This window comes from Castanea sativa, chromosome 2 (assembly GCF_040712315.1).
Source record: "Castanea sativa cultivar Marrone di Chiusa Pesio chromosome 2, ASM4071231v1".
Taxonomy (NCBI): domain Eukaryota; kingdom Viridiplantae; phylum Streptophyta; class Magnoliopsida; order Fagales; family Fagaceae; genus Castanea; species Castanea sativa.
In genome coordinates this window covers 42,091,307-42,163,395 of record NC_134014.1, presented here as the reverse complement: position 1 = coordinate 42,163,395, position 72,089 = coordinate 42,091,307, and the positions used below count along the sequence as shown (strand labels likewise).

The following is a 72,089-nucleotide window of genomic DNA, read 5'->3' as shown; positions in this document are numbered from 1 at the left end:
TCCGATAATGGAGAAAAAATAGTGAATGATGTTTGTTGTGTGTGAAGAAAAAAAAATAATTTAAAAAAAAATACTATTTTAATGAAATGTAATATAAAATAGATAATCTGATACGAGATATATTAAAAAGTAAGCACATAAAATATAAAAAATACATTCTTATACTAAAATAGACAGAAATTTTTGTACATGCCAAAGTGAATGCTCTAAGCACCAAAAATTTAACAAAAATTTCATATCAATTAATATTACCAATTGTTAGTAGAATAAAAATATAACATTAATGATGAGTCGAGATTAAAACTAGTAAAATTTTGTTAGTTCAGATGTAGTGAAATTTTTTGTATCAGCAGAATGCTCTCTTTTGTGTGTTGGTTTTTTTTTTCCCTTTTTTCTTTTTCGTTTTTTTTTTTTTGATGAACAAAATTTTTTTATTAAAGAGGAGAAAAGCACTACAACACCCTTCTGACCTCTTCCAAATTTTTTGATAAGTCTTTCATATGTTGTTAAAATAATGTAAGTTGTAAATGGAAAAATATTTGTACTTTTTTTTTTTTAATGAACTTATCACTAGCAATCACAATACAATAGGAATCAAAAAAAGCGATCACAATGTTATCCAAAAGAAAAAGCAATCACAATATATCATCTTAAAATATTTCATGTTGACTGTTTTTAGTTCCTGTAGAAGCAGTTGGTGGTACCTGGTACAGCTGGATAGTGAGGATACAGCCAGCGTTAGGAAGGCTTAGCAAATGTGACAGACCAATGGGGGGTGGCCACGTGAGATGATAGGCAATAATTGTGGCGCAAAACTTCAAAAATGTACAGCAGGGTGGAGGTTGTATGGTAACGTTACTTGACATCCAGGCCACCGCCAAGAAAATGGGGGCCCATGAAGCAAAGAGGCATAGTAAAGCGTGCCTCGTAACACAAATCATTTCCGTTACCCCGTCCTCCATGCACGGCTGTAACTGTAGGAAGAGACATTGTTTAGATTGCAATTCCTTTTCTTTCTTTTTTTTTCCCCCCAAATAGTTGGTGAACTCAGAAGTGGAAATAAGAACTCGTGTGATTGGCCAAATGCGTCTTTTAAAATGGTTAACAAAGGGTCCTCAACAGGGCCGGCCAAGCGTTTTGGAGGCTAAAACGAAATTTTTAAATGAGTATTTTTGTTATTACTTAAATAATATTTAACTAACATTTTATACAATAATATTATTAAAATTTATTCTTTTTACTTTTTAATATGATTTTTTTTGAGAAAATGCTAAAGTTATAACAATTTTACTACAAACTGGTGTTATAATAAATGTAATCAATGACATGAAGCTTACAAAAAGATTATAAATATTATAAAATTTACAATATGAGAATTACAAAGATATATCACCCATCACAAATATTCATTCAAAAATGCATTCAATAGTTTGTTGAAATTCACGCATTATGTTCATTGTCACATCAAATTATAAAAGTTATGGAGACCACCATGCACCCTTGGTGCAGTGAACACTCCAATAATATAAGTTTTTGTAGGTGTGGAGGGGACAATGGCCGAAATTTAAGTCTCTAGGAGAGTTTCGCACACATATACACTTAGATTAGACTAAAGCAGAATTTTTATCTTATACAAAAATAATTAAATAAATAAAAGTTACTTGTGACTAGTAACACATCTATTTGTAAAATCTATTTATTTAAATTTGTCTTATCTCTATCTCTAGCATTACTTAATTTTTTAAGTCTTTTTAATAGTGAAAAAAATGTAAACTAAAATGTTTTAATATCTCCCAAAAATATTTATATATAAAAAATTTTAAAAAATTTACTCCCAAATTTGGGGCCTTCTCTATAAGGGGGCCCTAGGCAATAACCTAATTGGCCTAAGCCTAGGGCCGGCCCTGGTCCTCAATGTTTTTTGCATTGACAAGTTTAGGCTATGAAGTGATGTTATTATTAACTAATATTGCAATAATTCTTTCGTTTATCCTTAAAAAAAAAAAAACTAAATTTGCAACAATATTTTAATAAATGAGATTGTATTGTTTTACACTTTAAAATTTTTATTTTTATTTTTTCCGTATTATAATTTTATATTGTAGATATATTTATTTTATTTGTAATTCTTTTAATAATAAATATCGACTAGAAAATATCAATGTGAATAAGAAAAAAAAAAAAACACACACACACACACACATATATATATATTTAAAGATAGAGAGATTTAATTAATATTGAATAGAATATCCTAATTACTTCACGCTTTGATGAGATCCAAAATTGGCTTTGCCTTGAATCATCGTGATATCTTTCTAGTTGGGATGAAGGTAAAGGGGGACAAAGCCATGAGGATGAGGATGGTGGAGGTGAGTATGTGGTCATTTTGTTAAGTGACATGGGTGCTTGGTTTGCAATGGTGTTACTGTGATGATGTGGGGGAAGAGGTAAATATATTTATTTATTTATTATTGGAGAGAAGAAAAAATAATATTTAAATAGAATAGAAAAATAAATATTGATGTAGGTTTTTGTTGGTTAAAATAGCACCTGTAACGACCAAAAATCACACTAGGAATTATAGCCCACGTAGAACAGGAAGTGGATTCAGTCACTTAAGGCCCAAAACAAAGAATTTGTAGAGAGGGAACAAAACAACATAGGACAGCTATGTCCCGAGGATTCCATTCAAAATAAAAAGAGGAGGAAACACTCTCCTCTTAGCTTTCCCGAGGAGGAATCCATTACATTCAAATAGTACTGTTCATTCAATTATCAGAGTCATGTTTGTGGGGGTAAAATAGATAAAATGTTTATGGGCCTTGGGCCTGATTTGGTGGTGTTAGTCTGTCCGATCAAAGCTTTTGAGACCCACAAGTCAGTGTACACTACGAGAGGTGGAGGAGTCGTCCGAGGAAGAGTACCTCTTCGGATGGGCCTAGTAAAGGTCATGGGACATACCAAGGGATTTAGAGACAGAATTTCGGAAGATCTATTGGGTAAAGGCGTGTGAGAAGTATCGGAGGAGAAAAAGCTGCTGCCACCACATTAAAAACCCTGCACCTACCTCCCTGGCCGCATTAATGGGGAAATGACCTCTGAGTAGTGAGGTTCAGCTTTCCAGCTAGTATTTGGAGGTTTAAAGAAGGTGCTGGATGGGACAAGTATCGAGGGAGGAGATTGGTGATACACGTGAAAGAAAGAAGGAAGAAGAAGATGGATACAAGATAAGAAGAAAGATATAAAAGGTGGAGTATGGCAGAAGGAAGGGGGGATCGAATACTTGAATTGTAATTTTAATATTGTTCTTAAAAGAAAGAAAAGGCAATACAGGTTGTCCTCGGCTTACATCCGAGGAGAGATTCTTTACTGTTCTCATCTATTGAACACGCGGGTATCGGCAATCTAGCCTGTTTTTTCCCTTGTCCAACATCCACATACTAGGTTTCAAGCCCACACTCTACAAATTTTTATTGTATAAGGCTTTTTGGGCCTAAATCCACCTAGTGATTGGATCGGGTACAAATTGTTCACTTACAATTGGCGCCGTCTGTGGGAAACCTAGGGTTAAGGGAATCGGAACGTTATGGCAGGCTTAGATTCACATCGTGCAGAGTCTGAGGGGTCCCAGCGTGAAGATCACTTTGAGCGTCTCGAGCGTCAGAGGGATCGAGAGGGAAGTGTGCATACGGTACACCCTGGTGCAAGCCATTCACGTGATGGAAGCAGAGCCACCCATGAGAATGACGCTAAGGCCATGCAGAAGGAGATTGACCACCTTAAGAAAAAATTACGCCGTGTTAGACGAAGGCGAGCCTTACCTCTTTCTGATCCTTCCTCTAGGGGCTCCCAAGGAAGCAGTTATAGTCCAAGGTCCAGGACTCCTCCTAGCGAAACCTTCTCTTACGAGAAGGATGAACTTTTAGGTTGTAGGCATAAAAAGTTTCCCTCCAAGGGCTTAGGAAATGACGCTATGAGCAGGGTGTTACATCAGATTTCCAAGTCCCCTTTCTCACGTAGGATCGAGAAGGGAAAACTTCCACGACGGTTCACCCAGCCCACTTTCACCATCTATAATGGCAGGACGGACCCAATTGAGCATGTAAGCCATTTTAATTAGAGGATGGCGGTACACTCTCAGAACGAGACCTTGATGTGCAAAGTCTTTCCCTCTAGCCTGGGACCTGTTGCTATGAGATGGTTTAACGGACTGAAGGCGGGTTCTGTTGATTCTTTTTTGGAACTCACTAGGGCATTCGCTTCTCGATTCATTACATGCAGTAGAGTTCCTCGGCCTTTGGACTCATTGTTATCTATGGCCATGAGGGAGGGTGAGACCTTAAAAAAGTATTCTGACAAATACTGGGAGATGTTTAATGAAATCGATGGCGATTTTGACGAAGTGGCGATTAACACTTTCAAGGTGGGCCTCCCAACTGATCACGATTTAAGGAAATCTCTGACCAAGAAGCCTGTGCGGAGTGTACGTCGGCTTATGGATTGCATTGACGAGTATAAAAGGGTTGAGGAAGACCAACAACAAGGTAAGGGTAAGGTGAAGGCTATCCTTTAGGAAATGAGGGATTTTAGGTCGGATAGGTACAGTAACAACAGGTCGAGGAGAGATTTCTCTGGGCAATCAGATTCAGCCACTCCTCAAGTAGTTAACACCGTATTCCGAGAACCAGTGCACCAATTGTTGGAGAAAGTCCGCAAGGAGCCCTATTTCAAGTGGCCTAGTAAGATGGCAGGGGACCCTGCGAAGTGAAATCAGAACGTTGTTTTCCAATACCATCAAGATGTAGGCCATACTACCGAGAACTTCTGGACACTTTGGAATCATTTGGAACAGCTGGTCAATGAAGGAAAGTTGAAGTAACATTTATATCAGCCTAATGGGCAAGGAAGAAATTCGGGTTTGATTAACCAGAGGAATAATTCATCTCGGCCCCCCTTGGGAACGATTAATGTCATCCTTGCAGCCCCAGGCAGGACCGGTTCCTGTCCTACTAGGGTGATGTCCGTATCACATATTCTCACTGAGGAGTCTGGCTCCAGGCCGAAAAGAATTAAAGGTGCTTCTCCGCCTATCTTGGGCTTCTCGGACGAAGATAAAGTTGGGACCATCCAACCGCATGATGACGCCCTGGTGGTTACTCTAAGGATAGGGAACTACGATGTAAAGAGGGTGATGGTCGATCAGGGTAGTGGTGCGGATATTATGTTTCCTAATTTGTTTAGGGGGCTCAATTTGAAGCTCGAGGATCTTACGGCTTACGATTCACCACTGATAAGTTTTAAAGGGAAGGCCGTCATACCAAAGGGACAAATTCGTTTGCCGGTACAATCAGGTCCGAAAACAGTTGATGTGGATTTCATCGTGGTTGACGCTTATTCCCCATATACGGCCATCGTTGCAAGACCGTGGCTGCATGCTTTGGGTGTTGTTTCCTCAACTTTACATGTCAAAGTAAAGTTCCCGTCGGGAGGACAAATTGAGGAGATTCTTGGGAGTCAACCGGTAGCAAGGCAATGCATATCGGCTGCAATACTGCATCAAGCCAAACTAGAATCCTCGGCCTTGGCTACGGAAGACTTATAGCAATTAACGACTCTGGATGCGCTTGGTGCGGTGACAGCAGAGGAGGCAACGTGTGAAGAGTTAGAAAAATTTCTTATTAATGATGACCCTAAATGGTTCTTTCAGGTTGGGGTACGACTACCACATCAAGAGAAGATGGAATTGGTGATGTTTTTGAAAAGCAATATTGATGTATTTGCATGGGATCCCTACGAGGCTCCGGGGGTTGACCCAAGCTTCATTTGCCATCATTTGAATGTCAATCTTGTCGTTGTCCCTAAGAGGCAACCACCTCGGTGTTCTTCTAAAGAACATGCCGAGGCCGTCAAGGAGGAGGTGCTTAAGCTCAAAAGGGTTGGAGCTATGAAAGAAGTTTTCTATCCAGAATGGTTGGCGTATACTGTTGTGGTAAAAAAGAAGAGCGGGAAGTGGAGAGTATGTGTGGACTTTACAGACCTAAACAAAGCCTGTCCCAAAGACTCATTTCCAATGCCTCGCATCGATCAGCTAGTGGACGCCACGGTTGGGCATCCTCGGATGAGTTTTTTGGATGCCTTCCAAGGCTATCACCAAATGCCTTTGGCGTTGGATGACCAGGAGAAAACCGCCTTCATTACTCCTACGGGAAATTATCACTATAAAATGATGCCGTTCGGTTTGAAAAATGCAAGGGCTACTTATCATAGGATGATGACCAGGATGTTCGAGTCGTAGCTGCGAAAGACTATTGAGGTATATGTGGATGATATGGTGGTGAAGAGCAAGACGATGCCTATGCATGTGAAAGATTTGGATGACACCCTTCAAACGCTTAGGAAATACAAGTTGCGCCTTAATGCCTCCAAGTGCTCTTTTGGGGTGGGCTCTGGTAAGTTCCTAGGCTACATGGTGACTCATAGAGGAATAGAGGTAAATCCGGCACAGGTCAGGGCCATCCATGGTTTGCAACCACCTCGGAATCCAAAGGAAGTTCAAAAGTTGATTGGGATGACTACTACTCTCAGCAGGTTTATCTCTCGGTTCGCTGATAGGTGCATACCCTTTTTCCAGTTGTTGAATAAGTGGAAAGGATTCGAATGGACCGAGGAATGTGTTTTGGCTTTTCATCAACTTAAAAAGTATCTTTCCCGGCCACCCATCATGTCTCGGCCAGAGATCGATGAAGTCCTGTTTGCATACATAGTTGTAGCTATCCATGCAGTCAGTTTGGTTTTAATACGGGATGATAATGGAGTACAGAGATCGATTTACTACGTTAGTAAATCTTTGAATGAAGTCGAAGTGCAATATCTAATTTTGGAGAAGGCGATTCTGGCCGTAGTTCATGCTACGCGGAAGCTTCCTCATTACTTCCAATCCCACACCGTTGTGGTTTTGACTCAACTTCCTCTCAAGTCGGTACTGCGAAGCACTGACTACTTAGGGAGGGTAGCCAAGTGGGGAACTATTTTGAGAGCTTTCGAAATCAAATATATGCCTTGCATCTCTATGAAGGGCCAGGTCCTTGCTGATTTGGTGGCAGAATTCGCTGAACCTTCATTAGAAGAAACCGCAAATGAGTCGCACATGAATGAAAAATCAGTTGGCATGGTCACATGCAAAGGGCTTCCGGTCTGGAAAGTATATGTCGACGGGGTGGCAAATCAAAGAGGGTCAGGTATCGGGCTTGTTTTGGTATCCCCTGAAGGAATCACCGTTGAAAAATCATTGAGATTGGCGTTCTCGGCCATTAACAAGGCTGAGTATGAAGCTGTCTTAGTTGGTAAGGGTATGGTCCAGAGAATGGGGGGAAAATCAGTTCATATGTCCTCGGATTTGTCAGTTAGTCGTGGGCCAAGTGATGGGAACCATAGAGGCAAGGGATCCGATAATGCAAGAATACCTGGCTAAGGTCAAATGTTTACAATCCAAGTTTGATTCTTTCATCCTGACGCATGTCTCTCGAAGTGGAAACGCACATGCAGACTTATTGGCCACTCTGGCAACATCCTCGGCTCCGGGCTTGCCTAAGATTATCATCGTCAAAGACTTGCTAAAGCCTGCTTTAACAATTGCAAGTGCAATTCGTATCCATCAGGTAAGACTCGAACCTAGCTGGATGGACCCCGTAGTTTCTTTTCTAAAAAGCGATGTGTTGCCCGAGGAGAAGTCTGAAGCAGACAAGATTCGTCGAAAGACACCTCAATTCTGGTTATCCGAGGATCGGAAGCTATATAAACGCTCCTTTTCTGGACCATACCTGCTGTGTGTACACCCTGAAGCGATGGAAGCACTTTTAGAAGAATTGCACGAGGGGATTTGCGGAAGTCATACTAGAGGGAGATCCTTAGCCCATAGAGCTCTGACCCAGGGATATTGGTGGCCCAATATGCAGAGAAAGGCTCAAGACTACGCGAGAAAATGTGACCAATGCCAGAGATTTGTGCCCAACATCCATCAGCCTGGTGGTGTCCTTAATCCTTTGTCTAGTCCCTGGCCATTCGCTCAATGGGGACTGGATATAGTTGGGCCTTTCCCGAGAGCTGCGAGAAATAAAAGGTGGCTACTCGTGGGAACTGATTACTTCACCAAGTGGGTTGAAGCTGAGCCTTTATCAAATATTAGAGATGTAGACACCAAGAAATTTATCTAGAAGAACATTATCACTAGATTTGGGGTACCTCACACACTTATTTCTGATAATGGCGTGCAATTTGATAGTAAAGCTTTCAGGAAATATTGTAATGACTTGGGCATCACAAATAGATACTCCACTCTAGCTTATCCTCAGGGAAATGGGCAGGCCGAGGCCGTTAACAAAGTTATAGTCAATGGACTTAAGAAGAGGTTGGATGATGCAAAGGATAGATGGGTAGAAGAATTGCCACACGTTTTGTGGACATATTGTACTACACCGCGAAGATCCACAGGAGAAACACCCTTTTCCATGACTTACGGGGCTGAGGCAGTGATACCTTTGGAATCTGGGTTTTCGACATTAAAGACGAGTTCTTTCAACCCTGGAAATAACGATGGCTTGCTAGAGAAAACCCAGATCTGGTTGAGGAACGGCGAGAGGCCGCCATGGTACAACTGGCTTATTATCAGCAGAAGCTCAAATGGGGATATGATGCTCACGTGAAACTAAGGCCACTTGCGCCTGGAGATTTGGTCTTGAGGAAAGTCATGGGTACTTCCAAGAATCCAGCGTGGGGAAAGTTAGCACCAACCTGGGAAGGACCATACCGAATTACTTCTGTAGCGGGTATAGGGTCATATCGCTTAGCTGATCTAGACGAAAAAATTGTACAGTGCCCTTGGAATGTAAATAACCTACTAAGGTATTACTATTAATGAAAGACACTTTTGCCATTTGTTGCTCAATTATCATTATGTAATATTTCGATTTACTTATTCTAAAAATCAAACAGAAACTTGGTCATGCATGGTCCTCGGACCATATACCTCGTGGAAATTGATCTTGTTAGATGTTAAACAGAACCTTAGTTACGTCGGGTCCTCAGACATTCTACTTTGGGGAAATTAACATTTCAATTCGCTATTCTAAATGTCAAACAGAAATTTGGTCATGCATGGTTCTTGGACCACATACCTCGTAGAAATTGATATCTTGTTAGATGTTAAACAGAACCTTAGTTACGTCGAGTCCTCGGACCTTCTACTTTGGGGAAATTAACATTTCAATTCGCTATTCTAAATGTCAAACAGAAACTTGGTCATGCATGGTCCTCAGACCACATACCTCGTGGAAATTGATATCTTGTTAGATGTTAAACAGAACCTTAGTTACGTCGGGTTCTCGGACATTCTATTTTGGAGAAATTAACATTTCAATTCGATATTCTAAACATCAAACAGAAACTTGATCATGCATGGTCCTCGGACCACATACCTCGTGGAAATTAATATCTTGTTAGATGTTAAACAGAACCTTAGTTACGTCGGGTTCTCGGACCTTCTACTTTGGAGAAATTAACATTTCAATTCGCTATTCTAAACATCAAACAGAAACTTGGTCATGCATGGTCCTCGGACCACATACCTTGTGGAAATTAATATCTTGTTAGATGTTAAACAGAACCTTAGTTACATCGGGTCCTTGGACCTTCTACTTTGGGGAAATTAACACTTCGTTCCATCATTCTAAACACCCAATACAAACCATGCCTTGTGGTTACATGACTCGTGGAAATTGACGTTTTGATAAACCATGGTAAGTTTGATGGTTTACTTTGTGCCCCTAACTAAATATTAAGTTAAGTTTCAGACCGTGTGTTGTTGTACTTCATATATTACAGTTTCGATGCATGATTTATCTGTTGATGAATAAGATTGATAAAATGAATGTACTTTTATGGGGGGTTGTTGATGTTTGAGGCGTTGTAAAGACCCCATTGTGCATTAAGGTGAAGCGAATTAGTATTTTCCTACTGAAGTTTGGAAACCAGTTGAATAGCAACCTTTCAAACTTCTCTTTAATCTTTGTCAATGGATACATTGGAAATAAAATTCTAAAATAAAATGGTTAAAATAAAAGTCCTAATACAAAAACTCATTACATAAGGAAAAGGGGTCCTAACTGGCCTAAGCCTTAAGCCTTGGTGGGGGGGGGGGGGAGGGTCCTGCTTGGATGTGCTGGCAGTCCCTTTTGCTTTGCTGTCCTCCTCTGTTTGTTTTAGCTCCGCTTCGAATGAGGTCTGAACTTGTTTCCCTTTGTCCTTTGCCACTGGTGGAGGAACATTGGGCTCGGCATCCTTGCTTGGAGGCTTTTTGGCTTCGTCGCCTTGTTCCTTCTCTTTGTCAGAACCAGCAAGTTCTTTAGGAGTTGAAATGGGTTCTTGAATGATAGATGGGTGCGTTGAAGGCGCTGTCTTGAGGGTAGGTGTGACAGGAGGAAGCTCTTTGAGCACTTGGATGTCCCGAGGAAGCCAAATGTTCTCAGGTTTCCTCAACTAGGAAGTCATGGGAATCCCTGCCACGTTCAGGGCTTCTGCCCACACTTATTGGAAATACTCCCTGCATAACTCTGCCAACTCCTCCGTCAGTCGATCTTCTGTCGCCTCGACCCCTTCATTGTAAGCAGCCTTCTTGGCAGCCTCCATAGTTTCCTTGAGGTTGCGAGCCTCTTCCTTCACTTGGGCGAGCTCTTTATTTAAGGTAGAGTTTTCTTGCTGAGCTTTAGAAAAGTCCTCGTCCTTTTGACGCAAAAGTTTGCGTTGCCCCTCCACCTGAGTTTTGATCGTTTTAAGGCTGGCCTCGGCACCATTTCTTTCCCTCTTCTCCTCTGCCAACTGCTTGGTTAGGTTCTCGTTCTCCACAAGGGCTTGGCCTAAGGCCTTCTCGGTCTCTAGTCTGACCCCAAGTTCAGCTGTAGCCTTTTTCCAAGAGTCTTCCACCCATTTCTCTGCAGCAAAGACTTCTTGTATGGCCTGAATTGAAATGTCGAATAAATGCATTATTATTTATGATTAATTCAAAATGCGTGCGAACAAATTTGTGCTAAAATGTGATTACAACAATAATATGGAGGTTATTGGAAGACACTCACCAAAGCCAAGTCCCTTTTGAGGGAGAGAAACAGATGTGGCCGACTCATTTTATCTAGAGCTTCCATATCCTTTGGTAGGAGAAGAGGTTGCTCCAAGGGGTTAGCCAGGTGGTGAACGTGTCCTTGTTGGAACGCCTTAATGCTGGATTGGCAGGAAATGGGGGCCCCATCTAGCTTCAACGCAGGAGACTAGTTGGCTTGTGTACGGTGTACCTCAGCTAGGTCACTGCTTTCCCCGCTCTCTACTAAGGAAGCATGCGACTTACCCTTGCCTGCTGTCTATTGCTGCTGTTGTTGCTTAAGCTTCTTTTGCCTCTCCATATCTGCCTTATCGGCCTCGTTCTTCCTCTTCTTCTCAGGCTCCGGGATGGGGATCTTAGGATCAGTGGGAGGAGGGGGTGGTGGTAGAATAGGAGGGGGTTGCGACCCAACCGCGCCCTTCTTGGGAGCCTGTGTGCCCCTCCTAGACATCAGCTTTCTAAGGGTAGACATGTCGTCTTTCTCGGAGCTGGAGTCGAGCTGTGCTATCACTAAACCCTTTATACCGGAAGTTTCTACAGGCACCTGTTCTTCGTCCGAGAGGATGACGAGGTGATCCTCTTGAGGTCTCTCAGCTTCTTCAAGGCGAAACTGATCAATTTCCTCGTCGAGTGATTGTTGCGAGGACGCAGGTTCTTCTCGGATGGCTGTTGTTTGGGAATGTGCCGAGAGAGGAACTACTGCGATGGGGTGGGAGTATAGGATGATGGAGGGGTCGTCTGGGAGTTCGTGGATAGAAAGGAAGCCTTGTCTTGAAATATCTATCCTTTTTGCATCTTTGGTCTCCTGCAGTGATCGCGTTGCCAATCTCTTGGAAGTTTTCTGATAAAGGATAGTATCCTAATATCAGATGGGCTGCCCTCACTTGCAAGTCTTTGTTAACAAATACTTCGAATTAAAGAACGCGATTGAGGTCTGCGACGCTGCAAAGGCTCAGACGAGGCTGTACATGTTGTTTGTTTACAAAAACATTCAAATAGACAAGTATAGTTAGGCCAGTAGCGAACATCAACTACAAGGGTAATAATAATAAACAGTGTAACCAGAAATGGTTAAGATAATAGGACTAAGTCACAGGTTAGGAAATCTAACTCCTATAGAGTCACACCTAGGTCTCCCCATTTGACTGGCCAATGAGGACAGTCAGACAAGTTTCCTGAGGCAATAAGATAGTCGTCTTTCATGCCTTTGTTGGATTTGGAAAGACAGGATATGAGCCTAACAATGCTAGATCTGGATTTAAGGTAGTACCCTACGTCTTTAAGTTTATGGCACTTGTACATGTAAACGACGTCGTGCTATGTGAGGTTCAGACCCATTTGTTCATTTAGAGTGTCGACACAACTTAAGATTCTAAACACATTTGGTGTGCATTGATCTGGGCATAACCTATGGTTACGTAGGTACTTGCAGGTTACGTTTCTCATAGGAAGGGTCATCCCACCCTCTAGGAATGTGATAATGGGGATGATAACTTCTCCCTCTGTTCTAGCGTTACCTATGGCTTCTACAAGGCAATATCTCAAGCCTACGTCTTGGGGAATATGCTATTTGGCCCAAAAGCCCTCTATATAGGCGTTGGTATCTACTAAACACTTAAATCTACCCATTTGGTAGGGGTGTGAATGTATGATTGGAGAGGGAAAGGGTGTAATCGGTGGCCGAGGACAATAGCCGAGGAGAAATGAATATAGAAGATTGAGAATTTACGGGAAATAGTTAGACGATTCTTCACGAGCTTCTTGGGAGGAAAGAGAATGAGTAATTCTTAGATGTGATTGATTTCTGAAAGGATGGATGGAGATTCGGTTTCCTAGGTGTTTTGGCGTATGGGAGGCAGTCTCGAATCAGAGTTATCCTGCCCAAATTTTGAGAAGGAACCTGGGCCGTTAGATGTGAATCTCGCCGTTGAACGTGGGGGACAAGATGTAACTCGTAGTCATTAATGCGAATGTTGCGGGTTTTGAAGCGTCAGGGGCGGTTTAAAAGAAGCAAACTGACCCTTACACATGTGACAATTCCTGGACCATGTAGAGGTTTTGCCGTTGGATAAAAACTCCATTTCTCTCTTCGGATGGGAAGAAAAATGAAGTTTTGAAGGGCTATTGTGGGGGTAAAATAGATAAAATGTTTATTTGGGCCTTGGGCCTGATTTGGTGGTGTAAGTCTGTCTGAGTAGAGCTTTTGAGGCCCACAAGCCAGTGCACACTACGAGAGGTGGATGAGTCGTCCAAGGAAAAGTACCTCTTTGGACGGGCCCAGTAAAGGTCATGGGACATACCAAGGGATTTAGAGATAGAATTCCGGAAGATTTATTGGGTAAAGGCGTGATCCACACAGTGGTTAGAAGGAAGAACGGTGAGAAGTATCATAGGAGAAAAAGCTACTACTACCGCATTAAAGACTCTGCACCTACCTTCCTGGCCGCATTAATGAGGAAATGACCTCTGAGCAGTGAGGTTCAGCTTTCCAGCTGGTATTTGGAGGTTTAAAGAAGGTGTTGGATGGGACGAGTATCGAGGGAGGAGATTGGTGATACACGTGGAAGAAAGAAGGAAGAAGAAGATGGATACAAGAGAAGAAGAAAGATATAAAAGTTGGAGTATGGTAGAAGGAAGGGGGGATCGAATACTTGAATTGTAATTGTAATATTGTTCTTAAAAGAAAGAAAAGGCAATACAGGTTGTCCTCGGCTTACGTCCAAGGAGAGATTCTTTACTGTTTTCATCTATTGAACACGCGGGTAACGACAATCTAGCCTGTTTTTTCCCTTGTCCAACATCCACAGTCTAGGTTTCAAGCCCACACTCTACAAATTTTTATTGTATAAGGCTCTTTAGGCCTGAGTCCACCTAGTGATTGGACCGGGTACAAATTGTGCACTTACAATGTTCATCTTTTACTCCTTTCTCCACTAGCCTCTTTCATCCCCTATTTATACTCCTTGCTCTTTGCATCTCAACCATCCATCTCCTACCTAACCACTTTCTTTTCTTGACACTTGTACAATTGCTTGTAGAAGGTGGTGGAAAGAAGCTGCCTAGTTGTGGTTTGCACTATTCAGGTCACCTCCACATCAATGTAGCTGATAAAGCTGTTGCTCATCATTTAATGCGGCTAGGAAGCTAGGTGCAGAGCATTCAATGCGAAGTTCACAGGCTGTCTACCCCCAAACCAGAAACTTTCTTTCTCAGCCATACGTCACCGGTCTACTCTTTGTACTTTTCCATGCAACCTTCGTCCTCGGGTCCTCGGCCCTCAGCCCCTTTAATATCCACTTCCAACCCTTGATCCTCATCCTCGGTCCTCAAACCCCCACAGCACCTAAAAAAAATGAGGTTTGTAAGGTTACTTTAACTAATTATGTGAAGGGACTAATGTGAATACTCTTAAAACTCGACTAAAGAAAAGTATTTGGAATGAATTTAAACCTTATAGTGGTGTTGTATCTCGAGAGTGATATTTTATAATTCAAAGCATATTGAAAAAATAAGATAGAAGCAATGATATATATTGTAAGGTCACAATTTGCACCAGACCCCAAAAGTAAAAATGGGATAGGCCCAAAAAGCCCAATACAATGAAATTTGTAGATAATGAGTTTGAAATCTAGATTCTTATGATATTGGATAACAAGAGTGATGAGCTAAATTGCAACATCATATACACGGGACTGTTTATGTAATAGAAATTATCCTCGGACACAAGCCGAGGATGATTGATACTCTCTTTCACTCTTTTAAAGATAGATTACAATTATGGGTGCAAATGTGTACAATGTTTTCTCTCTTTCGTCTCCGATCCCCTTTTTGAACACTATCTTTTCCTTTTATATCATCCTCCTTCTTCTCCCCATCTTCCACATATAGATCAAATTACTGATTTAGATACTTGTCCCATCAACCTTTCCCTGAAGTCTTTAGAGGCAGCTATAATGCTGAACCCTGATACTCATGCATCACTTCCCCATTAATGCGGTCAGAGAAGTAGTTGCAGAGTATTCAATGCAGTGGTAATAGTTTTATCTTAGATATTTCACAGCTCTTCTTCTTATCTTGTACAGCCACCATAACTACCCTTACTTATAGGATTTCTTAGAATATCGCACTTGGACGCCCGACAACCTTCTCCTACCTAGGCTTTACATAGCCGAGGACATACTCTTCCTCGGACCACCTTCTTGGACAACCTTGATCAGACCTCGCTTCTTTATCCATCAGTATTGCCTTTAGGGCTGATATTCCCACATCCTTTTTGAGCTGATATTCCTACATTCTCGGACCATTCAGTGTCCTCGGATTGGGCCTCTAGCCCAACACCTATTCCTAGGCCCACACACACACACACACATATATGGAATATGGAACACTAAATTTCATTCCAATGAACTTCTATGGTCAAGTTTATTTGTAAGGGGGCAAGTTAACATAATAATTATATATATAAGACCTTATCAAAAAAACAAAAAAACAATATATATATTATATATAAGGCTATTATTATATACACAAGGAGTTTTGGGAGGTGGGCCCGGGGGACATTTTTGTAATTTGAATTTCTATGACACTGTTTCGTGTTTCCTTTGAATAAGTAATCGAGTACCTGAATTAGTTCAAAAAAAAAAATGTTCCCTAAATTAGAATTTCTAGAACCAACATTACCAGTCATATTTGCATATGTGAACCCATCAAGCACATAATTACCATTGCCAAAACATAAACACACTCTAGAAAGTACCACTGAGATATTTGAGAATCCATTTCATGACTTCCCAATATTCCTTTCTAGGATTAGAAAGAAACATATTGACAAGTCCAATGACATGAGTTTGTCCTTAAAAACACCTAAAATCAAGAAAATAAAATCCTAAACTCTAAAATTTTGAAAATTCCATTAAAAAATGATAAAAATAAACTCCTTGGCACTTGGCAGAGGTAATTCTCTTAACGAGATAGGGGTCTCTATGAATACACAAACACAATTATTCTTCTTCTTCTTTTTTTCTTTTTTTTTGGAGGAAGGTCACACAATTATTCTTTTGATTGGGAGAAAATTCATGATGTACCTGTCTTAATTAATCTTAGTACATAAATAAGAAGTTCAAAAAGTAAAGAAAGTGAGGCCTAAAATAAGGAATAGGATAATGGAGATAGTTTATTTTACACTCAATAAATTATTTCTTGAATTTGACGTATATAGAGAGTGTCAAGTTGTTTAAAAATTTTAATTGACGTGGTATTACATATATCTTTGGATTTGTGATATTTAATCTAAACCATGAAATAAATGACAAAATTTAGTTACAAAATTGGTTGTAACTTAAGGTTACAACCTTATTCAATATCATTAACATTGTTACATATTTAAAAAATGTAACCGTTGGATTGCATATTCTTTACGCTCTTAATACACATCAAATTTGTGTCAATCGAATATTATTTATTATATGATTTATAAAATTATATTTCATGCGTAATTTTAAACTACAAAAACTTGCAATTTAAAAAATTTATTGATGACATAACTATTGATCTTTATTTTTTAAAATTTTTTTGCAAGCATAGAGGATATAAAAAGAAAATGTAATCCTATGATGGATTTGTCAAAATTCACCTTCAATAAAAAGAGATTGAGTAAGGTTGTAGCTTTAGATTATAACTAATTTTATAATTAAACTTTGTCTTGAAATAACTCCATTTCAAATGAAGAAGATCAGTGGGTTCCAGTTAACTTAATTGGTAAAGTCTCCGATAGTTAAATTCGAAAACTGGGGTTCAATCCCCACCTATACTAAAAACTGATTAGTGTTTTGGTTTGATGATAGAGAGGTCTAATAATAGAGAGTTGTCATCAGGAGCAGACATCATAGGTTGAAACTATCTCATAAAAAAAATGAAGAAGATATTAATGCTTAAAAATACAGAAATTAAAGTATTTGATGCAATTAAACAAAGCTCAACACCAAAAACCAATCGGTGTTTTGGTCTGATGATAGAGAGTTATTATCAGGAGCAGACGTCATAAGTTGAAACTCTCTCATAAAAAAAATGAAGATGTTAATACTTAAAAATGCAAAAATTAGAGTCCTTGATAAACAGAGCTCATTAGATAAACAATGGTCCCCAAAACTTTGAATGCATACCTATTTTCGACCAAAGCAGGAAAAAAATGGCAAATGAAACCAATAAATTAGTTTGAGACTATTTTTTCAAATAATACCTATACTACTTATTAGGGAACATTTAGTACAATGGATATAAATTCTAGTAGGAATAGTAATCTTTATTATTGGAAGTAAAAATTATTATAATGAAATAATTATTTATGTTTATATGTTTAGTTGTAAAATTAGTTGTTATATAGGGGAAGTTTGTAAAAGATGATTAATATAGAGATTTTGAATTTTGAAAATATATTAATTTCAAAAGTTTTTTTTTTGGAAAGAAATTTCAAAAGTTGTTATATCTAATAATAAATAGCTTGTACAGCCCTTATCACATTAAATAAAAAAAATTCAAAACTCTGGTGAGTCCACAAGTTTGGGCCCACAAACAAGATCCCTGGGCGTAGGGCCTAACCATTCATGTCAAACTTAATTTCTATAACAGAATTACCATCTCACTTTGCTAGTATTGAGATTATTTCTTATTGAATCTCATTTATGGTTCTCTTTAGGGCCGGCCCTAGGCATAGGCCCATTAGGTCATTGCCTAGGGCCCCACTACTAAAGAAAGGCCCCAAAATTGGGGGCAAACACTTATACTTGTATGTGAGTCTCGCTCTTAGAAATTTGAATCCCGATTCTTGCTCTCTACGGCCCACAAACACTTATACTTGTGGAGTGACCACTGTGCCAAGCGTGCACGGTGGTTTACATAACTTTTATAATTTGATGTGACAATAAATATGATAAGTGGATTTCAACAAACTATTAAATGCATTTTTGAATGAATTTTTGTGATAGGTGATATATCTTTGTAATTCTCATGTTGTAAATTTTATAATATCTCTAGCATTTTTGTAAACCTCATGTCACTGGTCACATTCGTTACAACATCAGTTTGTTATAAAATTTGTTATAATTTTAGCATTTTCTCAAAAAAAAAATCATATTAAAAAGTGAAAAGAATGGATTTTTTCAAAAAAATTATTATTATATAAAATACTAGTTAAATATCATTTAAGTGAAAACATAAAGATACTATTTGAAGATTTTGCATTAGGCCTCCGAAAGGTCCCCTTCTCTTTCAAGGGAAAAATTCTCTTTGGATGTATTACATAGAGTTCCTTCTTTTGGAAAGCTATATACCAAATAAAGATGTTTCTACATCATACTGAGTTGCCAAGCTCCAAGATCATGTGCCTAAAAGTCTATCTAGCGCACGCCATACACCAAAGACGTGCATCATAATTTTTGAAAAATGCTAGGGACAAATGGCAAGATATGAACTAAACAACCATAGATCCTGGTTCTTGATACTAGTCTAGTAGTAGAGGCGAAAAGCATTCTCCAACACTAGTCTCATTATTCAACCAAGTTAGCATACTAAAAAACATAATTACAACATACTTTTCTCATAGTATGTGGCAGCCGCATTTTCTTGAGACCCACAAAGTTGTACTTGCTTGTATATCTAACCGGTTCTCTTGGCTTTTGGAGATGGAAACTGAGTAGCATTCGAGTTGAGGATTCGTGTTCATCTCAAATTCTTAATTGATTGTTTGGGATGCACAGGCCATAGATAGGCTTTGTTATGGAGGGGACCAAAGCCGTTCACCTTGATTTCTAAGGGAGCAAGATGGGGTAATCATGACTTGCTTGAATCAACTGAAATTCCAATTTTTTTTTTTTTTTTTGGGGACGAGTTAAAAAATTTCTTACTTTTGATAGCTATACTTTGAATCTTTCATTTGAAATTAACTGGTCATTATACTCCTATATACTGCATAGTCCCGAAATGGAATTGTGGGCCATCACCCGTTTTTAGTCAGGACTTGGAGCTCAACTGATAATTAGTGATTATTTTGTTCTTTGTGCAACCAACCATAGCACGCCATGGCATAATAACACTAAGAGTGCTTTTGCACACTTCGTTGCAGAAGCATAACAGAGATAAGATACTTGAATTTCTTTTTGCAAAATCACTTGAGAGCCACATTGTGTAATGTGATTTGGTGCAGACAGAAACACATTTACTCTGGTCAGGGCAGTGATTCGAGTTGATGCAACTGGTGTCAATGATCCTCACCATCATTTAGCTTTTACGGTAAGAATGCTTGGAGTATTGAAATGTTTTGACTATCAAACTATCAATAACTGTAGATCTGATGTTTAATGCAATGATGTGGTCCAGTTATCGGACAGTCTAGTTCTTTTTCTTTCCTAGCGTATAGTTCACTCTCTTCCTCACTTTTTTGCTTTTATAAATTTATAGTCTTCTTGTTATGCCCAACCGATGTTACAACTGCACCACCAGAAGTTTACCTAACTAATTTTCTTTGATATTTTCCCATTGTTTATCCCAAAACACCCTCCTAAGTCTCCCAACTTTCTTGCTCATAGCCATGGAGTTCGAACACCAACACAACACAACCACCAAAACTAGCAAACTACCCACTGAGACAACCTGCACCATCCTTTCTTGTTTCTTCTGCACTATGATGAATGAGCCAGACCCATCACTCAGAAGAGTTAAAATTTCCAAATGCTTCAAAGAAACGCCTCTCAATGACGACCAAGAACATGTTCTAGTCTTAAGTGGACTCTGGAACATAGCCATGACTCAACCTGACGACCCAGAATTCCCATCTCTTGGCATCTTTGAGTGCATGGCAAAACTAATCCGCAAAGGCATCAATGACCAAGCTTGGCTTCTCAAGGACCAGAACATCTATATCCCATACTATGCAGCCCATATCATCGGATCCTATACTATGAACAAGTCTCAATTTGCAGAAAAAGCAACAAAATCAGGCGTAATTTTTCCGTTAATGGAGCTTTTGAGAGGTAAGATTAGTTGGGTCGAGCAAAGAGTTGCAGTTAGAGCACTTGGTCACTTGGCCAACCATGACTCAACTTTTGAAGCCATTGCTGTGCATGAAGTGGAGATCATACAATTAGCCATGAAGATAGCCTCTACATGCCTCGACGAAGTCTATGATAAGTTCATTGCTGTGAAGGATTCAAAGAAGTTGAAGTACCACTGTGACCTGCTGACTAGAGGGCTTGGAGGGTTGGAGATTGAGAACAGAAAGGCAGAGGAATGGGCTAGCCATCTTCAGTGTTGGTCTCTCTATCTCCTCAACTGCTTTGCATGCAAAGAAAGATCTCTCAGTTTAATCTGCAAGAAGGAATTCTTAAAAGATTTGTGTGGAATGTGGGGTGGTTTAGCAAATCGAACCACGCCTGCTGGAGTAGGACTCATAAGAACTCTGTGTCAGACAGAAAGTGGTAAAAGAAGCGTAGCAGATTTGAAGGAAATCATAGAGTTTCTTTGCAATCTTTCAAGATCCTCGGATGACTGGCAGTACACGGCTATTGATTCTCTTTTGCTAATTCTTAAAGACCCAGATACAAGATATAAAGTTATCGATATTGTAGCTCCAATTCTTGTTGATTTGGTTGAACTTGGAAGCTTTGGAGGAAGTTCAAACGTAGGAGACACAATCACGCAGGCACTCTTACAAGATTACCACAAAATCAAGTATGGTAATTTGAAGTTGAAGAGCAAAAGAGCTGAGAAAGCATTAGGAGAAACATGGGAGTTGAAGGTTGAAAGGAAAAAGAGAGAGAAGCTAATGCCGAAACAAGAAGTTAGAGAGAGAAAACTCTTGGTGGGAAAGCTTAAAAAGAATGGAAATTTGATGTTTTGGTCTGAGGACATTGAAGAGGCTGTGATGAAGTACTCGGAGGCTTTGAGTTTATGCCCATTAAAAATGAAAAAAGAGAGACTTGTTCTGTACAGCAATAGAGCTCAATGCAATTTGCTGCTGAGGAACACAGAAGCCGCCATTAGTGACGCAACTCGAGCTCTTTGTCTATCCAATGCGGCGAGTCCTCATGGTAAGAGCCTGTGGAGGAGATCACAAGCTTACGACATGAAAGGGTTAGCTAAAGAGAGCTTGATGGACTGCTTAGCGTTTGTCAGTGACTGGTTGAAGTCTGAGAAGTCCAAGGGTACAAAGATCCCGTACTATGCGTCACGTATGATTAATAAGCAGATGAATGCCACGTGGATTTTTGCTTCTGCAAAGTTAGGGAGGGAAAAGAATGAAGTCTAGGTACACAGGTTGAAGATAAAAATAGAAGAATCCAACGACCAGCATCAAGTTGAGCACTTGATAAAGATTATGAAAATGAAGAGGCATAGCATAGGGTGGTCTTGGTAGGTATACAAGATTTTTTCGTCTTTAACATAGTGAGGTTTTTGCCTTTTTATTAATGCGGGATCTGACTTGTTCTTGGTTGGGTTAAATTTGATCGATGATTATAAATTTGGTACAAAAAGTTAAAATCTCGTGAGTGCACACCTTGTGATCTTTTTTCCCTGGAGATTTTTTTTATAACTTTTCGAGGGCATTTTTTTTAATAATAAATTTATTTTTATATATTTCTTTCTCCAAATATGCCCACCATTGTAAAGAACCTTTGGTTTAACAGGAGATGGATGAGATTTTTTTTTTTAGCTCAACGGCACACAATCTAGTGGTCGGCATTGCTCCCTTTTCAATCGTTGGCTAATGCATCCGAATTTACCTTTTGTGTGTATATATAAAGATAATTATTGGTTTATATTGTACTGTTCATATAAGATTTACATTTACATGATAGTCTAAACAAATGTGTACAACATTATAAACATTTGCATAAAAATAATATACATTTGCTTTATCTACCATATAAATGTTACACTGATAGTACAGTATAAACTAATAATTTTCCTATATATAAAATACAAAAACCCCCCTATCAATCAGATCATTTTCTTCAACCCAAAATCCACCCCCCCCCCCCCCCCCCAAAAAAAAAAAAAAAACCTTTGGCCTCGCCTCTTTCATTTTGCCTCCTCAAACTCCAGTTTTCGACACCACAGTACTCACAAGTATATCTCAAGTGATTGATTGAACTTCGAAGGTGGGTTGATCGAAGGTGAGTTACACAACTCTAAACATTAATTAGGTTTGATTTGTTGTGGATTTTGATATTTAGATCTTAAGTTTCGATCTATATGCTCGAATCCTTGGAAATTTTATGTTTTGAATCTTTATCTTGTATTTTAAATCCTTGGGAGATTTTTGTGTTTGATATTGGTTGTTCTAGATACTTAAGTTCATCACACCAACTTCTCACCTAGGATTTATTCATTGGATTGTTATGAGTGATTTGATCTGTTACAGGAGAAATTTTCTGTCAATTTGATTGGGCACATTCTGACAATAAACTCTCTCCTTAAGTTGGGCTGTCTTCAGTGAATTGTGGCTGGCGCTCTTGAAGCCTTGAACTTCTTAGGTAACGAAACGATTAACCTAAACATTGACCAACTTGATCCCAGTGATTACCAACCTCACCGATTCACCGTTTAATTAGCTTCTCAATTAATACATGGACGACTTTTTAGATTATGACCATTTATCTAATAACCAACTATTATCCTCCAAGAGATTCTTTCTTAATACGCAAATTAGATTTGATCTACATTTCGCATCCTACCTAACGCACTAATTGTGCTCTTACGTAAGACAAAAATAAATGAATAATTGTATGGATATGGATTCAGCATTATCTAACGAAGTACTATATTTTTATAAGATAATTTAATTAGGTGGATAGCATAACTCTGGGTGCTTGGCATAACCATATATGATTGGTTCATGACATCAAAGTTGAAAATGTCGAACCACTCTTTACAAAAGTTTATTTAGTCTGCACATGAATTGGCTTTACAGCTCAACTCACGAACAAGCTTGAAATAATCACTGGGAAATTACTTCAAATAACACCACAACCACCATGAAACAGTACACAACCAAAAATCCATAATAAAAGAGATTAATAATAGCCCTTACCTGTCGAATAGATTGTTCAAAGTTCAAACTAAAATCCAACCACGGGTGTAAAAAAAATCAATAATCACACTTTCTGATTGCATACAGCTTCTAAACAGGCTAGAAAAATCTACACACAAACATAAGATAAAATTATCCCTTGTGAAATGGATCTTGCTATTAAATTATTTAAGAATGCTGTACAGCAAATTAATGTATAACACACACATGTTTACAATGCTACAAGCCGGTGTGAATTTGGAGATATAACGCCTCAAATTTACCAGAATTCTCATCCACAGGCCCAGGTAGTATGGAGCCATCCACTACAGGCAACATTAACTGCCTAAAACGAATAGCTTTTTCCTTGTACTGTTTTGCTGCATCAAAATACACGCAAGACTATGAAAAGTGACGCAAGACTATGAAAAGTGAGAATCGTATTCATTCATATAGCCCCACAAGAGATCACTACGTTACATTATACTGCAGTCCTGTATAGTCAATAATATTTCAATCATTTTTTCTTGCCTACATACAAGAGTAAATTCAACTAATTCAGATATTCAATAGTACAGTAATATATAGCTGTGGCGCCATGGGTGGGGTGAAGGAGACAAAACTATATACAATTTCATCATAATTTCTTTAATATTTTCAACCTTCTGCAACAATTCCTTTTATGTTCTCTCACAGCATTTATTTGTTTTTTGACAAGTATGTTCTCTTACAACATTTTAGAAGACAAACTGGATTTCAAAATGCCATGGAAGAAATGCAAAAGTGGAGATCTTTTTATGATTGGATGTCTGCCCTAGGCTGTCATTTCTGCGTCTCTTTCAAAAATTTTAGATATGTTGAATATTAGATTGTAACTTTTTAGGAGCATCTTGATACACTTCCTGTGTATTTGAGTTTTTCTCCTCTTACCAATAAGGATATCTTTACTTATCCCCCCTCCTCCATCCACACACCCCCCCCCAACCCCCACAAAAAAGGGCCCATCTTTGCCCATGCCACATCGGACAAAAATAATACAGTTAACTCCCCTCTTTTCAAATTTAAAGGAGCTCAAATTTCATGCCCATGCCACATTTATTATACAGAATACAGCAGTGACTCACCTCTTCAAGATTTAAAGGACATCAATCATCATAAGAGCTCAAAGCAGACACAACTGATCCCGTTGTCGCAAGAGTTGATGCCACATCTGGGTAATTTTTCCAGGATGTTGTTGCCTTGAGAGATGGATTCAACCAACTCTTCACAGAATCCACAAAGGAGTTTGGATCGAAGTTTAGAATGGCGTCCCAATCCACCTGTACACCTTGTGGTATGTTTCCTATAAACTCCATGTTAGCAGCGAGAAGCAATCCAAGCATAACTACAAACCCGACAACAGCAGATCCCCTTGACAGCGGCATAAAATTGTACCTAAAGAAAAGCATTCCAGGTTTATTGACAAATAACATAAATTGTCTGAATGACAAACAGACCATTTCCATTCACTGAAAAGCACTTATTATACCAGTAATATGTCATCCTTAAGATTGCATCTCTCACGTTTTCAAGCACACTGATATCAGTGGACCCATAAGCCTCACCACAATAAGCACTGCATATAGCCTGCCATTTCAAAGTCAGCATATGCAAATGTTAAGTTGATTCAGAATAGATGAAAAACAATATACAGATTCCAAATCACTATGGGCTGCACAATAGCATCACAGAGGAAGCCAATTTACTATTAAGTTTGCAAAATAGAAATGAGAATAAAGACTTCAATATTTTATGCAGAATGAGGACAAAGGAGAAGCTCCCAAGAGTTAGCATGAATAAAGAGATGGTTGCCACTGGCATAGTGGTCCAGTTGCATCGAGCAGGCCCACATGAAAGAAATGTGGATCAAGTCCTACAATCTTGATTAAGCAGCTTAAGACAAGACAAGGTGCTGGGATCAACATTGTTAGAGGCTGCTACAGCCTCAGAAAGCTCAAGTACAAAGTGGAAAACCCTAAGATGAGTGTAAGTGCAGTGCATGTTGGAGAAATGGAAAAAAAATGCTGTTGTGATGAAAATTAATAATGTTGCAAATTTATTATATGAATGATGCAGATAAAAAAAAAAAATCCTAACATACACAAAATTTAATTCAACCACTCAAGCACATAGCTTCATCAAATGTGTTTAAAATAAAAAATGCTTTGATACACTAAAAGCTATAAAAATTCCAATTTGAAAATATTTGATGAACTATAAATATATGGTCAAACTGCATTTGAAAAGGTCATCAGAACAAAGTAAATAAGAGACACTGACTATACAAGCTTAGGAAAAATGCACACCATTGTGCTTATGCTGTGATTTATAGAAGGTGCTTTTCAAGAGGGACTCTACACACCATGTGAGTTTCGCCGTGCTAAACAGCATGCCTTCACAGTGCTTTTAATACTACTAACCAGGATAGATAACTACTGCTGCTTAGTTATAATTGATGGAAAAAAAATACTATAAGTTACTTGGCCTCGCTTGGGATGTGCCACACGTCGGTCTCACTGGCTTCAGGCTTAAAGCATGCCTAGGCACCCTTACAATAACACTGGAAACAATCCCTAATTTTCCTTGATTATAATTTACGAAGAAATTTACTCTAGGTTTAGTTGGGTCAGTAGTCTCTGTCCTTTTCCAACCACGTATTAGAAAGCAACATTATAAGAATAACTAAGCCGTCTGGTTAGTGTCATGACGCAGATTAAACAGGAAGAACTTTACAAGTATTGTAGAGCTGTAAAGAGTTGCAACACTGCAGAGAACAGCACCCGAAATTGAGAAAACTGGCCAGTAGGGGATGAAAGTAAATATCCTGAGTAAGGCCTTGTGTCGGAAGAATAACTAGGAAAAGCCTGAAGTGGTGCACTTTGCTTCACAAATTAAGTAAGACCTAATCACCTACTTAACTTTTAAGTAGTGCACTTGGATTCACCAATTAAATTCAATAGATCTGAGACTTATAATCTGATAATACATATAGAGGTATAAATCCCCACAAAAAATCATGTATATGCCTTACTCTTTACCTTTAATATCAATAGTCACTCAGTAACTAAAAAACTTGTCAGCATCATGAAATCATGTATCTTGAATTGCTTGAATACAATCATAAGTGAGCAAGATAAACAAGCAGGAATTGTTTTAGCTGATTAAACTTTAAACATTAAGTAATGGACAGTCTATGGCTAGATGTAGAAAGCAAAGCTATTTGTTAATGCTTGAGGTCTAGCACAAATATGTGTGTGCATGTATATGTAGATATATTTGAGGTCTAGAGTAACATACTTCCCATGCAATTGTCATTTCTGTTTCAAATTCATCCCATCTAGAAGGCGTGCAGGGTGTTCTGATGGCAAAGTCAAATCCGCGTTCCCTAGAGGAATCATTGGATGGTTTAAATGAAAAAGAAAGTTATTATAATGAGAAAAAAGAAAATGAAAATGAACAAAGGAAAAGGAAACAAGGAAAGGAATAATTGCAAGCCAAGAAACAAGAAAACTATAATTTACATTTTCACTAGGGTAATCCTTGTTCCTTCAAGCCGTTTCCTGCAATAACAATAATCAATTAAAAACTAGGAATGACTAGAAATATCGAATGCAGGACATAAAACTTAATTTGTATGCATAATTACCCCTCAAAAGCACTATTACACCAAGTAGCCAACCAGAAGTCCTCACCAACAACTCTGTAAAGATCAGAGCAGGAGTTTGCACCCAGAATCTGGCATTTTCACATTAACATTAGTTGATTGAATTTTCAATATATGAAAGCAGATATGTCCTCCAATGGGTGTGAAGCAAAATATGACCAACCCAAAAGGCATTTCTTAAAGCGATAGTCTCATAAAAAATAAATGAATTTTCTTTTTGTTTGGTTTAAATTATTTCTTTACTGCTGGGCCTATACAGACTAGATGGGTTTTTTTATCAGTAAAGAAGCAAAAATATCATTAAACAGAAAAAAAAGATTACAGTATACAGGAAGTAACTAAAGATTACTTGTACAAAGAAAAAGGAATGGATAAGATGGATTCTGTCAGCTGTAATGATGGATTCAAACAAGAGAAAAATCCAAAAAGCTCACATGAGGTAAATAGTCTCCACACGATGTCATGTAATTACTGTTTTATAATTATGTACATCTCGACCTCTATATGCCATAATTTATTAACTACAAATAATATAGTTTATTAAGTAGCTACAAATAATATCTTAGAGTATTCACATTGCAAATAAATATATTGCAGGCCAAAAACCAGGGCAAATAGAAGAGAGAGTATATTTGCTAACGAGCTATGGACAATGGCATTCTGTTTATTTGGTCTCCAATGGATTATGCGTACAAATTAAAGTTCCGGTTAGACCCTACCTCCTTGCTATCTTAAAAAGAAAAGAGGATCTGCACGTATAGCATCTTCAATCTTGCATATAAATAAATAAATATAAACCAGGTCATCTGACGCCAGCATCACCACTACAGAAATTAAATTTCCTTAGTCCTTTTTCAGTGAAACAAAGACAAGCCTCAGGCTGTTCACTTTTACTTGGTCGCCTGGTATCTTGAAACCTCTTTGCTTGCAGGGGCAGGTGTGGAAACATCCGAAAGAGTGCTTTGCAAAAGAATCTTGTGGCATGGTGGAAGTTGACTTTTATGAAAGATATCTCCTCCCTTTAATCTAATCAGTATATTACTTCTGAGTAAGGCACTATCAGAAAGGAAAGTGAACAGGAGTTAACAGCAGGTGCAATAGAAAGGCAGTTGGGCGCAAACGATAGGGAGGTACGATAGGCTTATAGATCAGATGCAAGCAAGCTCCAAATCTACTACTCGTTGGGCGACGCCTTCTTTTCTATGAACACCCCACCACTAAATGATGAACTTTGCCAGTCTTTGCCTCCGACCCGACCAGTAGAGAACACAAGGTCAAGCCAAGCCCTTACCTGCTTGAATGGAATTCATATTTCCTCATCCTTTTTCTTTGTCCAGATGCATAATTCAGTTTTACATATTGACAATTATTTTCTTACCCTAGAGATAACTAATAAGACACAATTAATTGCTTCTCTTTCCAAGAATCTCCCCACAAAGCAGGAATTTAATCTGCAATACCCTGAGCTTCTACCATGTGAGGCACTCCTTAAAAGAGGAATTAGAATGCTCTCTCCACATGGGTCAAGGGTGTATTTATTATATTCATCCTTGGAATAATTTACTAGGAACATTTATGAAGCAGTAGTAGTCTGAATAGGATGAAACTGAAGGAGCTTGATTTTCCTATAATTTTGTTAGAAATGGGGGCCTTATTACAAGTTGTGCGAGTTGTGTGATTGTTTACAATTGAACTGACCTTTTTAGGTACAGGTACGTTTCTAGGATCCTGCAAGTCCAATGGCAATACTATGTGATTCAAAGCTTCAAAATCCTTGTCCACCCAGCATTCTTTGCTTCAACCAGGTTTTGGTTTGCAAGTTGGATCAGTTTGTAATCAATCATAGCTTACTAAACTCTGTTAATGTTTAGTCGTACGGATCAAAGAGAACTTAAAAAGTTTTATGGAATATTTGATTGTCCAGTTGAATGGATGTTTTCAATTGATCTTTTCACTTACCCTTATATCAGTTAATGGAAAAAGTATTTGAATAAAAAAAAGAAAAAAGAAAAAAAGAAGCTGTTTGACTCTATGCTATTAATAGGTATAGTTCGTCATTCTTATAATTTACATTTCTTATCAGCAAACATCCCACTATATTGTTCAAGTCTTTTTTAACTAACAAACTTAACCAGGGGTTACCTTCTAAATACAACTTGTTCCACATTCATTTTCATTTGAAAATGATTCTCATCTTGGATATCAGAGAGTTGTAAGTTCTTATAAAAAATGCTTGCCACTGCAACATGCGGGTTCTTGCCTAGTTTTAATATAATTTGAAGATGCCAAAAACTCCAATTTTTTAAATGGTAGCGTTTCAAAATAGCTGGGTAAAAGTTTTGAGATTTATATAACATACTTTATTAATTTCCTTGACACTATATATGTTGATCCATATTTTGATGCCTCTATCATCTAGGCCACTGCAGCATTCAGTTGCAAAACAAGAAGACATGCAGAAATTATCCTTGTATAATAACATTTTAAAATGCCCATATAAGAGACATATCCCCAAACTATGCAGTGAAAATTAGCAATTACAAATCATGCTAATGGGATGGATACTTGTAACATACTCCTTTTACAAACTTCATAAAGAAGGAGCTTAGCAAAATTATAAATAACAGAAATAAAGTCCCTGTGCAATGTGAAAAGGCAGTGGATATATAAAAATAGATTGAAAAGGATGGTAAAAGAACTCACATCTTCCAATTTCCCATCTTTGGATAGATCAATTTTTTTATCTTCCTTGCTGTATACGTACAATTTATCCTTTATGACAGTCTTTGCGACATCCAAAGTTCTGAAGCATTAACAAAATAATGAGAACTGTAAAACAGTTTTCTACTATAAAAGAATCAGATTAAGATGTACCTTTCATAATTTGGGTAGTAGCGAACAACTTTTGCCTGTCCGAGAATCATTGGTGTGTGAGACCCAAATCCAGAATTGAACTCTTCACTGAATTGCAGAAAATCCCACACAAGTAAACAGCTGAGGTTTCTCAATCATTCGACTAAAAAGCTAGAAAATATAAGAAAATATCAAATTCATCCAAACATTACTGACTAAACTCTGGTAGCTAATGTGCAAGTTAATAAGAAATGGAGTTGTTCATATCAGTATATGTAATATTTACATAATGATACAAATATCCATACTAACAATGTACTTGTACATATCATAGTTTAATATTCACCATATATCATTCCTACATAAAAAGAAAAGTTAATGAAAGAAAGATCTAGAAAGGTTATACTACCTGGATTTTATATCCCACATCTAAAAAACAACTTCTATCCAATTTAAGCAACAGTGAGTATGGATGGTCAGAAAAGAGCTAGAAAGATCTAATGTGAGTAGAAAGATCTAATGTGAGTCCGCTGACCTTCACATATGATTTAGGTTAAATTGGGGTGCTAATCAAAAAACTCTGGTGACTGAGCCCAACTAGACTATATTAAATCCAAATAGGCCATAGCCCAGCCCACATGAAACAAATCAACCAACGATCCTTTTTTCAGTAAAATATCTCTATAGTTCTGAACCAAACTATTGCTGTTCAAGGACACAGATAAATTTCATCTTTAATTCTTTTTACAATAATAATTTGAAATCTTACTCATTTGCATAATGTACTCAATATTGTACTAAAAAAAAAGAGAAGAATTAACAGTGATTCTGAAAGGAAAAAGAATCCATCTCCAGTTAATTCATCACCATATGTTAAGAAAAGTACTAAAATGTTTACTTTTAGGATAAATATTAAAATTCATATAGCCAGCAATAGAAAAGTTAGATAACAGAATAATACAGAGATCTATTGAGAAAAAACAAGAGTAGAACCAAAGAAATGTCTAAGATACAACAAATGGTGAAAAAAGTAAGACATTCTACTTAAGGAAATAAAAAGACTCACAGAATTACGATAACTATTGGTGATTTACAAAGGCAAAAGAATGCATCTATACAGATACATCACCGTATATACTAAGAAACAACACTAAACCTTAATTCGGGTTAAATTCACTCTCACTAGAGCACTAAGTGGTCTCTGTGCACAATTCCAGTTTATTTTTTTTTGATAGGTAAAAATATATGCATTCATGAACACTACCTTATGCAAAAGACATAAGGCAGAGAGAAAAGTACACAGGGAAGAGAAAGAGAAAAAAGAGAAAAGAAGAAAATAAACTAAGTACACAGGAGAGAACTCAGAAACATAGGGAGAGAATCACTAGAGGTGAGTCCCCAAGCCCTAGACCAATCAAACAGAGTGCCACTAAGAGAGGCCAAAAGCTGGTCGTCTGAGCTTTCCATGTCCTCGAACGTCCTCCTATTGCGTTCCCTCCAAAGACACCACATCAAGCATAAAGGAGCTAAATTCCAAATGCTAGACGAATGCTTTCCAGGCCAATTCCACCAACTGAATAGAGTATCCGCAATCGATTTAGGCAAGACCCAAGAAAACCCAAAAGATCTAAAAACCAAACTCCACAGTCGAGAAGCCTTTCCACAATGTAATAACAAATGATCCGCCGTCTCCCCATTACTGCGGCACATGATACACCAATCGACAAAATCCAACCCTCTTCCCCTCAAATTATCCCCTGTAAGGATCCTATCCCAAACAGCAGTCCACACAAAAAAAGAAACACGCCGAGGAGTCTTAACCTTCCAAACCCCTTTCCAAGGGAAGATAATAGGCGCGGATCTTCTCAACTTATTGTAAAACGAACGAATATCAAAGACCCCATTCTTTGTTAACTTCCATCGCATACGATCTACATTATCGGTGGGAGGAAGATTAGAACCCAATGTTCGGAGAAAATCATCCACTCCACCCATCTCCCAATCATTAGGTCTCCGAATAAAACGAACATTCCAGCTTCTCCGCTCCTCAATCCCCAACCGTTCAAGAGAAGAGGCCACCGAAGCCTCTTTATTGGATGCAATCCCATACACGCTCGGAAAAGACAACTGAAGAGGAGACTCCCCACACCAATGGTCAGTCCAAAGCTTCACTCTATCTCCCACCCCTACCTCAAAGTAAGTATTCTTGCTAAAATCCTCCCATCCCATGCGGATACTTCTCCACAAGCCGCACCCATGCGCCCCTCTACCTAGCTTGGACTTCCATCCCCCCCCCCCCCAATCTTCCCCAAACTTGAGGGCTATGACCCTTCTCCAAAGCCTTGTCTCCTCAATCCCAAACCTCCATAACCACTTCCCTAGTAAAGCTTTATTAAAGGTGGTTAATTTCCTTACCCCTAACCCACCATTTTTCAAAGGTGCACACACCTTGTCCCATCCCACCAAATGTAGCTTGGAGTCCCCCCACAAGAAGTCCCTTTGCAATCTCTCAATTTTATTGGCCACATGCGTAGGGATGGTAAAAAGAGACAAATAATAAGTGGGAAGACTAGATAAAGTGCTTTTAAGCAACGTTAGTCTTCCACCTTTTGACAGATACAACTTCTTCCAACCGGCCAACTTACGCTCAAAATTCTCCAAGATAGGATTCCAAACAGTAGGGGACTTGAAGGACGCCCCCAAAGGCATACCAAGATAGGTCATAGGCAAAGATCCAATCCGGCATCCCAAAAGCTCTGCTAGGACATGGATATTAGGATCCTCCCCAATAGGAACCATCTCACTTTTCAGCACATTAACCTTTAGACCTGTCACTGCCTGAAAACAAAGAAGAAGCATCCGAATATAAAGAATCTGCTCCTCATCCGCATCGCAAAACAGAATCGTGTCATCCGCAAACAATAGATGCGATACACAAACCCCTCCCCCCGTCTACCGTGGGCCCTAAAACCTCGAATTAAACCAACCCCTTCAGCTCTTTGCAGCATCTTACTGAGAACCTCCATCAAAACCAGAAACAACATGGGCGAAAGCGGGTCCCCTTGTCTCAACCCCCTCGAACTCCCAAAGAAATCAGCTGGAGTCCCATTAAACAACACCGAGAATTGGGCTGTAGATATGCAAGTGCGGATCCACCTACACCACCTCACCCCAAATCCCATTCTCTTCAACAACTCAAGAAGAGTCTCCCAGTTCACATGATCATAAGCTTTCTTAATATCTAATTTGCAGATAACCCCCGGAATCTTACTTTTCACCCTACTATCTACACACTCATTAGCAATGAGAACTGAATCAAGAATCTGTCTACCACCCACAAAACTGTTCTGAGACTCAGATATCAACTGATCCAAAACCTCTTTCATGCGATTTGCCAGCACCTTGGCCAAAATCTTGTAGACACTCCCCACCAAATAATAGGTCTAATATCTCGAATATTGGAAGCACCATTCTTCTTAGGATTAAGGCTAGGAATGTTGCATTCAGAGATTTTTCAAACTTACTGTGTTGATAAAACTCTTCAAACACAGCAAGGACATCTCTTTCCACAATTCTCCAACACTGGTGATAAAAAGCCAAAGAGAAACCGTCAGGACCTGGAGCTTTATCTCCTTCCATCTCTTTGACAACTCGAAAGACCTCCTCCTTTTCAAACCTCCGTTCAAGCCAGTCCCTCTCCAACCCCTCTATCTGAACAAACTCTAATCCTTCCACGAAAGGCCTCCACTCCTCTATCTCCTTGTACAAATTTTTATAAAACTGTACAAATGGTCGCCCATCTCGGATTCGTCTTCATAGGTAACCCCATTCACTTCCAACATACTAATATGGTTATACCTTCTCCGAGAATTGGCCATCTTGTGAAAAAATTTGGTATTGTTATCTCCTTCCTTAATACAAAGCATCCTCGATTTCTGTCTCCACGAGATCTCTTCCAAAGAGAGAAGGTTCTGAATTTGGGATCTCAACCCAGCCCTCTCACCTAACTCCACTTCAGAAAGACCATACTCCCCTTCCCTAACGTCCAATAATCTCAAAGCCTCCAACAATTCTTTTTTCCGACGCTCTACATTTCCAAACTCACTCCGATTCCACTGAATAATATCTGCCTTCAATGCCTTCAGCTTCTTGGCAAGAACAAAGCTGGGGGTACCGGAGACGGAATATCGATTCCACCAAGAATGAACCCTCTCTTTGAACCCATCCGACTTTAGCCACATGTTTTCGAACCTAAAAGGACTTTTCCCCCTTACAATCCGACCTGCCTCCACTAAAATGGGGAAATGATCTGAAATAGGATGAGATAAAATCCGTTGGGTCACATCCGGGTAGTGATCCTCCCAATCGAGAGAAACCAGAGCCCTATCTATCCTAGACATCGAGGGCTGATCCGAACCACTCGACCAAGTAAAACTCCCTCCTTCCAAAGGCAAATCTATCAGGCTAAGCTCCTCAATGAACTCAGAAAAGTTCTCTTAGTCATTGTTTCCTCAATTAGGGCCACCCCACCTTTGAATAGACAACTTCATTCCTTATCTTTACTAGAATTTCCACTTATAACATTCTTATTTCACGTTGCTTCTTAATACCCAACATTCTTTCTTTCTTTCTTTCTTTTTTTTCCTTTTTTTTTTTTAAAAATTTTGTAAGCAAACATTCCATTTCATTAACCAGCCAAAGAAATAGAATCCACAAGCAACATGTCTCCCATGTTTCCCACACATCAGAAGGGAGTGAATCATTATTACACTTGAAAACAGGGGAAAGGGGAGAAACAACATTTGCTAGAGCATGAGTTACAGCATTACACTCTCTCTTAACCCAACAAGAACAACACTTAGTCTTGAGTTCCACAGCATTTAACAGCAAAGTCTTTGCAATCCAGTGACAGTTCTGGACATCACCATTTAATTCATCAAAGCAGAGTTTAGCATCTCCTTCAATCTCAATATATAGGAATTTTTCCTCTATAGCAAGATTGAGAGATTGAGAGCCCATACAATAGAAGCTGCTTCTGCTTCAATTGGTTAACATATTGGGTGTATACTAGCCCAAGCTTCGACAATTCCACCAGACTCTTTTATAGCCACAACAGCTATGGAAACACATACCTGGGACACAGCTGCAACTAAATTTAACTTAATACAACCAGGTGGTGGTTTTTTCAACTCAACTGTTTTTCACAACTCTTGACCTCCCTGCCTCTGTCATCCACAACTGCTTCAAAAACTCTGGTCTCCAATGAGCTAATAATTTTGGCCAGATTCAACTCCTGAACATTGTTGTGAAGGACCTCATTTCTCACATACTATATGTTTTCTAAGGTGTGGGCTATTTTGAGTGAGGTGTGGTCATTTGGATAAGATTGCCAGAATGTGGTGTCAAGATTTGGGTATTTAGGACAATTTATAATATCTTCAGGGCTATTGATTTGAAGAGTATCAGTTCTGAGACTCCAATTACAGCCAAACCATATAGCTCTAGCTACTTTGCAGTGGAAGAACAGATGCGGTGCTGTTTCTGTGCTCTCCTTGCAAAGAACACAATCAGTGTCTTCAATACCATTCTGTGGTGAAGAATTTCCTTCATAGGCAGCACATTGGCTCCAATTCTCCATAAGAGCATTTTTAACCTCTCTTGAATTTTTAGATTCCAAATATTCTGCCAATTCAACACGTTATGATCCTTAATCCACATTAAACTATCTTGCCTTGGCTTAACGAGAATTTGGATTCTTTTTTTTTTATAAGTAGTAAGTTTTGTTGATATAAAAAAGGAACACCCTAGTACACAGGGAGTGTACAAGGGGTCAATAAATCAAATACAAAAAGAATTTGGATTCTTTTGATAGCTTCAATGGACTCAACATCAAATAGCTCCTCTAGTCTATTCACACACCAGGACTTGGTTGAAGGGTTGATAAGGCTTGAGACTATCATGGGAACTTGGATAATTGAATCATCTTTAGGTTTGGGTTTGTAGTCTTGATCTAGCCATATATTAATGGACCGGCCATCACCAACCATGAAGCAAGCAGCCATGACTATGATTTTTTTTGCATTCTCAATACCTTTCCATACTTTTGATGAAATTAATACACACTTTCTTTCAAAATTTGAAGAGCCATGTAAGGGAGAGGAGGTGGACTTTCTGTTTTAGACCTCGAAAACCTCATTGCTCCATGTGTTTCTGAGAAAGAAAATGTGGAGTTGAGTAGAATCCCTACTCCATTGGAAATAAGAAACACCATTTGGGGAATGGATTCCCAAAAAGCATCTGGACCTAATGGACTTCCTGCTTTGTTCTATAAGAAGTACTGGAATATTGTGGGTGACTCAATTGTCAAAGCAATCATTAACTTCTTTGAATCAGGGAAGATGTTGAATGAGCTGAATAGTACACTAACAGCACTCATCCCCAGGATTCAGAACCCCACATCTGACAGTCAGTATAGGCCAATTAGCTTGTGCAATGTAGTTTACAAAACAATTGCCAAGCTTCTTGTGACTAGATTGAGAGAGATATTACCTAAACTCATTTCTCCCTGTCAATCTGCCTTTATTCCAGGTAGATGGATTGCAGAGAATAAGGTTATTCTCAATGAAACACTGCATATCTTCAAGAAGAGAAAAGTAAAGGATAGTATGATGGCAGTGAAGTTAGACCTACAAAAAGCATATGATAGGGTCAACTGGAAGTTCCTAAAGACTGTGCTGGACAAATTTGGCTTTAACAACACTTTCTCCAAATGGATTCTAGAATGTGTCTCATCTATCTCATCAACTCTTCTTATAAATGGGGGGTGGGGGTATGGCTGGTTCTTACACCCTGAGAAGAGGGCTTAGGCAAGGGGATCCCCTATCCCCATACCCCTTCATTTTATGTCAAGATGTGCTGGCCAGAATGATTGAAAAGGAAGTCTTGGAGGGTAGACTCACGGGCATAAAATTAAATATCGATGTACCTCCATGAACTCATATAATGTATGCTGATGATATTGTTCTATTTTCCAAAACAAGTAGGGAATATAACATTTTAAATGAGTGCCTAGAAAAATATTGTACTTGGTCCAGACAACTGCTAAACAGGAGTAAATTTGGCATAATCTTCTTGAAGTTCATTCAACAACCAAGAGCCCGAGCTATGAAACAGATCCTTAATATGGAGAATGTTAAAAAGGATGCCATTTGTGATGCCCCAATTTGATTAGTTGTGTGATGTGTGTGGGTGTGTGATGAGTTCCACATCGGGTATTTACTAGGTAGATCTGGGCTTTATTAACGACTACAAGGAGCCTCAATTGTGACTAGTCCTTTTGAGGTATAGCGCAGATGTGGCTAGCGCTTTTCCTTGAGTCGTTACACCACCTAGGAGTTCCAGTATTTACCTCCAATAATCCCTCAGAGGATTTCAAGTTTCTACAGGAAAGAATGGAAAGTAAGCTGATGGGGTGAAGATCTAAGAGCTTATCTTGGGCCAGTAGATGCCCATTGCTAAAAACAGTGGCCCAAGCTATCCCAACTTATATATTGTCAACCTTTGATGTACCAGCAAAGGTTTGTAATAACCTAGACTAACTCATGAAAAAATTCTGGTGGATCCCAAAAAAGAATTACTCTCGATACTTAGCATCGAAGACTTGGGAAAATCTATGTCAACCAAAGAATAAGGGAGGATTTGGATTTTAAAAAACAAAGAATTTCAACTCTGCTCTCATAGCCAAATTGGCTTGGAATTGGATGTTTGCATCAAAAAGTGAAAGCCAAGGTGGGAAAACTTTGAATTATTATCCCCTACCTTTAGCCACATTTCCCTAGATTTTTGCTTCAAAAAAAACCTCATCCCTCAAAAGCCACTCTTCCAGTTCAGCCTGCAAATTTGCTTCTACTCTAGCATTTTCCTCAGAACCTCATGTTTTTAAACCTTATCTATTTGGGATTCTAATTCTTCAATTCTGGTTTGGCAGAAACCAAATACCTACTTATTCCAACTTTAAGGGCTGCCCTGGTACGCATCTGTCTTTTGCACAATTTACACTCTGTTCCCCAAACCACCTTTATTTCCATGCTATTTCAATGACATCATGACACCCGTTGTCCCTTGTCCAGGCAGCCTCAAATCTAAACAGTCGTTGACTTAGGCAATTTGGTGGGTTGGTGTCAAGAAGCAAAGGACAGTGATCTGATTTAATAGCACCCAGGTGAAGATAACAGCTTTTGGAATTTAATCTCCAATTGCTATTAGCAATACCCCAGTAAAGTCTCTCTCTGATGCACTGTTTACCCCAATTTCTACTCCAAGTGAATCTGTTTCCGAAATACCCAAGGTCCACAGCCCCCTATTGTGAAAAACAATTCCTTCAGAAAGTTTGGTGCCAAGCTACTACCTTGCCTACCTCCCTTTCTCTCACCCTCTGATGAGATCAAGTTTAAATCCCCAAAACAAAGCCATGGGCCATGGCTTCTCTAAGGATTCAAGCAAAGAACCCATGCCTTTTGCCTCTTAGAATTATACAAAGGACCATAGAAACCTACCAGACCCAATCATAATAGCCATCTTTTATCTTCAAAAATCACAGCAATTAAATTGCTTTTATACTCCATAACTTCCAGATTGATACTACTAGACCATTACATGCAAATTCCTACAGATCTTCCTTTTGGGAAAAAACAATTGCTTTTAACACTCTCTCCATTCTATCTTCCTTAGTTTTTGTTTCAGACAGGAAAATAACATATGGCCTGTGCACTTTTATTAGAACCTTAAGGGCTCTGACTGTGGAGGCATTGCAAATGGCCCAACAATTCCAACCTAAGGCCATCATTGGAAATGTTATACTACCTGAGCACTTTTTACCACTGCAAAAACAAGCCACCACTACAAACAACTCATAGGGACCCACACAAGAGCCACAAACAACTTCAAACCCACAAAACTGTAACCACCCCACTTCCACAGCAGACCCACACAGAAATCTATCACAAATTCACAAATAAAAAGGTACAAACAAGAAGTACATCATGTACCTTTCTGGATCATAGCCCCACAATGGCAAGGAACAGCTTTGTAGTGGAAAACATGCCTCCAGCCACCAAAGAGCAAACAAATCCAACCAAGGGGAGGCTGAGAATAAGTGGACCTTGGATGCCCACTAACTTGGGCATATCAATTGGGCAGGTTGACCCACACAGAGACCAGAAACAGCCACAAATATGTCGAAAATAACACACCACCGCCGGGCTAAATGCACCCACACCTGGGTAGGAACATGACTGCAACGGGCAGAGACAAACCCACAATTGTGTAGGGAGGACAGTCCACTAAGGACAGGAAGAACCCACAGAGGGCCAGAGAGACGGCACTCTCGGAGTGGGCTCACGAGTATGGCTGGAGAAGAGCTCAAGTTAACGATAGTGAGAGGAGCTAAACAAGCACCAAGAGGAAAAATCTAGCTTTGTTTATACCCAACATTCTATACTATAGAGCACTAGTCTAATTTCTTATAGAAATTTTCCTTTTAACTAGAAGGTCTACAGTCAAACAGGACAATGCACTTCTCCATTTCACTTACCCAACTGTTATTCCTTGGGTCACATCCTTCTCAATCTTTTCATCTTTATGAATTATCAATCCAAGATATTGAAAATGCTCAATCACCATATACTAAGGAAATTAGTAAATATTATTTTGGAGGCAATAGAAAAGAAAGTGAATAAAACATAATACAAAGACCTATAGATAAAATAAAATAAAAAAATTTTAAAAAAAAACTCAGAACCAGAGAAATTTTTTTAAGTTACATCATGCAAAAAATGATATCACAGCAAAACATTCTACTCTACTTGGCATGAAGATGGAATGTACCTTAATTTGTTAATCCAAACAACTGGGTCACACGGTTCAGAAATCTGTCTCCATTTAACAGCAAATGAGTAAACTTCCTGCCATGACATTGTAGAACGGCCCAATGATGTATCTTCTGTATTCCCAAATGAAGTTGACGTCTCTAAGGAACTGCTCGTACTACAACCAGCGCCACCTCTATTCTGGCTGGGAATATTAATTCTTTCCCTTCTCCGGGCTCTCTTACCAGACTTTGATGTGCTTTTATTAGAATGTTGCAAGGAACGCCAAGCTTTTGAAATCCTCTGTGCAATTTCAATAATAGCCAATCCTGCCATGCGATGCTGGTATATAATAAAATATGAACAACATTAATAGAAAAACAAAGGTGAATACCAAAAGAATTGGGAAAACTACATTTCAAACCCAACAATTTAGAAATGTAACAAATTAAACCCTATAGTTTCAAAAAGTAACAAATTAAACCTCAGCCCATGGTGTTTGAGGTTTAATATTCTTCTTTCCCCTGGAAGGCTTTATGGAAGCCGAAGGTGCCAGCAACGGTTAGTTTTTTTGTGGACTGCAGCTTTGGGGAGAATTTTAACCACTGATAATTTGCAGAAATGCAGAGTAGTTTTGATGAATTGTGCTGCATGTGTAAGAAGGAATGGGAAGTCCATTGATCATTTACTATTACATTGTCATCTAGCTAGAGAGTTGTTTGAATATGGTATTGTCATCATTGGGGGTTCTCTGGGTTATGCCATGCCATGTGGATCTTCTACATAGCTAGTCACATAAATGATTAAATGTAGCAGATATAAGTCTACAGAGATTTGGAATATGATTCTTCATTGCCTGATGTGGGGTATTTGGCAGGAGAGGAATGCTCTTACTTTTGAAGGCAGCAAGAAATCGACTCATTATATGAAGTTGCTTTTCCCCCAGATGTTGCTAAAGTTGAAAAATGCTTCAGGCATTTTATTTTTAATTCTTTGGCTGATTTGTTAGATAGTTGTACTTTCTTGGCACTATAGTTTTTGCTAGATCCTTAGTACACTGCATGTGTGCTTTGGTTCACTGTATTGATTTCTTTTTTCAATGAAGTTTTATTACTCATAACAAATAAAAATAAAATAGAAAAAGTTTAATTTGTTACTTTTTGAAACCTTGGGGTTTAATTTATTACTTTATAAAACCTTAAGGTTTAATTTATCGCTTTTGAACTATAGGGTTTAATTTGTTACACCCATAAATTATAGAGTTTAAAACAAAATTTTCCCCAAATAATACATGGATAAGTAGAAATACACGGAAAGATAGGATCCGAAAAGAGGAAATTTGCTTAAAGCTCCTATTGATGAAAAGATGAGAGAGACTCGCTAAAGATGGTTTGGTCATGTTCAAAGGAGAGCAATTAATGCACCGAAAGAAAGTGTGAGTTAACTCATGTTGAGAGACAATCTGAGATTGAGAAGATTGGATTTTGTGGATTGGTGCATTATGTGCCGTCATAGTGGAGAGACGGTAGATCACCTTCTCCTTCATTGTAAAATGGCCTACCGGTTATGGAGCTTTGTTTTCCTAACTTTTGGCTTGGCCTGGGTTATGCCTAGATCGATTCCTGAAATGCTTTTTGGTTGGTGGAATTGGTTGGGGAAGCATTCATCTCAGATCTGGAATTTAGTCCCGCTTTGCATCCTTTGGTGTATTTGGAAGGAGCGTAACCGGAGGACTTTTGAGGATTTGGATAGCTCTAGTGAACAGTTGCTTGTTTTTTTCAGTGGGACTCTCTTTGATTGGTCGCGCGCGTGGGGACTCACGTCTAGTGATTCCCTCCCTTCTTTTCTTTGCTCCCTTTTCCTTTCCTAATTTTCTTGTTGTCTTTGTTTCTCTTTGTTTTCTTTTTCTTGTATCTCCTAGGTTGCTCTGTGTTTTTTCAGGCATAGAGTAACCCTTCGTATATATATCATTCTTACTTATCAAAAAAAAAGAATGAAAAAAATGTTGAGGAAGACCCAAAATAGCATTAGCAAAGTAATAAAAAAGAACTTACCAATTAAGAAAGTAATAGAGAATGACTTCAGATAGAATAGAATGGAGGAAAATAACATAAGTCATTGGACCTAACTCAGCTGATAAGAAAATTTTGGGATTAGGGCCTGTTGTTGTTGTTGTTGATGTCACTTATTTGACAACTAGTCCAACAATTTAAAGGAGCAAGTGAGGAGAATTAGAGAAATGAAAACACACTTTAAGTTACAGCCATGCAGAGTTGATTTCTTGAAACAATTCAACACACATATAAGTTAAAACTATACGAAATAATTATTTGATAAACAGAATGAAGGCCACTATTTTTTTTTATAAGTTAAACACACACCCAGCAGGCCTTTAACCCACAAACACATTCTCCATTCTTATGGGGAGTGGAGGTGCTATACTGATATTTGAGCTAGAGCTCATATTGTGTAGGATTTTTAGGAATTCAGCACTAAACTAGATTCTTGATGAGATGATAAATGTGTAGATGGCTGTTTGGTATAAAAACAATGAAAAGAACATGAAATAAAGACAGATAAAATACTAGGCAATCACACCTAGGTTTACCTAAGCAATCACACATAGGTAGGAAAAGGCAATTACACCCTCAACACTTAAAATAAGTCATTGGAATTTCATTAAAAACAATCTCTCTCACAATATTATTGACTACAATAAAGCCTTTATATAGGCTATTGCTAAATCCTGGAATTTTATTAAAATCAATCTCTCTCGAAATTATTGACGACAATAAAACCTTCATATAGACTATTAGCAAAGTCTAGGATTACTAATACAAAAAACTATATTTTTAAGAATTTCTAAACCAAATAGGAAAAGATTTCAAGACACAAAACAAGATTCATGTGATTTTGGTATAGCTAAGGATAGCCCAATCCAGAAATCTGGAAATTACCAATTGCCTTATTCAATAACATAATAAAAATTGATCCAGCAGCTTTCTAAACTTTAAAAAATTTATAATAAAAAAAAACCCTTGATACCAATACTCAATAACTAAACTAAACTATGAAAGGTGCCAAGATAGCCCCACGTCAAATCTTGAATCTCTACATATTTAATCTTGTTTTTCCTTGAAACTCTTTATTATCCATATCATCATTGGTGAAAATGAAACCCACTTTAATAGGTCCACAGCACCGTATAAGTCAAAAGTAAAGTAACAGTATCCCATGTTGAAGACGGATAGTAGCTTCATATTTATGTAACTTGGTTCGAATAAAAAACAAACCCAGTTCTCATTGGAATCGTAATGGACCAACTTTGGGCCCCATTTTTATCTCATGAACAAATATGTTTGAACTGATAACAATAATCCTTAGATCTAGTTACAGGCTGTTTGAATTCATTGACTCAAGCAACCAAATAAAAAGATCAAATAGATGTCCAACTGCATAATTTGCTTTTGCGTTTGTTTCAAGATGTGATATATATATATGAATGAAAGGGTCACAAAAACCAGACACAGTGGATTGAAAGTATGACATATAAGTAGGCATTTAAGACCGATATAAAGAAAATAAAAAAATGAAAATGTTGTAATCTTTGATTAAGCCAATATGTTGTATGAAAATTGACAATATGACTTCAAATTAGTAGACTAGAAAACATTACTATTAAATCAATAGGGAAATAGAAAATTAAATGAAAAACCACAGGTAACGGAGACCAACTTCAAACTTGAAATTGATTTAAATCACCTGACGCTTATTTGGTAAGAAGCCAGGACAGTCATATTGGATTTTCTTGCCAATGGAATCAGCAGCATGTATAAGAGCAGTCTTCTGTTTTGTAATAGCATGATCTTGCTTTCTAAGCTTACCCTTCTTCAGTGACTCACGCAAGGGAGGTTGCCGGAAAACCTTTTCACATACATTCTTGGGGTGCAACCTTTTACACCAGTATTCCTGTAAATCCCATAAAGAAAACAAAATCAACATTAATTTGGAATTTCTTTTTTTTTTTTTTTTTGGGGGGTGGGGTTGGGAAGAATGCAACAGGAAGCAACTTTAATTCTTCTTGTAAAACTTGCACTGTAAACTGGATTACATAATCTCATATAAATGAATGTATAGAGATTTAAGTAAAAAACTTTTTACTGTTTCGATTGTTTGGCAAATTATAGTATATAGTATTTTAAAGTTCTAAATTTATAAAGTGTGAATAGTGAATTGTAGAGCTTCTTTCTAAAAGCTCCAAATTTCAGCTTAAGGGCTTGTCTGGTTTTGCTTTTGAAGGGTTGAAAAGTGCTTTAAAGGTTTAAGCTCTGTTAGCTGACTGAAGATATTTAAAGGTGTACTTAAGGCTGAAAAAAGCTTTAGGGCTAAATCTGAAATTTGGAGCCTTTGGGAAAAAGCTCTACAATCCACTGTCCGTACTTTATAAATCCAGAACTTTGAAGTATCATTCACTGTAATTTCCCAAATACTCAAAAGGCTAAACAACCTTTTTGTTAAACTCTCTATAGCTAAATCTCTATATAGGAACTATAATATTTTACTATAGTGCATACTTAAGCAATGGAAAAGCAATAGAAATTCACTGGTAAATTCCACTAATCCAATCTCCTACAACTTGTTCCCGATAAAATGAAAAATAAATTGCGAAACCAAAGATCAACCAGGGCTTTCATCATGAATTTAAAACACATAACCTTTCTATAACTTTTCCTTTATTTATTTATTTTGATAAATACAATTTTTCATCTATCATCAATTGAACTCCATACAATTATATTGCCTTTCAATATGTTCAGGCCATTTGGAGCTTGTCATTATTTGGTATTGCAAATTAAGTACTCTTCTGTGGCTGAGATTTAATGTTTCTCGGGGGATGGTTTCCATTGGAATGATAATTTTGTTTGTGCGGTACAAGACTGGGAATTGGAGTCAGTGCTGGAAACCTTCTGCCAGTGAGGTTTTGGATGTTAAATCTTTTTATAAGGTTTTGTGTCCTACTACCCATTCTTCTTTCCCTTGGAATCCTTTATGGAGGCTGAAGGTGCCAACAAAGGTTAGTTTTTTCATGTGGAAAGCAGCTTTGGGGTGTATTTTAACTACGAATAATTTGAAGAAAAGCAGAGTAGTTGTGTTGGATTTGTGTTGCATGTGCAAGAAGGATGGGGAATCCATCAATCATTTGTTGTTACGTTGCCATGTAGCTAGAGAGTTGTGGAATATGGTATTTTCTTTATCTGGGGTTCACTGGGTTATGCCATGCCATGTTGTGGATCTTATAGCAAGCTGGTCCTATAAATGTAGCAGATGTAAGACCTTAGTGATTTGGAGTATGATTCCTCATTGTATTGTGTGGGGTATTTGGCAGGAGAGGAATGCTCATACGTTTGAAGGATGTGAGAGATACAACTCAAGATATGAAGTTGTTTTTCTCCAAACTTTGCTAGAGTGGACAAATGCTTCGGGTGTTTTTAATTTTAATTCTTTGACAGATTTGTTAGATAGTTGTACTTTCTTTGCTTTATAGTATTTGCTGTTTTTTCTGATTCCTTATTACACTGCCTGTGTGCTTTGGTTTCCTGTATTGTTTTCTTTACTCAATGAATTTATATATTACTTATCAAAAAAATAAAACATCTATGAGACCTCTTTCACATAATTGACTTCCCAAAAAAACCACAAGTACTTGGGTCTGTTGGAGAGCATATGACTAATGCCTACTTGCAACCAACTTTGGCTACATACAAAAAGATAGCATGATAACTTATATTTCATTTAGCCAGAAGTGGATAAATAAATTTCGGCTTACTGTTGTCATTTCTATTTATCTTAGTTTTAATGTTCTCAAATTTTACAATCAGTAGTCACAGTGCTGCTTTCCAAACTAGCAATATCAAGCTTAGTCCGTAACAACTGATTGCATGATATAAGGCCTCGTCACACCTCAGCAATACCTCTTCTTGTTACCTAGTTGATTGTTGTTAGAATTATGGTTATGTGATTAAATTCACCATTTCCTAATAGCTTAAGATTTTGGGACGATCGGTAATTTAACATGGTATCAGAGTAAGAAATCTTGAGTTCAATCTCTGTGTTTACTCTACCTCCTATTTAAAATGTTAAAAATCTCACATGTTGGGCCCCCACTTATTAAGGGGAAGTTTAGGCCCACACATGAGGGGGAGTGTTATAATTATGGTTATGTGATTAAATTCACCATTTCCTAATGGCTTAAGCTCTTGGAATAATCGGTAATTTAACAAATATCATTAGTGAATGTCATACATACATTGTGTATTCTACCTGATAAATGACAAAACCAAAAGGTCATTATTATTTCAAACTATGAATGTGCCTAACAGTTAAAATTATATAGCTGACAAGAAAACAAGGCAATTAAGTGACCCAACAGCAAGCCCTAACAACACAAAGAAATGAAAATTATTAAGAAAGAGAATTTCAACTCTCTCTCTCTCTCTCGTATGTAATAAATATATATATATATATATGCATGTATATATGTGTACACGCACCAACCTTAAAGAGTGGATCAATATCTCCATCAATGTCAAACCAGCTAAACTCACTGTTGGCTTTTGCGGCTGTGTACAGAGCAATCTCTTTCTACAAAACAAGAAAACTGATATTTTACATCTCATAACATAAAACCACGGGCAGCATGCATATGGTTGAGCTAAACATGTCATATATATTGTATGAGCACAATTCCATAAGCATAACATTTCAAGCATGACCTTATAAAATCCATTACATTTAGTACAAAAAGAAAAATACAAAATATAAGTGTACAAAAGCACATCAGAGACAAATTTTGGTATCAATGTTAAACATACATTTTTTTTTTCTTTTCTACATCAATGTACATGCATAAATACTGCTTAAATACAATAATACATGAAAGAAAGTATACAATTCCTGCACAACGTTGGTGCTTGTACTGCACCTACAATTCTACAAGTATATTTGCAAGATTTTACAAATTTGTATACATGTATCACATTAAATAAAGCATACGTCAATCATAAACAAAATTGACCACCTTGTTCTGTTTCAAAATATTCAGTGCAAATGTATTCTATTAGAGGAGAAACCAGATCAAATAGGGTCTCATTACAGCCCAGAATTCCATCAACTCTATAGATAATTCTAGTTAACTGATAATATTCTACAGATCCGACAATCCCAGTTCCTACAAGAAAGAGCGCAACTAACCAACAGAAAATTAGTTATGGATCCAGTGTGAGCACTAGATCCAAACATATATATAATGTGTTCAAACACACACATACATATTCCATATACTGAATTAATATAAAATATGTTTCATTCAGCTTATGATAAGGCAAGAATGAATTGACAACAAATTCAAGCCAAAATATCGAATGTGGTTTTTTTTTCTCTCTTTTTCTTTTCTTGGGCCTACCCCAGACCCCACCTTGTCTTTTTACCTTCTGAACTGATAAGCAAATGCATACAATTAAACGAGTAGATATAAAGAGAATGCCTACATGAGACATAATTCCAAATAAAGTGTACTACTCATTTCAAAGCAAACCTGATAAAAGGCCAAGCATTGAAGCACAAACTTTTCCATTGAGTCTAATTCCAAATCTAGAGCAGCATCATAGTCCTTGACCTATGACCATCAAAATAAACATTAGTACATTAAAGCACAACAGCAAGAACCATTCGACCACTTAATAAAATAAAATAAGAGCTCCTTCATACCGCCTCTCTATATTCTCCAATAGCGTGGTAACAAGAAGCTCGTAAATACAAACACTCAATGTTATCATTCTCAATGCCCAAGCCAGCTGATAAATCCTTGATTGCCTTCCTGCAATATTAAATAGAGGCATTTTACCACCAAAAAGAAAAAAGGAAAGAAGTACAAAAGTGCAAGAAACAACTGTTGAAACAAAATTAGTGTTAAAGGTCATAATAATAAATAAAATAAGTAAAAAGAGCAGTGAAGTACAAGTTAATGTTGACCTATCACTTCTACTATAAGTATAAAAAGAATATTGGCAACCTTTCCATCTTTAAATTCCAAATGCTGCCAAAAACGTTGTATCCTTCCCCCATTGCTTATGGACTTGGGAGTTGGGAGATAAATATGATAGTTACAAAGGATGCTATCACCCATGAGGACATAGTAGTATCACCTCAAGTAAGTCATAATTTCTTTTTCTTTTTTTGATAAATAACGTAAGAATATTATTAAAAATTTCTAAGGAGTTAAACGTTTGCATTTTTCCTTTCCTGGGACTTATTCTTTTTTCTATTTATTCTAGATCACAAGTTCTCTCCCTCACTGCATTGTTCCTCAAGAAAAGCTGCCTCACCATATTTCTCTTCATCTTCTTCAATAATCATATTTTATTGAAGATATTAATTGATGAAAAATAAAAGGCCGAAATAAACTGTTTGGTTCCTAATGTTTATCTGCTAGGAATTTTTGCTCCTTGAAGTTTCAAGTGAGTGCTATTGGTCCCTCCAACTCCCACTAGTATTCTTGCCTAAGTCTAACGGAGCAATGACATGGCATTTTTAAATGATGTGGAAATTCTTTCATTATTAAAAAATTAAACATCGGAAATTACACATAAAAACTTGTTTCTATCCAAATCAAATCTTTTTCTATTTGGGTTAATCTCCAAAATTGGAGGGGGAAAATCCCAATCTTTGGATTAATCATGCAACAATGGAAGCAATTCATAATAATACCCCAAAGTTCTTTTGAAATGGTTTAAGATCACTGTGACTTTTGGTTGCTTGATTCTGTTCACATGTTGATTATATTGCATCAGAAACTTCAAAGTTCAATGAGGTGGCAATGCAAGCAATTACGAAGATTGTGGCAACTAATTTATTTTGAATGGTTCCATCTACAAATCATGACAGTAAGGTTCGGGAAATGTATGACTCAGAAGAGGAGGAACCGGCCATGGAACCTGCTTGGCCTCTTATTCAGATTGTGTATGAATTGCTTCCATTGTTGTGTGATCATTCTACAATCTGCAAATTGTTTTTTTTTTTTCCCTCAATCTAAGGATTATGTGGTCAGGGCTCAGACCAGTTTTGATTTGGTGAAAACCCATATTAAAATGGGTTTTATTTGGATAGAAACAAGTTTTGCTGTGTTACAACAAAAAAATTTCCACGTCATTTAAAAAGTAAGGGCCGACTCATTTTGCTTCATTAGACACAGGCAAAGAAACCAATGGAAGTTCAATAATGCTTATTTTTGAAACTTCAAGGGCCAATAGCGTTCACTTGAAACTTCAGGAACCAAAAGCACTTAGTATGTAAATTTTAGGGACTAACAATGTATTTTGGCCAAAATAAAATTTAGAAAAAAAATAAAACGAATGAAGAAACTTTAAAGGCAGAATAGAAAAATACATATTGGAAAGGCTCAAAGGCCAGAACCTAAAACTCATGGTATGTGACAAAGGACCAGGTTTATCAAAAGAAACAGATAACAAGGTACTTGAAAGATTATGGTGTGGACACCAGATATGCTCATTGGACCTATTGATGCTAATTGATCATAATTGACATTGATTAATGCAACTAATGTTAAATAATGCTAAGAATTTTTCAGGAGTTATATTTTATTTGCTTTATTTTCAAATTTAATATAATTGGTAAATGGTTGTTTCTTTTCCTTACTTGGTTATGAAGTTATTTCCTTCTCTTACTTGAGGCAATTTGGAAATGCTATTTACAGGCCCATAATTCACTATTGTGGAAAGGCTTGACCATGGTTTGGTAAAATTTTGTTTGGGAATTCCCATCCAATGCTTGGTGCTGACTCCAAGCAACCATTGATGCTGAAAACAGAATTCCTATCTTTGTTTCTTTCCTTGGCACTAATTCCAAGCAACCCCTAGGATGTAACTCCTAGATTTTATCCCTCTTTCCACCACTTGGTGCTAACTCCAAGTTACCCCCATGCACTGATTCCTAAGTTTTACTCTATTTCCATCGATTGATGAAGACACCTAGAAACCCTAAGTATTAACTCCTACGTTCTATCCTTTTTGGTCATTCTTCTTTATTTCCTAAACTCAAGTTCCCCTTGAGAATGCATTCCTTCTGCATCAGGTTTTAGGCAGGTTTCTTGCAAATTTAAGAAAGGCTGTCTTTTTCTTCAAATTTTTTATGTTCCCAACCTAGAAGTTTATGATATAAATGCAAGATGATCAATATGGAGCAAAAACTAAACAATTGTAAGAAAAAAAGACAAAAAAAAAAAGGGTGAGACAGTCCAGTGCTCCTATGTTTATAAGTAGGTATTTCTGGATTGCAACTTCTACCAACGGCCTCAACTATGCTAGGTAAGATCATGCCCTATACGCACATAATGTCAAATGGGATATCCATGAGTAAGAAAGCAGAACTCTAGAAAGAGGTTGTTCACCATGAGATGATGGAAACTAGGAACATTGCACAGGTGTATGAAACCAGATCACAAGTAGGATTTGTCCCAAATAAGTTTGATTGTATTTCCCATTTCCCTTTTCGCAAGACAGTTTATTTCCCCCCATGATTCACCATCACCTACCACCATATATCCTCAGGGATCCAAGATGGTCCACAGGATCATGAGAACTCAGATAATAACATTGAATCCATAATGTACCCTTTCATAAATTATCAAAAGTTGATAGAACATACCTGTGCTCCCCCATCCCATGGAACAGTAGGCCACGCAAATGGTAGGCTCTAGCAAATCTATTCAAGAAGGCATTAAGAGTATCAAATATATGTAGAGTAGAATTATCAAAAGTGAGCATCTCAATCAAAATCAGGCATCAGAAAATTTTAGTGTTAATTTTTGACATCATAGATGACTTGTTACAGGTAAACAATGCTTACCTTCCATCAATTTGTAGAACATGTTGAAGACATTCCAAGGCTTTTGTTGGTTTTGCCAAATCTTGATAGAGCTGCAACAAATTACATATTCATAACAACAGTTAAAGTTTCTTGATGCAATAAAGCCAACGAGTCATACGCCTACTTGATGCATATGAGAGATGCAACCAAGTACACTAGACTTATTAAAAATGTGCAACCAGATGGGTGCATTAGCGCATATGAGATCAATATCAATTGAATAAGGACAAAATGAATCCACTGATAGAGTGAACACTCCCAATAAATAGAGATTGAGCTCCACAACACAAAGGCACAGCTTGCCAAGCTGTTTCCCTATTTATGACCAGATTTCATGCTATCCTTTTGGTAAGTCTTGTACCTCTCTAGGCAATTGCCAATAGACTAAAATAAGGTGAAGACAAGACACCATAAGGTGCAGATCACTGCAGACACCAAGTATCAATCTCTGATCGCAAATGTTTATGGGCGGCAACACAGGAGGAGGACCAGCCAGTGACCTGGTTTGATGATGGAGTAATTGACACTGATTGAGCCCAGATCAATGCTGATTGATCTGATTCTATTAATTTTTTTTTTTTTATAAGGATTCTATTAATTTTATTTACATATTAAATGTAATTCATTAAGGTTTATTTCCATATACTTAATAGTTAATTTCAAATTTATTTCCTTATATGTGGTAGCACTGGAAGCCCTACTAAAAGGAGCAGAGGATTTGCTGCAGACATTGAATTTGATGAATGAAAGTCAGTCGATACTCTAGCTTAGTGTTCAAACTTCTTTTATTGTGTTCAAACTTAGCTGGTGAAGCATAGAGTTTAGCCCCAATACTCTTCTTTTCTATTGTGTTCAAACTTCAGCTATCAGTGCTACATGAACTTAGTAACAAACCCCAATCCAGTTTTTCAGCAGAACCCTAAAAAGCAACCCAACAGCCATCCAGATCCAAAACACCCGCACTCCAAATCCCACCCCACAATTGTGTACCCAGCAGAGATGAAATACTTACCACATGAAGTTATTGCCAAGACCACCTGGATTCTCTTGCCACATCAGATATAGTGTCGGTAAAAGCATCAAACACACTAAAGTGCATAGACTTAAGCACATAGACCTCTTGGGGCCTAGGTGCAAAGCAAAAAGCGCAAGCAAGAATAATAACCTCTAATAAAAAATATAAAATTTAAAAAAAAAATTATATTTTTTTAAAACTCAAGATAGTAATATAATTTACCTATTAGCTAAAACGGGTAGTGCAGTTGTACAAAGTTTGTAATTTCAAATGTTACATAAAATTTTATACATTATTTTTATATAATTCTCTTGTTTTTTATAAACTACATAAACCAAATTAAGTATATGTTTCAACCAAAATATATCTAAAAAGGAAAAAACCAAATAACAAAATAAGAGAAAAGTATCCTTATTTGTTTCTTTTGATATGTAAACAAAAAACCATTTGTATAATACAACACCTTAAGAGTAGTTTTTGTATAATAAATTAATGTCCATGTCATTTCCTCAAGATCGAGCAATTAATCTTAATGATCTAAATACTTTTAGCAAAAAAAGTATAAAGTGCACCTAGGCATGCTTTGTGCTTCTTCAAAAATCACCAAAAAAGTGTGCCTTAGACCTCAGGGGTTTGAGCTTTAGGCACACCTAAGCGCAATTTTAACACCACCGAACACCTATGAGATGATGCGTCTGCCAAAGCCACCAGCTGCACTACTGCCCCCAAACAAACGGTGAAAACAACACCTACCCTCATGAAACCCACCACTCCTCTTTGAGCAAGACTTTGAAACACCCATCACAACAACCCCACAATTGTGAACACAACCATAATCTGCTAACCCAAGACGTACAAAGCCACAAGAGCCACAATTCAAATTGAACTTAGAAGGACTAAGTTGAAACAATATGTTCAGTTGCTAACCTTATCACTATTTCTTCTCTAACTACGGCTCCTGTTTCTCATGTGATCACTGTAATTCCAACAGCAAATGATTATTCCCTTGATGATCTTACATATCAAAATTAGCACTATGCTATTGTGCATTCCACATTTCCGAAAGACTCTGCTGACAAAATAAAGTATGTGCTTCTTCATTTTTAGCTATTTTTGTTTCACTTTCTTCTTATTTAGTTCTTTTTGGTAGGGGGCTTAAATGTTCTTTAGCTTTCAGGTTCCCTGTATTGCCCTTGCAATGTATCAATGGGTAAAGAAAATGCATAAGTCATTGGTACACTGATATATTCCAGTTTTCAATGCCAAGTGAAGACCACTATTTATGTTATCTAATCCAAGAAGATACTTTTTTTAAAAATTAGATTAATAATACTCAGAAACCTAGTTAACTATTGAGACAAACATTTATTTAGAACATAAACAGTTTTAAAGCTTCCTTCTTATGTCTCACACAGGCTGACCAATAGTAGCCATATACATCAAGTATAAACATTGTAGCTCAGGCTAACACCATACAAACCACCTCATTCCAAAGGGGACCATCAGTGGAAACAATTAGATTACAAAAGTAGAATTTGAAACATTATGGTATCCATGACAAGCTGCTTTTTATTGATAAGTTCTGCCACAGGGCACAGGCATAGACATCAACTAGATGTGAAGAATGTCTTCGTTGACTGCTCAATAGATATCTTGATGCAGAGTCAACAAGACAATCCCCTTAAGTATAACAAAGTAGTTGCTCAAGCATACCTGGGTTAGATGAGTCCATGCCTCAAGGAAATGTTGATCCAATTCAATTGATTTCTTATGAGCCTCCTCTGCCTTTCTAAATTCACCAATTGAAGATAACGACAAACCCTATGAGAGCCAATATTTGGTCAGTCAGTACAAAAATTCCTGACTACTAGGGCAAGACTGAAGATGTTGAACACTCACCAAATATGTGTATGCCGATGCGTTATCTTTGTCAAGCTTTACACACGTGGATAGGTCCTCCACAGAAGCATTGAAATCTTTAAACTTAAAACTGACAATTCCTGCCATTAATAGCAACCTATGGATCACTTTATGCCACAAAACTGTTATTACCTTCTTGACACAACTTATCCTGCCAGTGTTTATCTCGAGATTTTACAGTAACAATGACACGTTCAGTTCATACATAGAGACTGACTACAATACCAATATTATATGCCCTAAATTTTATATTTAACCACTTTTACTATCAAGCTAAATTGATATCACCTACATCTGCATCTAGAACACAGCTAAATATCAGCAGCCAGTGCTTTCAATATAATCCTCTGAAATACAATGCCACAAAACTGTTATTACCTTCTTGACACAAAACTTATCCTGCAGTGTTTTTCTCGTGATTTTACAGAGCAATGACACGTTCAGTTCATACATAGAGATTGACTTCAATATCAATATTGTATGCCTTAAATTTTATATTTAATCACTTCTACTATCAAGCTAAATAGATATCACACCTACATCTGCATCTAGAACACAGCTAAATATCAGCAGCAAGTTCTTTCAATATAATCCTCTGAAATACAATGAAAAGAGCAGGGTTCAAGCAAGTTACCCCTTTCATGCAAAATATCGGCCGAGTTTGGTTCAAACTCTAGTGCCTTTGTCAAGTCTTCAATAGCCTGGTATCAAGAGGGAATCAAGCATGGCATACATTTGAATCAGTATTTGTATCGTTTGAAGCACTAACAATCTTGAGTTACTCTACATATACTTTTCAACATGCAATAGGAGCCACTAAATATTTCAGGTATATATTTCATTTATAAAAAGGTAACGTTCTGTGACAGCAAGAATAAGTCGTACTGCAATTTTCTAAGCTATTTTGTCTGTGGTGCTTTTTTAACCATGAAACTATCTGTAGTATGTGAGAAGTAATATCTGTGGTGCCTTTCTGAGCTTATCAAGAGCAGTGCTTGTGGGTTTGGGTGTCCAGAGTGGGGATGGAGGTGGCCAGGACAGCTGTGTAAGTGATTTTTAGGGGATAGGCAACTATCGTCACACACCAACTGCTGTCCTTAACCTTGACCGGTCCATGTTAGCGGTAATACCCACGAAGGCAGATCGTGGCTCTCCTGGGTCCAGTGTATTGGCAGAGGGAGAAGTGGGTAATGCCAACCTGGGTTTGGGCAAGGTTGAGAGTTTCTCCCCTCTGATGACCATCACTCCCCTTGGGCTGGCTTTGTTGGCTGAGCTGAACAGGGGAACTGAGGTTTTGGGGCTTGAGAATACGTCGGATATTTCTAATTGGGTGAAGCACAGAATTCCTGGTTTTAGTAAGCTGGTTGGGCTTCCTTTGAGTCAACATGAGAAGATGTGTATTGGGATGTTATAAAGGCTAGAGAAGTAGATGGAGGTTGCCAACCTGTTGCACAGGAGAGCTGCCGTTCATCAAAAATCTGCTATCTCAAAGGATAAAGGGAAGAGAGAGCTGAGGGAATCTGATATTTTCAGTTAAATATGATGGTAGGTAGAGTTTTGGCTGCTGTACAGAGCTAGTAGTAGGGAATTATCAGTTTTTATGAAGCTCAAAATGATTTCATGGAATGTTCGAGGTTTGAATGACTTCTGAAAACGGTTGGTACAAAAAAATTTATTACGTGAGTGGAATTGTGATGTCTGCCTTCATGAAACTAAGCTTGCTGGCATGGATAGATAGATGGTTTGCAGCCTCTGGAGTTGTCCTTATGTGGATTAGGTGGCTTTGGATGTGGACCAAATGGCTGGTGGGGTTTTGATGATGTGGGATAGGAGGGTTTTAGAAAGGTCGGAGGTTATGGTGGGTTCCTTTTCCGTGTCGGTTTGGTGGCAGGGTGTGGGGGAAGGTTTTATTTGGGCATGTTTTGGGGTTTATGGCCCAAATGATAATAATGTAAGGGGGCAAATGTGGGATGAGCTGACTGGAATTCAGCAATATTGGGATGTTCCATGGTGTTACATTGGGAATTTCAATATCGTTCGTTTCTCAAGAGAACGGTTAGGTGGTTCGCGTCATACACTGGCCAAGGAATGGTGACATCCAGAAAGCTGTTCACCATTGTTTGATGTGGTGTCTCTAGCAGGAAAGGAACACTAGAACTATTGATGGGTGTGAACGATTGATTGCGGATTTGAAGCTCCAAGTTATCAGAACGCCATTCGAATGGATGCTGGCCACAGGGACATATCCTTTTTCTAATTTCTTGGATTGTATGGATCATTGTACTTTTTTATATGCATTATGTTGTTCATCTAGTATACCCCCTTGTGTACTTGATGCATTTTTTCTACTAAAATGTATTATTACTTAAAAAAAAAATTATATAAACATTCTAAAAAACAAAGACAAGCATACATAGCAAAACACAGTAAAGACAGAGGTTTGCAATTGATTAGAAAGAAAATAAGGTTTAAAAAATAGGGTGAACTACTTTAACCTGAACAGATTCCCCTAAGGCAGCTCGAGCTTGCCCTCTCCGCTTCCATGCTTCACCAGCAGATGGATTTGACTCAATAGCCTAAAATATAAATCATAATAAAAACTATTTAAACCTGAATGTCAAAATAGTTTTCAACAACACTCGATATTTATCATTCAAATACCTTTGTAAAATCAGCAATAGCAGCTTCTAGTTCTCGTTGAAATGCATATGCTGTCCCTCTTCCTATTAGTGCCTCAGGATAAGTGGGATCCTCTTTCAGTATCTATGTATACAATATCAGGAAAAGGAAATGGTTATTAAACTTATAATTAGTCCCCCCCCTCCCCCAAATAAAAAAGAAAAAAGAAAAAAAGTCCCAAGACACATCATCAGATTGACTCATCAATTCCAAATTTTACCTGGTCAAAGATAGATATGGCATGAGCATATTTCCCTTCATTAACCTGCAAAAAGGAACCAAATACATGTTTTGAAAAACTTAGAATACAGTAAAAACAATAACTGCACTTAATTTTTTTTTTCTTTTACCAAGTAGTGGTGTTAAACATACCTGTGCTATACCCCTTGATAGTCGAAAATCTACACTTATTGACTTGGTCTTGGAAATTCTAGCAACACAGAACTTTTTATTTTTCTTGGCTTCATCAATTATTTCATTATGTATTTCAGATTTAAAAGTTAACTTGCTGCTAGTTTCAGTTGTATTGCTTGGGCTGTTACAAATTGTAGATAACTTACTGCATGGTTCAGATGTATCACTTAAGTCACTACATGAATCTGATTCATAACTCAATTTATCTACAATATCATGACTCTCAGTCATTTGACCATCAAAATTTGTACTCTCTAAAGCTTTATCATTGAATCCATTGCGTAGGTCAAAATTATTACTAGACCCACTGCAGAACTCAGATGAATCCCCAGAAGCACTGCATAATTTAGATTCATCACTCAATTTATTGTGATTCTTATAAGTGCCATTGCTATGAGGTCCTGATCCAGATGCAGACACAGATGACATAGACTCCATCCCATTGCTTTCACGTGTAATACTTCTTTCTTGTTTTGCAATTCTCAGAAGCTCTTCCAGTTCTAGCAACTGCTTCAGATCTGCAGACTGACGCATAGCATGCTCATAACCTTTGTCCCAAACCAAAAGAGCATCCTCTTTCCTTCCCAAAGCAGAAAATGCACGACCTGGATGAGAAATATAACTAGAATCAGTTTAAAAGCGAATGCACAAGCTCTAGATGTAAAACTATTACATATATAGCTGCATCAGTTTAAAATTATAAGAGGGATCAATAATGTACAACCGCTGATTAACACAGTAAGACCTTCTCTAGTCGCATAGAGCAAAGGCTATGAGCATTTATGTGTCTTTTCTTTTCTTTATTCCTATACGTAAATTTACTATCATTTTAATGTTTTACCTTCCTCATATTGAGGTACCAAGCTTTAATTTCAAACATATATTTAATGAAAAGAATGTTCAAAATGAAATTTTCTTTTATATATATGCCCCTATTATTTCAAAATGAATTTTCATTTTTATAATTTTTATTACCCCCAAGAATTCAATTAACCCAAATAGATCACAGACACCCCCCAAAAAAAAAGGATATTTGGGGGCTATCCCATTGTGTCTCCTATGGACTATTTGGAGAGACAACAACAATTGCATCTCTGAGGAGGTGGAACATTCCATGCTAGACCTGAAGTGTGTTTTTTTTGCATTCATTGCATGATTGGATGGCTGCAATGAGTGGTCTTTCCTTTTCTTCTCTTGTAGAGTAAACAATAGAAGATAATCAACTTACCAAATTATTTATAAAGTGGTTGTACTTATTCTTACTTTTCTAATGCTTCTACCGCAACTATGGAACGATAATTTTCAGTCAGGAATATTGATAAACTCAAATTTTCCAACCAAAAAAAAAAATTCGATTTTTAAAATGAATCTTTGATTTTATACATTGAAAAGGAAGTAACTGTAAGATTTAGTATAGAATTAATCATATACAATGTAAAGGATTTAAAAGAACGCTGAGTTCCATTTGATTGATGATTGATATGAAATGCATGCAGACAGTTATCTTGCGTCTTTTCTTTTGTTCATATTTGTCAACACTAAATGCATGCTAGTTTTATGTTTCATATATTAATTTAGCTTTAAATCTCAGTATATTTTTTCTTCTCGGTCAAATATATATCATGCTAACCATCAACTTTGCATAACATAGATTAAAGAGTAGCCTCGATAATTGTTGTTAACATCCAATTAAATCATGGAGAAAGTCAGTTATTAAATTTAAATTTCATATAAAATGCACAGTACGTCACTCACGAACAGCCCCTAAAATGCCATAAACCCAAATCATGGTAAAAGAATGAAGAACCCAAACAGTATTTTTAACAAAACTAGCAATGCAATGCAAACAATCAGTCGGGAAATCCGAGTGCAACTAATAATTAATAAAACAAAATGCATTCTAATAACCCAAACAGCATTCTTAAGCCCTTGCTCCTTCCTATAAAACCCTAACATTTCTAACCTAGCACCGCATCAATTACTCACATTCGCCATGAAACCGATCCCAAATGCAACTACTTAGCTCACAGAAAATGCCACAATTGCAGATGGAATTCTTAATTAAATTCTCAATCAAATAATAAAAAACACATCAACTACAAAAAGTTTTAATTAGACTAAATAATTGAGGTCCTATCGACGATAATTAATTGGATTATCGTAATTGAAAAATTGACCGAAGAGAGACCTTTGAGAATGTAAGCTTGAAGAAGCGTAGGGTCGAGCTGAAGCGCCTTGTCACAGTCCTTAATCACATGCTTGTGGAGCTCCAATTGGCTGTAACAGAAAGCTCTATTGCTGAAACCAACATTCAAAAGCGAGAAATCAATCAGTGACCAAAAAAGATAATCGAAGAAATTGAAGATCGGTGAGGTTCGAAAACTTTTTTGAGAATTGCGCGTTGTACGAACCAGATGTCTTGGATGGCGAAAGACTGAGAGAGGAGCGAGTCGAGGACTCGGATAGCCTTGGACCAGTCACGAGAGCTACAGAGCTTGGCGAGCTCGACTCGCTCAGAGATAGCTGAGCTGCCCATGAGTTGACGCGGACGAGTTGAGCTGAGTTGAGTGGAGTGGTGTGGTGGTCTCTCTGTTTGGGTTCTTTTCTTCGTTTCAACGGTTTCGGGAGAGAGAGAGAGAGAACAAGAGAAACCGAATAATAGTGGGGGTTAACCTTTAAAGAGGGTAAGAGGGGTAAAATTGGAAAATGCGTGGAAATTTATTGGAGTTGAAAGTCGTGAAAATCACTGAAATGGGAAATTGAGGAGGAAGGAGAGGGCTGCAATAAAGAAAGAAAAGAGAGATAGGATTTGGATTTGGTAGATGTGTTGTGCTGTACATACCTATTACACGTGTCGTAGAGCTTCAACTTGATTGGTTGTGCCTTGTGCGCTTCCCTTTTTTTTTTTTTTTTTTTTGGAGATGAGATCGTGCGCTTCGTTTGATTTGATCTGTTGTCTCTCTGATTTTTTAATTTATTTTTTTGTCGACATTAATTCACCGAAAGGTCACTCACGGAGTCACGGTGGGACAGTCCTACTCGGTTTTTTTTTTTTGAATTGACATGCGACAATATCTATATCAAAATTTAATAAATAATAGATATATGTGTAAAAATAATTATTCCTTAATACATATCTTTCAATTACAAATATTCATGTGTATAATGAAAAGATGGGTAGAATTTATATAGTTTTATCTAAAAATAATCCATATTATCATAATGTTGACAAGAATTATGAGAAGCAAGAAGAATTGGCTAAATCAATGACAAGGAAAGTTACATCACTGAAGGAAGGAGCAATACAATAAGAAAAATGACAGTAGCTTAAGTAATAAAACTAGGTATAGCTTAGTGTATTTATAACTGATTAGTTAGTTATAGCACGTGAGAATAGTTGTTAGTGTATAGAGTCACACATGAGAAAGTCTGTTAATTAGTTTTCATTTTGGGCATTAGTTTCCATCTCTATTTTAGTATAAATGGTACTTGTACATTGTAGATTCTTATTATTCAATGATATAGAGAAAGAATTCCCTCTGTTTTCTGATATGGTATCAGAGCTAAATCCCTAATTTCTTAGGGTTTGTTTACTCTTTCTCTATTTTCTCTCTCAATTTTCTTGTGAAAATTATTTCTTTCTTTAAGAAAATTTCTCATTGTCTTGTTCACAATGGCTTCCGCTGCAACTACAAGTGGTTCTGCAACAAGAATGCACCTTTTTCTTCTTGGCAGGACTCACCAATGGATGATCCCTTGTTCTTGCCCCATGCAGAGAGTCCAAGCACAATTCTTGTTACGTAGCCCCTGACTGGAGGAGAAAACTATTCAGCATGGACTCGAGCTGTGAGGAAAGCTTTGTTAACCAAGAATAAGCTGGATTTCATTGATGGAACTCTTACTCTTTCATCGCCATTGGTGTCTTCTCCCTCATTAGTGCAAGCTTGGATTAGGTGTAACAATATGGTTGGCACCTAGTTAACCAATTCCGTCTCACCCAAACTGCAAGCAAGCATCATCAATGAGGATATTGCTTTAGAGATCTGAAATGATCTCAGGAATCATTTTGCTCAAACTAATGGACCTAGAGTCTTCAATCTTCAAAAGAAAATTGCTAAACTTCATCAAGGTGAGGTGTATATCACTGATTTCTTTACTCAATTGAAGGTTTTGTGGGATCAGTTACAAAATTTGAGTCCTTTTCCTTCATATACTTGTGGGAAGTGTGTCTGTAATATAAACAAGAGGCTTAATGATTTATAAGGTAGAGAGTCAGTAATGAAATTCTTGATGGGGTTGAATGAATCATTTTCCCAAGTCACAACTCAAGTTTTGCTTATGGATCCAATTCCATCTCTTAGCAAGGTTTATTCTTTACTAATTCAAGAAGAAACTCAAAAAATCAATCACAAATCCAGAATTGTTAAGGTTGATTCTACTACACTAGTTGCCAAATTACCAAATGTTAATGCACATTTTGGTACCAATCTTGCTGGAAATGGTCCTGGTAACAAAAACAAATAAAAACCAGTTTGTACTCACTGTGGTAAAATTGGTCACACAACAGATAAGTGCTATAGGTTGCATGGTTTTCCACCTAGCTTCAAGTTTAAAAATAAGACTACAGCTATGGCTCATCAAGTTACAATTTCTTAGCCACAAGAATTGATGCCAACCACAAGCCCCAACAGCTCAGTCTTTACCCCTGAACAATGTCAGCAACTCTTAGCTTTAATTGCTCCTTCTTCTCCACTTGTTTCTGCAGTACAAGTGAAAGTCTTACCTTTTACACATGGAGTATCTTCTTCTGCCAATGCTATGTCAAGTATTAATCTTTCTCGTTCTGTTTTTTCTACTAAAGTGATGGACAAAAAGGTTTTTAGTTCAAATACTTGGGTAATTGATACTGGAGCTACTGACCATATTGTGTGTTCAGTGAGTTTATTGTCTTCTATTACTGCTACTACCAATGCTATAGTTCAACTGCCTGATGGGGAAACTGCTTCAGTCACACATATTGGAACCATTGTTTTGTCTTCTTCTTGTACCCTTACTAATGTCCTATGTGTGCCTTCTTTCACATTCAACCTACTTTCTATTAGCACTATTACTAACACACAACCTTGTTGTTTTGTTTTTTTATCTACCTTTTGCTTTATTCAGGACCTTGCCTCTTGGAGAACGATTGGAGTGGGTCAACAACTTGATGGACTATACCTATTATAATCTGGTAGTTTACAACACACTACTTCAACTGCTCTAGCTGAATTTCTGGCTAGTCACAAACTCAATTCATCTTTCAATTCCTTTTCAACTGCTATTGCCTCTAATAAAGCTCTCTCATCTTTTTGGCACTTCAAATTAGGTCACCCCTCAGATTCTAGATTGCAAGTTTTATCTCAAGTTTTTCCTTTCTTGCAAAATGCTTGTAATAATACTTGTGACATTTGTCCTTTAGCTAAACAAAAACGTTTTCATTTTCCTTTTAATAATCACATGAGCAGTTCTGCCTTTGATCTTATTTATATGGACATTTGGGGTCCTTATTCTACTTCTACCTTGGATGGATGCAAATACTTTTTGACAATTGTTGATGATGCCACTAGGGCTACTTAGGTCTACTTGATGAAAAATAAATTTGATTTCACTGTCTTATTCCTTCCTTCTATTCTATGGTTGTTACTCAATTCCATGTTAAAATCAAGCAAATCAGAACTGATAATGCTTTAGAGTTTACTATGTCTAATTTCTTTAACTCTAACGGTATCATTCATCAACTTAGTTGTGTCTATACTCCACAACAATTCTATTGTGGAAAGAAAGCATCAACACCTTCTTGCCATTGCCAGGGCATTGCAATTTCAATCCAATCTTCCTCTTCAATTTTGGGGGGAATGTGTTTTAATTGCTGCTTATTTGGTCAATAGATTACCTTTTTCCCTTATTAGGCAATAAAACTCCTTTTGAATTGTTGTTTCATAAGCCTCCTTTTTATGATCATTTGGTTGTGAATGTTTTGCTTCTACCATTGTTGTCACTAGGTCTAAGTTTGATCCTAGGTCTAGAAGGTGTGCTTTCATTGGATACCCCTTTAATGTCAAGGGATATAAGGTTTTTGACTTAAAATCCCATTCAGTTTTCATTTCTAGGGATGTCACTTTCCATGAATCAGTTTTTCCTTACAAACCTACTAATTCTTGCCCCTCTTCCATTTCTGATGCTTTTGTTGTACCCTTACCTTGTTCTTCCACTCTCCCTTTTGATGATGTTCCTTCTTTATCTCACTCTCATTCTTCCACTTCCACTCCTTTTGTTTCCTCAACTTTAGATGATACTATTCTTCAAGTTCATCATGAACTTGATGATGATTTTCTACAAGATGTTCCTACTGCACCCCCTGAGACTCTTGTTGATCCTATTCCTCTTAGACAATCATCTAGAGCTCATAAAAGGCCTTTCTATCTTCAAGACTACCATTGGTTATTTCATCTCCCACTACCATTGTTCTTCAATCAGGTACTTCTCACCCCTTGTCTTCTCATCCCTTGTCTTCTCATCTTTCATATCAATCCCTTTCTTCTTCTTATAAGACTTTTTGTTGTTCTATCTCATCTATTGTTGAACCTATCCATTATTATCAAGCAACTGCAGACCCTAAATGGCAGGAGGCTATGGCTACTGAAATTGCAGCTTTAGAAGACAATAACACCTGGACTTTGACCTCTCTGCCTCCTAATAAAAAGCCTATAGGGTGCAAATGGGTTTATAAAGTCAAATATAGGTTTAATGGCTCTGTGGAAAGGTATAAGGCATGGCTTGTTGCTTAGGGTTTCACTCAAAATGAAGGAATTGACTATACTAAGACATTTTCACCAATGGCCAAGATGGTTTCTGTCAAAAGTCTCTTGGCAGTGGCTGCAGTTAAGGGTTGGTTTCTTGCTCAACTTGATGTAAATAATGCGTTTCTTCATGGGGATTTGACTGAGGAGGTTTATATGGCTATTCCACCAAGGTTTCATAGCCAAGGGGAGCAGGTCTGTAGTAAACAAGTCTTTTTATGGACTTAAATAGGCTTCTAGGCAATGGTTTGCCAAGTTCTCCACTACTTTGATTCATGAGTTGGGCTTTAGCCAATCTAAAGCTGATTACTCTCTATTTACTAGGTAGAGAGGTGAGTCTTTCTTGATCTTACTGGTTTATGTAGATGATGTTCTAGTGGCTAGTAACAACAAGGATGAGATTGCTAAGTTTAAGTTGTTATTAGATCAGAGGTTCAAGTTGAAGGATTTGGGAGATTTGAAGTATTTTCTTGGACTTGAAGTTGCAAGATCAGATCAAGGCATAGCTTTATGTTAGAGGAAGTATGTTCTTGAGGTGTTAAATGATGCAGGATATCTGGGGTGTAAGCTTGCAAGGACACCAATGGATCAAAATCTCAAATTGAGTAAGTATGATGGTGAAGAGCTTAAGGATCCAAGTTTGTATAGAAGAATGATTGGGAGGTTGTTGTATTTGACCATCACTAGGCCAGACATTACCCATGCAGTCCATAGGTTGAGCCAATATATGGCTAAGCCTAGGAAACCTCACATGGATGTTGTCTATATGATATTGCAATACTTGAATAATGAACCAGGGAAGGGAATTCTGTTTTCATTAAGGTTTGAAATACATGTGAAGGACTTTGCAGATTCTGATTAGGCTGTAGGTATTAATACAAGGAGATTAGTGACTGGTTATAGCGTATTCATTGGTGACTTATTAGTTTCATGGGAAAAAAAAAAAAAACAATGCACTGTGTCTAGATCTTCAGCAGAGGCAGAGTATAGGGCCATGGTTGTGGCTACTTGTGAGATAGTTTGGTTATTGTATTTTCTAAAAGACATTGGAGTTCAGCACACCAGAGAAGCTTTGCTGTTTTGTGATAGCTAGATTGCATTGCACATTGAGATTGAATGTCATCCTGTTTTCCATTAAAGGACCAAGCATATTGAGATTGAATGTCATGTAGTGAGGGATAAGATTCTTGAAAAGGTGATCAAGTTAATTCATGTTAGAACTCACTATCAACTTGCTAATTTGTTGACCAAGGCACTTGGTTTCAATCAATTTTCAAGTTTAGTGGGTAGAATGGGGATGATCAACATCCATTCTACAACTTTCCTTGAGGGGGAGTGTTAGAATGTTGACAATAATCATGAGAAGCAAGAAGACTCGGTTGAATCAGTGACAAGGAAAGATGCATCAATAAAGGAAGAAGCAATACAACAAGAAAAATGACAATAGCTTAATTAATAAAACTGGGTGTAGCTTTCCTTGTCAATGATTCAGCCAAGTCTTCTTGCTTCTTATGATTCTTGTCAACATTCTGATACATATCACATCAATTCAAGTATAATTTTATGAATTTAAAAGTTTGCTGCAGTAACCTACATTTACATTATTAATTTTGCATTTAATTGTTTTTTTTTTTTTTTGCGTATCTTGAGGATGAAGAAAAAAAATGGATAATGGTTGTTGACTATGAAAAAAAAGAAATAATTAATAAATTTTGATATTTTAATAAAATATTATGTAAAATAGATAATTTGATGTGAGTCATTTTGAAATGTGAGTATATAAAATAAAAATAAGTTCTAACGCTAAAATAGATAAGAATTTTTGCACAACCTGATGTCCTCCTATTATTCCTTCCTTTTATATTCCTTAGAAATGCAATCTAGGGGCTTCTTTGGTTGTCCATCTTCAAAATTAAAAGTGGTGGATCTTATTACAAAATTATTTGGTTGTCTATTTTACTTTTTTTTTTCTTTTTTAATTAATAAAATATTACTTGAATAAATTTTTAATGTTAAAGTCAATAATACAACCTCGTTTTAAGTGTTTTAACGTAGCAGTCTTAACAATAATGGACGGAATGACTTAAATGAGTGGCTTAGGTTAGCAATGTCGTTCGATCAACATAATGAACTAAAATAACAATCAAACAATTTTGCTGGGTGTAAATTGAATTTTGTCTACTTTTTATTATTATTTAATGCTAACATATTTAAGGATTTAATGAGAGTAAATCATTTCCTATAAATTATTATTTAATGCTAACATATTTAAGGATTTAATGGGAGTAAATCATTTCCTATAAATTATGATTTTTTGGAATTCATAAAGTTTTTTTTTTCAAAGGGGTGTTAAGTCTACAATATTTTTATAGCAAATCATAGGTGGTTAGTTGTTATTGGTTCAAATTTAAACCTAACACCAAGATTAATTTTTTGCCCCAATAATAACAACCAATAACAACCTGCCACTTAAAATTTGTTGTGAAAATGTTATGGACATATCATTTCTTTCTTTTTTTTAGATGGTTTCAATCATTAGAAACTTTACCAATTAACCTAACTAAAATCTACCTGAAATTCATAAAGGTAATTCTCCTATAAAACTTTTAAAATCATAATTAACTTATTTAAATTTCATCACATTGTCAACATTTAAATAAATATTTACTATCATTATTTTAAAATCTATTTAAATTATTAATGATGCGACTTCATTTAAAAAAACATGTTTAATTATGAATTAATCACCAATATATATATATATATATACACGGACATATATACACATAAAATCAGTGACCTCATGCAGGAAAGTATGAAGTTTTGTCATTGGCACACTCTATGCAAGGAATTGAAACATTCTTAAACCACATTGGAGATAGGAACAAATTTAAAAGCAAGAACTCTTTATTTCCTTTTATGGGGGTCAAAAACCCAATTAAAAAACATTGTTTGGTCAAAACAGTAGGATTCATGGGTAACTAACTTACACAATTTATTTATCACAAGAACAAGGTAGAAATTCTATAGTAGGAAGCTCAAACAACTTATTAAGAAAGTAGAATTACAGATGAGAGGGTTTGTGACACAGATTTCTTTCTCGAGGTATGGGTAATCAGTAAGGAAAGAAGGGAAATCAAAAATACACTCTCTCTCTATCTTTCTCTTCTCTGAGTCTTTTTCTTGATGTTTCTCAATCGCCTCTCTGTGGAAGCCTTCACCCCTTTTATAAGCATTTTCATTCCCTTATCTCTCTAGCTAGCCTGCTCCTAGCTAGATTTTTTGAAGATACTTGTCACATCCTCCTTTGGTTCTCTCCCATTTTCATCATGAAATATGAATTTTGAGGGTTGTTTGTATTGTTCAGGTTGTTCTATGTGCATTTAATGTGGAAGAGATTAGGTAGAGAACCTTTCATTAATGTGGAGGTGACAACCTCTATGATTCTTATCCTTTCAGGAGGTTTCCCGATGTGGTATTGGTAGGAGTGTCACCTCGACCAGAAAAATAAAAAGGGGTGGGATCGATTTCTCATGGTACTTCTTTTGTTTATCAAGGGGTCACCCATACTTATGATATCGGAAAAGCATCTCAAGGTTGGCAGCATGCTCAGAACTCCACGAGAATAGTCCTGGGAGGTTTGCTGTTACTACTTACTGAAATAGGCTTGACCCATTTCCTCAAGCATGATTGCTTCGGCCCTGAATCAAGTTCACCCCCCCCCCCCCACCTTTGGTTTAATGTTTCATGACTACTTTTTGTTATATTTTATAGTTAATGTTTTAAGACTATTATTTGTTTCATTTGATTCAATATTTCAAGACTTTTCATCTCTCACGCACACAAAAAACTCTTTTGCATTTCCATTCACCATTTTCACTTCTACTTCTTTATATACAAATTCCTATATCCCTTCATGTCATCCCATCTCAAATACACTCAAACGAAAAACGATGTCATTTACCTTCAATCTTTTAACGACACCTACATAAGTCCAATACTAAAGTACCATTTGATCCTAACCCTGGATGAGTAGGCTATGACTAAAGAAGAGGGCTTGCATTTTTTATTCAATGACGATGATTTCAAATTATTTTTCATAGTGATATAATAAAAATCAGTGATGATTTCAAATTATTTTTCATTTTTTTTAAAGAATACGGAAGCCCAACTAAAGACAATTAAATTTTTGATAAATAAATGTGTTTTTAGCCAATTTTTATTCGTTTAATCACATTCTCTTTATGTTGATACTTACAAATAATTTCCTTAATTTCATTGAGATAATGAATTCGGTGTTTGCAATTAAGGTCTCCATATTTTGTTATGAGAATAGAGTGGTTAAGGAAGTATTTCGAAAGTTGCTTAAATTTACGTAATTTTAGGATATAAAAGTATTTTATACTTTAAATTCTTATTTATAGATTTTAAAATCATTTAATCAATTTAAAAAATAAAATATACTTTTCACAGTAAATATTATAATATGTTAGAGCATTAGCATTGGGGGGTGTAAACAACCCCCAGTAGCTATTTTACCAACTAGGGCCTTCCCACATTCGAGTATGTAAACCTTTTTTTTCCCATCCTATCTACAGTAAGTATGGGTATTTAGAACTTACTGTAGAATGTATGTATAAATAAAATAATATTATTTTCTCTCTCCTCTGTGGCTTCTCACTCTCTAACTCTTTCTTTTCTTCTTTTCTCACTCTCCGTCTCTAAATTTTCTCTCTTCTTCTCTCTTACTCTTCTTTCTTCTCCATTCTTTCTCCATCTCTGACTCTATTCTTTTATTCTCTCTCACTTGCCGTTTGCTCAATTTTTTGGCAGTGGATTGAAGGGGTTGTAAATTGGGTTATGAGATTTGGGCAATGTGGGCTCGCCATGGGTTTGTCGTGGGTGTGCTCGTCATTTGCTTGTTGTGGGTTTGCCGTAGGTGTGCTCGTTGTTTGCTCATCGTGGGTTTTGTTGTGGGTTTGCTTGTTATGGGCCATGGGTTTGGGTTTACTCGCCGTGGGTCTGGGTTTTGCTTATCATGGGTTTGGGTTTTGCTCACGATGGTGGAGATCGTGAGTTGCTGGTTTTTATTTATTTATTTATTTTTGGTGTTGAATGTTGATGGTGGATTGTGGGTTGCTGGTGGTGATGGTGTCAGGTGTGTAGTATAGTGGTGGTGGCGATGGTGGTGTCAGTAGATTTGTGGCGGTTTTTCTATAGAAAGAATGAGAAAGAAAGAATAAATAAAAATATAAAAATGGTAAACAAAGAGTAAAAAAATAATATTTAACTAAAGTGGTGAAATAATAGAAACTGGGATGTAAGGTGTATTATAAAATGGGTTAGTATAATAGATAGAGTAACTTTCTAGATGGTAAAATAGAGACCGTTTTACAAACCCGGATGCTAGTGCTCCTATAGTCTTATAGTGTTATACAATTTTTAAAAATAAACTATGAATTAAGAAAACCAAGTTTCAATGTATTCAATAATATTATTGACAAGTTGTTGAGGTCTAAAAAGTCATGAAGTTACACCAAGGCCCAAAATGGCACAAATTACTGAACTCTATAAAATATGCTTAAGCCCGCAATAAAGGAAAAGGATGATAGGCCTAAAAATCCATTAAGGTTTTAAAGAGGAACCCAAACCCGTGAATGGATGAGCTTTAGAACCCATGAAATGAAGGGAAGAAGAAAAAGCCCAGTCCACCAAGGTTAGAAAATCGCTAAGGAGCCTAGTGGTGAGAACTGGGCCAAGATACCTGGGGACTGCCAGGAGCTCGGGATCCTCGGGATGTGGAGTAAAGCCAGAGTTGGATTAAGATAGTTTAAAGGAGATGCCAAGAAACACAAGGAACGAGAATAGATATGTCCCTATCAGCCACCCAATGATGCAGAAAGGAATCAGAATGCTTGAAGAACCAACAATTCATGAACAAGGGACTGGTATCTTGGGGAACCCAGAAAGAAGAATCATGAAGGGAAGTGGCTGGAAAACTTTCAACTTGGCAGGAAGGAATTAGCTCACTTGGAAAAAATGACAAGGGGAAAGGGAGCCAAAAGCTGAGTCTGGAAGAGGTGGGAACTAGAAGCCTTTAAAGGAGAAAAACTCAAGGTCAGCTCTTCAAGACATATCGGGACGGAAAGGTAGCAAGAGACTTTTGAGGAAGAAACACCAAAATAAAGAAAATTATGAGAAATAAGGAAGTGACTAGCCACCAATATTGCTGGCACAACATTGGTTCTGGTACCCAAGGATGCAAAAGAAGGAAATCAGCGGTACCTTGGAAACCCTAGGGTGACACTATAAAAGGGGAAAGCAGCCAACACTGAGGGATTATTTAGCAACAGTGAATTAGAGTAGAATTATTGAGAAAACTTTGTTAGAATTCAAAGAAAGTAAGAAAAGAGAGGGAAATATCGTCTGGTATCCTCAAACAGCCACTAGAGAACACACTTGCATTCAAAGGGATTTAAACTTTGCAAGTCGTAGAATGAAGAGCCATTTAAGTCTGTGATTTTTGAACTTATTTGGACCTTGTGATCTGTCCTAGTGAGCATGATGTATTACACAATTGAAAAATTAATGAAATATTGCACAGTATCTTAAGGACCCTTAGTGTTTACTTTGTGTCTTTCTTTACCGCATTGCCCCTTTATTGTTTCTTGCTATTCAATGCATATATTTCTTGTTTGCTAGCATGTATGTGTTGTAGGATTCCTACTCTGTGCACCACTTGGTTTGTAATCAACCCATTTAGTTACGGTGAAACAAGCGTAGTCCCTTAAAACAACAACTAAAAGGCCCAGGGTCCTTACTTTTACTTGGGCCTAGACACCATCCAAAAAGAACCCACACATTTGGCGACTCCATAGGGGACTGGGTAAAGGAGAGGGAAGAAGTAGTCTCTTCGCAGAGCATGACTCTAAGACCAAGGAACAGCAAAGGTACCAATGTACCACCTACGACATCTGAGCCTATGAGAAAGAATGAAGTAGCTTCCAGACAAATGAATGAAGTACTTTTGTTAGAATAAGAGGTTATCTCAAGACAGAGGCACGTGGGGCAGGAGCCAGACCCTATGGCATGAATGGCAGAAATGTTGAAAGATTTACAATAAGAAATCTACATCATCAAAGAGGGCAGGACCTAAAAGATCAGGGATAATGCCCCCTATGGTTAACCAAGATAGAGCCCAACCAGAGGGATGGTCAGCAGTAAGAGGGGGAGCTAACCCCAATATCTCACGCTAGCAGATGTTTATGCCCTGCTGGAACAAGAAAGAGAAAAACTCTCGAGGATCCCCAAGAAATTCTCTCAGGATCCCCCACTCCCACCAGAATTCCTTGGCAAGCCTTACCCCAAGGGATATGAACCCCCGAAGTTCCATCCTTTTGATGGAAGAAATGGAAGTTTTGTGGAACACGTGAGTAGATTCATTCATACCATCAGCCCTTACGTAGGGGATAAGGAGTTATGTCTAAGAGAGTTTGCTAAGTCCCTGATGGACAAGGCATATACATAGTACACCACCTTGAGGCCTGGGTCCATTAAGACTTGGGATGAGATGATGGAGAGGTTCTGTGCAAAATATTATCTAGGAGAGGACAAGGTCACAACCAATGTAATAACCTTCATTGAAGAGGACATAGAGGTTGAACATCCAAACCATCGCAGACCCCTTTACCTAGTGGCCACCATAAACGGCGTCAAATCAAAAGAGCATTAGTAGATACAGGGGCATTACTTAACCTCATAGCCCTGAGTATCCTGGGAATCGTGGGCTTGACTGGCAAGAGGATCCTGGGGGCTCCTATAGAGATAACAGGATTTGGAGAATTAGTAGAATCAACTGAGGGATATATGCAGTTGGCCTTAAAGGTAAACTCAATAGTAGCCCTGACTAAATTTCACATGATTAACTCAGAAGTTTCTTACTATGTCCTGTTGGGACGCCCATGGCTCCATAAGCATCGTCTTATTCCTTCCACGTACCATCAATGTGTTAAAAAGAGATTGAATGGGAGGCCCGTAAGGATCCCTGCCAATCCTAACCCTTTCAGCCAAGGAGAAGTGAACTTTATGGAAACAATGTTTTATGACAAGTTGAAACTAAATGATGAGAGCTCCATGTCGGGGACCCTAAGAGCACCTGTCTTAGAAGAAGAAGAAGAAGGAATGGGTACCCGTGACCTGAGGAACTTCCTGAACAGAAAGAGGCAAAAGAGGGAGCCTAGCTCCTCAGGATCCCGGGAATGCATAGTAGTACGAGAACCTGGAGTAAGGTTAATTTATCGTTTATGAAGGTGCATAGGGCCTGAATGCACCATGCAGGAGGGTCCCGGACCACCGGGTTGTATGATGGCTTAAGAAGAAATCTTGGAGGACCCAGTCAAGGAAGCACAAATCCAACCTGAGGAAGAGTTGGAAGAAATAAACTTGGGGGCTAGTCTAGGATCCCAGAGGCTTGTTTTCATTAGTAGTCAGTTGGCAGCACAAGAAATAGAGCAGTTAGTGGCATTACTTAAGAGATATGTAGATGTGTTTGCATAGTCATATGATGAGATGCCTGGTCTGCACCCAGGATTGGTGGTTTACTCTCTTAATGTGAACCCACGAGTCAAGCCAGTAGTTTAG

At 37.5% G+C, this 72,089-nt stretch overlaps 2 protein-coding genes across 3 annotated transcripts; one reads left to right on the top strand and one right to left on the bottom strand.

Moving 5' to 3' along the window:
- The first annotated feature begins 18,919 nt into the window (after window positions 1–18,919).
- On the top strand, window positions 18,920–21,796 carry LOC142626247 (uncharacterized). The gene has a single exon (XM_075800048.1). The coding sequence runs from the start codon at window positions 19,737–19,739 to the stop codon at window positions 21,450–21,452; it is 1,716 nt and encodes a 571-aa protein (XP_075656163.1). The 5' UTR covers window positions 18,920–19,736; the 3' UTR covers window positions 21,453–21,796.
- Window positions 21,797–23,208: 1,412 nt separating this feature from the next.
- LOC142623825 (suppressor of RPS4-RLD 1) lies at window positions 23,209–59,414 on the bottom strand. 2 transcript variants are annotated; one of them, XM_075797287.1, is made up of 24 exons: window positions 59,022–59,414; window positions 58,799–58,908; window positions 56,569–57,215; window positions 56,417–56,461; window positions 56,179–56,280; window positions 56,013–56,093; window positions 54,152–54,218; window positions 53,497–53,597; window positions 53,311–53,418; window positions 50,562–50,632; window positions 50,361–50,417; window positions 47,406–47,514; window positions 47,233–47,313; window positions 46,194–46,280; window positions 43,401–43,607; window positions 39,658–39,980; window positions 29,794–29,880; window positions 29,623–29,722; window positions 26,902–26,990; window positions 26,777–26,815; window positions 26,553–26,640; window positions 24,745–24,842; window positions 24,341–24,650; window positions 23,209–23,596 (listed from the first exon to the last, which is right to left on the bottom strand). In XM_075797287.1, exons 1-23 carry the CDS (start codon window positions 59,144–59,146, stop codon window positions 24,362–24,364), a joined length of 3,111 nt encoding a protein of 1,036 aa, XP_075653402.1. In that variant the 5' UTR covers window positions 59,147–59,414; the 3' UTR covers window positions 23,209–23,596; window positions 24,341–24,361. The 2 variants fall into 2 exon arrangements, with proteins under 2 accessions (XP_075653402.1, XP_075653403.1); XM_075797288.1 differs by having other exon boundaries at window positions 23,288–23,710.
- Window positions 59,415–72,089: the final 12,675 nt, after the last annotated feature.

Excerpts from the sequence above, each read along its gene's own strand:
- LOC142623825 (XM_075797287.1), bottom strand. The coding sequence starts at position 59,146 with ATGGGCAGCTCAGCTATCTCTGAGCGAGTCGAGCTCGCCAAGCTCTGT. Across the intron at positions 50,418-50,561 it reads GTTCTACAAATTGATGGAAG|ATTTGCTAGAGCCTACCATT; the intron begins GTAAGCATTGTT and ends CTTCTTGAATAG. Across the intron at positions 29,881-39,657 it reads GTTTGGATTAACAAATTAAG|TGAAGAGTTCAATTCTGGAT; the intron begins GTACATTCCATC and ends TCTGCAATTCAG.
- LOC142626247 (XM_075800048.1), top strand. The coding sequence starts at position 19,737 with ATGGAGTTCGAACACCAACACAACACAACCACCAAAACTAGCAAACTA.